Source organism: Canis lupus, chromosome 7 (genome assembly GCF_003254725.2).
Source record: "Canis lupus dingo isolate Sandy chromosome 7, ASM325472v2, whole genome shotgun sequence".
Lineage (NCBI taxonomy): Eukaryota > Metazoa > Chordata > Mammalia > Carnivora > Canidae > Canis > Canis lupus.
In genome coordinates, this window is record NC_064249.1 from 67,636,461 (window position 1) to 67,708,549 (window position 72,089).

The following is a 72,089-nucleotide window of genomic DNA, read 5'->3' on the forward strand; positions in this document are numbered from 1 at the left end:
AGAGAAGGGCCAGTAGAAATATACTCAGTGAATATTGGCTGTTTCTATTATGTATATTTGGGGTTGTTAGAGGGTTGGACTAAAGTTGCCAATTAGGCCATTTTTTCCCCTGGTTACTGTCTGTTCCAAAATGGAGAATACTATCTGTAGGGTGGTCCATGAAGGAAAATTTGGGGTTGAATATAGAAGGCAAAACGGAGTATTTTGATCTAGGTAAAAGTAGGATTGGAGAACGGAGTGAGGACAAATTGGGAAGAAGATAAGCATATTCTTATCTGGGTCAAAGACATTACTTAGAGATGAGTCTTCTAGATGGATTCTTTAATATTAATTGATATCAAATTACTCTGTGAATGTAATTTTAAACTTTCTCATTATCAGAGGGCTCTCTACCCTCTGATGTGTGATGCATTGCATATACCATGGTAAGGAAATTATTATTATTTTTTTTTGAAAGAAAAAAATTTGGGATTTTGCCTACTGCTAAGCTATAGGGATTTATATGTTTAATTGAGATATGCTTATATTAAGGAAAAGAGCTATGATGACCTTTTGGTAATGTATTCTAATTATAAAATGTTCTCTCTCTTTTTTTAAAAAATATTTATTTGTTTATTTTAGAGAGAGAAAGTGCAGGGGTGAGGGGGAGAGGGCGAGGGAGAGTCCTAAGGGGACTAGGTACTGAGCATGGGGACTGACATGGGGCTCAATCTCACAACCCGAGGATCATGACCTGAACCAAAACCAAAATTCTGACCTCAATCGACTGCACCACCTAGGTGTCCCTATAAAATGTTCTTCTAATAAGACAGAGTGATGGTGTTAGAGAAGCTTTAGCTGAATATGGAATATAAAATGATTCATGGATATAATAGTTTTCAGAAGTGCTATAAGTTATTGGAAAAACATTTGTTAAGTAGAATGTCCTTTTTCTACCCATGAAGAATAATTCAGCTGAGGTTTCCTGTATCTGCTGCTCTCATGGTTCTTTTCTAGTGAGGCAAATTAAAAATGTATATGTATCCCCCAAAATTACCACCTGCCACTAAACTATACTCCAGAACAAATAATGAACTGTATGTCAGCTAACTAGAATTTAAATAAAAAAAATAAAGTTTAATAAAAAGGATTTTTAGATTAAAAAAAGGAATTGGTATAAGAAAGTGATTATAATATTTTGTTTGCTATATAAAAATATTATGTTTGCTATAACAAAATACCATAAACTGGATAGTTTATAAACAATGGAAATTTATTTCTCACAAAATAAAATGTTTTCAAAGAACCAAAAAAAAATTACATACCTAGCTATTTGATTATATATCTTCAGAAAGGTATTTAGCTTCTATGTGGACTAAAGCTCAGCATTTTGTTGGTCACAACCTATTATGCTTTTCACAAATGTTGCTTGTGTGGCATGTGGTCGTAATTGTTCTTTGACAATTCAATTTTCTTAGCTTAAAAACCAAACTTAAAAAAATGCATAAGTTACAAGTATAAAAATGAGATATATATTTTGAATATCCCAGTTTTTGTTAATTGCACTAATGGAAAGGAGAGGAAGGTTGTGTTTTCTCATTAATTATTAGATCTGGGATATTATTTAAGAATGACACTTGCAAGGAATACAGTTAATATAATTGTAAGAGTAATTCCATTGACCTTCCACTTTTGCTATATATGGGATTGGGTGAACAGAGGCCAAATGAGAAACAGAAATCTGTTAAAAGTAGATAAAGGAATTTGGGAGATCTTTATTTGCATATGTATTAAAAACAACATATTACCTTGATGTCACCAAAGTCTTGAGACTTCAGAAACAAGAGATAGTCTGTGATTTTCATTTTCTCTTGAAGTTAGCTTCATGGAGTTGTGGATCACGAAGAGACCTGCAAAGTGTTTTATTCAGAAGACCGGCTCTTTCTTCTGCTAAAGTAGAGTTTTCCAAATGTAGCTCTTAGTAGCTTTCTCTTGTGTGTTGTGACTCAAAATGTGGGCGACTTCTTTATGTCTAGCGTTCTGTTATACAACTCTTCTTTTCTTTTTTAATCTTCAGGGGAAACAAAGTTTGATATCCTTATTTTAAATTCAGAGCTACGACTGACCTTCTGTCTTCTTAAAATCTCCAGATTCTGTAGTTCACTGACCCTTTATGAATAGTCATGCCCCTCAGGACTTTGGGATTTGGAGAAAGGCAGCTGTTGTCAGGCCAACTGATTAGAAGTAAATACACGCACATGATATTCGGATATTCAGTGGAGTTCAGAGATGTTTATAAAAGCTTTGTTGACACAGATTGTGTCATTTACACCCAGAGTACAGCCCTGAAGGTGAATTTCCTGAAAATACAAACCATATTTAATGATCCAAGGAACTTAAAAATCTATGTCTAATGGCATGTGGTGAGAGATATGAGTGATTATATCTTCAAAAATAGAGTTTAACTCTTGTTAAAGTTGATACAACTAAGATGTGTAAAACCTGTCTGCACAGTAGCTAAGGAGTGATGTTTTTGTAGTAAATTTTTTTTAGCATGTAGGCCATGATGCACTACTGGATTGAGGGTTATCTCTAGTTATAGCTTAGTTAGATGGAGCAGAGATTGTGTATTACACAGACTCTTGTGACAAAAGAGAATCCAACCATTCTCACACTTTCTGTTTGCTTCCTTAGAACTCTTGTTACCATAGAATGCACTGAAAGGAAAATTGACTAAAGTTGTTGATCTCTTCCTAATGAAATAATGAAATGGCCCACTTGCTTTCCCATGACTCTTAAGTCAGAAATCCCTTAATGCAACATTTGTGAAATGAAATACACGCATACACACACACACACACACACACACACACACACAAATCCCTTTTGGTAAATACATTATTAAGAATTAAAAAAATAAATTAAAAAATTTAAAAAATCAAAATACTTAAAAATTTAATTAAATACGTTTAAAAAATTAGGGAATGTTACATTGTGAGACTGATTAGGATTAGAAGAAATCTGTACTAAAAATCAAGAAACAAGGGTGCCTGGGTAGCTCAGTCAGTTAGGCCTCCCACTCTGGATTTCAGCTCAGGTCATGATCTCTGCTGCACCCTATACCTTCTCAGCCCCAGCACAGTGGGGAGTTTGCTTATGTCCCTCTCCCTTTGCCTCTCTCCCTGGTTGCCTGTTCTCTCTCCCTCAAATAAATAAATCTTAAAAAAAAAAAAAAATCAAATCTTGTTATTGATGCTTACTAGCTTTTAACCTTGTGGAAATGACTTCAGCCTTTATCCTTAGGTTTTTAATTGGTAAAAGAGGTGTGTGTAGGGGTGTGTGTGTGTATGTGTGTGAGGGAGAGAGAGAGAGAGAAATATGAGTGGGTTCTTAAATAAGGTGATAACGACCTCCCAGGGAGCATTTTTATTTGTCACAATGACGGGATTTACTAGCAGTTGTCAGTTTGGGTTGGAAAACAAGCTGCAATGCACAGGACCATCTTACACAGTGAAACAGTGGCCTGCCTGAGATGTCAGTAATCAGGACCCCACTTTGATGAAGCTGTAGATAATTCTCTAGGATCTCTTTCAATTTGTATCCAAATTACACAATTAGTAAAAACAACAGTAGATTAAATAAAAAGGCAAATGTTGGGATCCCTGTGTGGCGCAGTGGTTTGGCGCCTGCCTTTGGCCCAGGGCGCGATCCCGGAGACCCGGGATCGAATCCCACATCGGGCTCCCGGTGCATGGAGCCTGCTTCTCCCTCTGCCTGTGTCTCTGCCTCTCTCTCTCTCTCTGTGACTATCATAAAAAAAAAAAAAAAGGCAAATGTCATCAATTCAAAACTGTAAACACAAAGAAACCCTTCAAATTCTTAGGAAAAGCTTGAGGCAAATGTAGTCTCTATGATTCAGGAGGGAAACTTGTTTATTGATGTTTCTGTACCAGCCATTTTCCCAATTGTAGTCACATACATTTTAATGAGGACTGCCCAAGTTAGATGTTGCCATTACTATTTGCCAATAATAAGCCTGAAGCTTAGGGAGGCTGAACAACTTGTCTAAAATCAGATTATAAGTGCAGAACCAAATGTTAATTTGACCCCATCTGGCACCAAACGTGGGGCTCTTTTCCCACTTTATGCTCCCTTGAAAAGAGAAAATGGTAAATATGATGGTAGGAAAGTAGTAGTGACACTAAATGTCAGTGAGCAGTCATTATGAACTTGTTTTCCATTTCTTGAGCATATACCCTCTTTTGCCTCTAAGCCTGTGCTGTTTCTGAACTCCTCCTCCTCACCTGGCCAACTCATCTTTATCCTCAGGTCTCACTTGTGCTTTGTTTCCTCTGGGAAGTCTTCCTGACCATGCGGAACTTATTTCAGATGCCCTGAATTGTGCTTCAGTGGCTTCCTACACATCCTCAGTCATATGCACTCATCTCTCAGTGCTGTCGCTTGATTGCCTTCCATGCTGATTGTGTGTGTGTGTGGGGGGTGTGTGCATTTCCTTCATTCCTAGCATTATATTTTGTGCCTCCCAAATATTTGTGGAACAAAGGGATGAAAAAGACTTGATGTAGCAATTTATTTATTTATTTATTTTTAAAATATTTTATTTATTCATGACAGACAGAGAGAGAGAGGCAGAGAAACAGGCAGAGGGAGAGGGAGAGAAGCAGGCTCCATGCAGAGAGCCCGACATGGGACTCGATCCTTGGTTTCTAGGATCACACCCCAGGCCAAAGGCAGCGCCAAACTGCTGTGCCACTGGGGCTGCCCAGTAGCCATTTATTTTAAAAAATGAAGTGAATTTAATTAATTGTGAACATTTTGTGTATTTGTTCTTTGATCATTTGTTTTATAACATCAGGACATAATTCATTTTATATGCATATATAATTTTTTAAAATAAATTTATTTTTATTGGTGTTCAATTTACCAACATACAGAATAACACCCAACATATATAATTTTTATATCACATTCATTATTGTAATTCTTCATAGTACATGTGTATAAAATTCAATCCTCCTACTTATGTTTTCTTTCTCTTGTATGCTTACTATTTGATATCTTTTATTTTATATGTCTTTGTATTTGTGTTCTTTCTTTAATCATATTGTGTATGAGAATTAAATGTACGAAGCTAATATATCCTTTGGGGGAAGAATAGCAGAAATGTAGGAGAGCAGATTATGGAGCCAGGCAGCCTGAGTCTGAGGATCTTGGTTCCACTATTTATTAACTGCACAAGTTTTGGCAGGTCACTTGGCCTTTCTTCATATGTAAAAAATAAGGAAATAGAATCACTTATCCTTAATGATTGTTTCGGACTAATAAGTGAGGTAATACATTAACATTTACCATACAGCTAAAAACATGTAAGGGGATTAAGAAAAAGTGCCATGTAATATCAATGCAGTTGTTATTATTATCTTTTTCTTTAACTAAGACTTTTTAGATAATTTTTTTTGGAAAGTGCATATTATGGGAAAGGGGAATGATTAAACTTGGTTATTGCATTTAAAGGAAGTTTAGAGAAAATTTTGATCCATAAAATCCAAGGCAATTTAAACCAATTAGTACCAGTGCAGACAAACAAGAAACATGCTGGCTGTCCTAGGATGAACTTAGGAGTGGAACATCCCAGAAGATGACATCAGGCCTTTGGTGCCATTTCCTTACTCACATATGGTTTTGTTCTTACTCACCTTGTTTGTGATGTCACTGTCAAATTTAGGCTCTTCTATTTCTTTATTGAAATGGTAAGATTGAAGGCTGGTAGGTCTACAAAGAACAGGTCCCTGGGGATAATTTTGGTGATGGTAATTTTGCAATATAGCTGTATGCAATTATAATTCTCTTTTTGAGGAAGTTTCTAAGAGATTTTTTTAAAAAAGATTTTATTTATTTACTTATGAGAGACACAGTGAGACACCGAGAGGCATAGGCAGAGGGAAGAGAAGTCGGTTGGTTCCCTGCGGGAAGCCGGATACAGGACTCATCCCAGGACCCCAGGATCACAACCTGAACCAAAGGCAGATGCTCAACCACTGAGCCACCCAGGTGCCCCAATTCCTGAGCATTCTTAAAGATAATTTAACAATTGCCTTATGTATACCTGAGGATTTAATACATCATCAAAGTCCTTCTCTCTTTTGTGTACTGGACCTAGATTAAGCCTCACAAAAACTAATTTGATGCAGACCCAGAATTAAGACTTTTATGGTTCTGTTGTTTTAGTGTATAGATCACCATACATCTCTAGATTCCCACAGCTCATAGATGACAGTTATGCTGCTTTGCTCAATACTATTTCCTATCAATGTTTTCTTGTCCTGCAACTCCATGGGGACTCACTTTAAATCATACCAATAAATCCTAGTTAGTCAAGTGTGTATGAAGATTTCCTGAAGTGTCAAATGCTGAATTAACAATCATGTAAATGTTTTGTATAGGCCTCCTCATATTATAGATGGTCTGAGAGGTGAGGAATTCTAGATTAAGTAAATTTTTTCTTCCTCTTGGAAGTTTTGAGAATTTATATTTTAGTTGTTTACTAAACTATGAATGGTCTAAACAGCCAAATTATTATCCTATAATATTAAAAGAAAGCTAAGAAAGCTTGTCTCACCATGTGACAGATTTTGATTATAGAGAACAAGTAGTGTACTATGACAAAAACCAGGTCTTAGAAAAAACCTACATGGTAGGACTAATGGCATTCTCTCCATTTTTAATTGAGAAAGCTTATTTGCTCCACCAAAGGGTATATTATATCCTTAAATGGTATGCATGAGTGGAAATAAATCAGGAGAAATGTTCTTTGAAAAAAAGAATCATATTGGTACCAAATAGTGGTCGGGTTTTGCTTTAATACTTACCAAATAAATATCATTCTAAGGCTATATTCACTGGTAACTTTGTGGTGTTTGTAATTGAGTACCTTTGCTAATTTGGAATTGGGTGAATAAAGTGTGTGTGTGGGAGACATATCTATATTCTACACACATCTGTGAATGAATTTTTATGACATCATATAAATGCTAAAATTTCCCACATGTAGCTAGTGCTGTGGCTATACTATTTGGTAATTATAGTTTCAGGAATGTATTGGAATACCTCTTTGCTCCTCGATGGTTATGAAGAACTACAACTAAATTAAGCTGAAACAAGAGAAAAGGACATGCATATATTCATAGAGTTTGTTATATTGGCCTTCTTATTGCCATTTATGGTTTTTCATTTCTTCTTATGCTTTTGACTTACCATCTGGGGTTGTTTTCTTATTCCAATACAGCTTTGTTTTTGCCCACCTCTTTTGTGCTGTAATTGTCAAATACATTGCATTTCTACATGTTAAAGCCCAACAATACAATTATATAGTTAAGTGAAGAAATATGCAATTAAACTGTCTTTTATAATTACCTACAGAATTACCTTTACTGGTACTTTTTCTTTTCTTATATGGATTCAAATTGCTGATATCCTTTATTTAGTTTAAAGAATATTCCTTAGTATTTCTTGTAAGGTGGATCAACTAGCAACAGATTCCCTTAGGTTTTGCTTATCTGGAAATGTTTTTTCCTCCTTTTTTTTTATGGTACTTCCATTAGACATTATTTGGAATGCTCGATAGTATCCTACCATTCCCTGAGACTTCATTTTACTTCATTCTTTTTTCTCTGTTTTACAGATTGCATAATTTCTATAAATTTTTTTTCAAGTTTGCTGATTCTTTCTTCTGCTGTCTCAAATCTTCTGCTAAGCACCGCTAATAAAATTTTCATTTTTTTGTTATTACACTTTCAAACTCCATTTTTTGTCTTTATAGTTTCTTTTTCTCTGTTGATATACTCTATGTGATAGGACATTGGCATCATATTTTAAAAAATTTCTTAAGTGTGGTTTCTTTTAGATCTTTGAATATATTTATAATAGTTGCCTTGAAGTCCTTGTCTACTAACTCCAACATCTGGGTCCCCTCAAATATAATTTTCGTTGCCTGCTTTTTCTCTCTTGTTTATGGGTTCCTCTTTCTTTAAATGTCTGTATATCTCACATGTACACCAAATCATTTTTGGATACTGATCCCTTGCAGGCTTTTTGTTGTTGCTTTTTTCCTTACTGTTTAGTGTCTTGGCTGGACTAGTTTGATGAGATCTATTTCCCCTGAAATGTATAGCCTCTGATATCTCCTCAGAAGGCAGAACCTTGGGCATGCACGTAGTTTTCCTGACTACCAGAGATGATTGTGTGTTTAGCTAGACTCTTTTTGACAGTCCCTTTTCCCCCTTTAAGTTTCAGATCTTCCTCTCTTTGTATCACACCCACCTGTAGCCTCCACTAGTTGCTAGATAATTGCTTTTTCATTTTTGACAACATCTTAGGGCATTAATTGTTCCATATTCTGATACAATGATAGTTAAATCCATTGATAGAAGTTGTTACCAGTCTTTGAGGCTTGTTTTGACCCTTTCCGGGGAAGAACCTCTTATCTAATGAAGCAGGAACTAGTTGAGGGATAGAGAACTTATTTTTCACTTCTTTTTTTCCTAAAAATTTTATTTATTCAAGAGAGACACACACAGCCAGACGGAGAAGCAGGCTTCATGCAGGGAGCCTGATGCGGGACTCAATCCTGGGTCTCCAAGATCATGCCCTGGGCTGAAGGCGGCGCTAAACTGCTGAGCCACTGGGGCTGCCCTTATTTTTCACTTCTTGTCCTGCCTGGATCCTTTCCATTGGAGATAGAGCTTTATTTGTGTATTTGTGGGAAGAGGCAGGCCCTGGTGCCACCGCCTGGCTGTGGCCACTACCCAGTATGGATCTTCTATAACTCAGTGCTGAAGATGAAGGAAAACTGCTGATATTTATTAACTGCTGCATGGTCTCTGTATTAGGAAGCTGGGGGAAATGGGAGCTTCCACTTGACTGCAAAGTACAGTTGGGCAGCTCAGAGCTATGAAGGAAAGGGGGACTAAACTGCTTGGCTCCATATTAAATAGTGAGAGATGATTTGGCATGACAGATGACACCCAGCTGCCACCAACTCTATGTAGGCCCTCTGCAGCATGGAGCTGTGGGAGATGAGATTTGCTAATGCACACTGGCTGCTGATACTACCAGAGTGCTCTCCCATCTCAAGGAACTGGGGAGATGGGAACTGCTCTTTGGCTACTGAGCCCACTGGGCCTGCTGAAATAGTTCTCAAGGCAGAATTGTTGGTGGATTGGTGTAGTCACTAGCTCAGATGCAACAGCATCCCACTGTTCTTTTTTTTTCTTTTAAAGATTTTATTTATTTATTCATGAGAGACAGAGAGAGAGAGATAGAGACACAGGCAGAGGGAGAAGTGGGCTCCCTGCATGGAAACTCTATCCCGGAACTTCAGGATCACGCCCCGGGCCGAAGACAGGCGCTCAGCTGCTGAGCCACCCAGGGATCTCCTCATCTCACTGTTCTTATTAAGTTTCTATCAATTTTGTTGAATAAATGTTTGCCAATTTGTTGTAAACTTGCTACAGCCCTTAGGTCAGTTGTCACCATGTATCCAATTGTTTTTATTAAATTTCCATTAATTTTGTTAAATACATGCTTGCCAATTTGTTGTAAGCCCTTTGATCAATCTCCAGAGACTTTGAATAATTGTTTTTGTTAATTTTGACCTGCTTATCTTTCCAGGAGAGAGGTTTCACTGAGTTACTCACAATATCATTCCAGAATTGCCTCCCACACTTAAATTACATAACCAAGTAGCAGAGTTACAACAAGGAAAAGACCAAATACTTATACAATGAGATGTTATATTTTCAATAATTTAAAAGAACCTGCCTTATTTTTTAAGGCATTTCTTATGTGTTGAAGAATTTTCCAATAAATTAGCCCATTTCACCTCCACTGGGGTGCAGAGAATTAGGTTGGGAAGTTATCTTTCCTGTTTTACAAATGGCAGGAATGAAAGTACTGGGGATATGTGACTTGCCTAAAGATACATAGCTAGAAACTGGCCAAAGGGGACTCAAGCAGAATGTTTTATTTGGAACCAGTTTATTAATGTTTTAGATTAACTTCTCGTATGAGATCATGGCTAGTTGTATTTGATTTTGTTTCAAGAAAAACAAACTCTCCACTGGCCAATCTACTTGCACTTTAAACTGACTATGAACTCGATTTTTAATGTCCTCATTCACTTTGGTACCTTATCTTTTCCATTTGGAGAAAGACACCCAGAAATAAAAATCTCTTTTTCATACTATTTTCTTTTTTACTTTGGGAAGTGGTGGCTAGCCTTTCTTGTCTTGTGAGTATTGCCTTGTTAACTAGGAGGTGAGAGCTCAAGGTAATCCTGAATCTGCACCTGCAGCAGCAATGTTTTTAGTATATGCCGCAGCATCAGCCTTTACTACAGTGTGCTGGGGCTAACAGAGGCAGAAACGCAGTCACGATTTGCTCTGGGTCCAAGAATTATCACTTTATTTTCAATACTCAAAGGCCTAAGAGTATTTTTAGTAGGCTACTGTGATGAACATCAATTAAAAAAAGAAAAAAAAACCCCTACTTCCCACCACTGTAATAATTATTTCCACTTTTGCATATTATTGTCTTATTCTTGTTCATGTGCAAATGATTTGTACATAATTGAAATCTTAATTTTTGACATTTGAGAAGTGACATTACCAAGATGGTGACATAGGCTGCTTGAGCTTCAGTCTCCCTCATTAGAACAACTAACAACTATTCAAGTATAAGATACCACTGAGAGGATCCTAGAACATGAGTGTGTGGCTGAGGCACCCCTGCACCATAAAACAGAGACAAGGCTATATTAGAAGGGCAAGAGAAGTGGCTACATGTCAATTACATTACCCCTCCCCCAGCATCATGCAGAGAGGTCCTCCTGAGCCTCCATTTCCTCCAGTGGAAAAAGAAACCCAGGTGGAACAATCAGCACCTCCTCCCACCAGCATTGTGAGTTGTGTGTGGAAGCCCCTCCTGATCTTGAATCACAGGGACTGCAGGGCAGTCAGTGGGATTCAACCACTGGGAAAGCATTTGACAAAATTCAACAACCATTCATGATAAAAACTCAACAAATTAGGCATAAAAGGAACAGATCTCAACATAGTAAAGGGCACATATGACAAGCCCAGAGCTAACATTTTAATGGTGAAAGGTTGAAAGCTTCTCCTTTAAGATCAGGAACAAGATAGACATGCTCAGTCTCATTGCTCCTATATCACATAGTACTAGAAGTCTTAGCTAGAGCAATCATGCAAAAATAAAAAAAAAAGTATCAGAATTGGAGAGGAAGAAGTAAAATTGTCTCTATTTGCAGATAATAATATTTTGTATGTGGAAAATCTTAAAGACTCAACCAAAAATACTATTAGATTTAATCCAAGAATTCACTAAAGTTGCAAGATACAAAATTAACATAGTAGTGGTTGTGTACACTAACTATGAATTTTCTGAAAAAATTAATTCCATTTATAATACCGTCAAAAAATAAAAAATAAAGTAAAATAAAAAATAAAGTAAATTTAACTGAGGAGGCAAAAGATGTCTACTTTGAGAACTGCAAGACATTGATGAAATAAGTTGAAGAAGACACAAATAAGTGGAAAGGCATTCTGTGTTTATTGAAGGGAAGAATTGATGTTGTTAAGGAGTTAATACTACCAAATTCCATGTATATATTCAGTGCAAGTCTCATCATGTTTCCAGTGGCATTTTTTATGGAGGCAACAAAGACAAAAACAATGCTAAAATTTATATGGAACTGCAAAAGATCCCCCCAAAATCCCAAGAAAGAACAAAGGAGGAGGCATCACGCTTACTGACTTAAAGCTATATTATAAAGCTATGGTCATCAAAACAGTATGATCCTTGCATAAAAAACAGACAAATTGGCCAATGGAACAGAACCAAGAGTCTAGAAATAAACCCAAGCATATATGTATATGTGGCCAACTAATATTTGCTAAGGGAGCCAAGCATACTCAATGGAACAGATAGTCTCTTCAATGAATGGTGCTGGAATAATTGCATATTCACATGTAGATGAATGAAACTGGACTCATATCTTATACCACTCACAAAAGTTAGCTCAAAATGGATTAGATACTTAAATGTAAGACCTGAAACCATGAAACTCATAGGAGAAAGTATAGGAATAAAGCTCCTTGACATCTTGGTAATGATTTTTGGATATGATACCCAAAGCACAAACAATGAAATAAAAAATAAATAAGTGGGGACTATATCAAACTAAAAAGGTTTTGCACAGCTAAAGAAATCATTGACAAAGTGAAGAGACAACCTATAGAGTGGGAAACAATATTTACAAACTATACATCTGATAAGGGGTTAATACTCAAAATACATAAAGAACGCCGCTCCAAATAATCCATTTAATAAAAAAATGGGCAAAAGACCTACATAGCCATTTTTCTAAAGAAGATATATAAATGGCCAACAGGAACATGAACTAGTGCTGCACATACTAGTCATTAGGGAAATGAAAGTCAAAACCATGATGAAATATTACCTTACATCCGTTGGAATGGCCATCATCAAAAAGACAAGAGATAATGTATGTGATGTGGGTGTGGGAAAAGGGAACCCTCATGCAATGTTGCTGGGAATGTAAATTGGTACAGCCACCATGAAAACTAGTATGGGGGTTCCTCAGAATTTAAAAGCAGCGTTACCTTATGATCCAGCAATTCCACTTCTGAGAATATATCCAAAAGAGATAAAAACACTAACTTGAAAAGATATATGTACCCCTATGTTCATAGCAGCATTATTTACAATTGCCAAGACATGGAACTAACTTAAGTGTCTATCAAAGGATGAATGGGTAAAGAAGTTGTGGTTTTTATAACAATAGAATACTATTCAGCCATAAAAATGAGCAAATGCTACCATCTGTGACAACACAGATCAATATTGAAGGCATTGTGCTAAGTGAAATCAGAGACAGAAAGGCAAATCTTGTATGATCTCACAATGTGTAGCAAAAAAAAGAAAACAAAAAAACTCCAAACTCACAAGAGAAGAGATGAGACTTGTGGTTACCTGGGGGTGTGGTGGGGGAAGAAATTAGAGGAAGATGGTCAAAATGTACAAACTTCCAGTTATAAGATAAATAAGTATCTTACATTAGATCATAATGTACAACATAATCTTACTGTATGATATATAAGAAACTGTTCTAGGAGATCTCATCACAAAGAGAACATTTTTTTCTTTTCGTATCTATTTGAGAAGATGATGTTAACTGGACATATTATAGTAATCATTTCACAATAGATATAAAACCATCATGCTGTATGTTTTAAAGTTATACAGTGATGTGTGTCAATTATTTCTCAAGAAAACTGGAAAAATATTAATTTTTAAAAAACTGTGTCTTAACCATTTCTTTTAGATCCATAGGCTTTTCAGACTGTTAGAGATGTAAAACATCCATTGCTCTTCTTTTTTTTTTTTTGTAACGCAAGCTCCATTGCTCTTCTTATTAAAGAAGTAAACAATTTACAAAGTGTATATAATATTTTAAGAAATTCCTAAAAAAAAAAAAAAAAAAAAAGAAATTCCTGAGTGTAGTTGGTGAAATTTTGGGAGAGGAAGGAAAAGATCATTAATTCAGCTATTTCTTTTTATATAAAAGTAAACAGAATCTTACGTTATATGACTTGCCTCAAGAGAAAAGTAGCCAGTAGTGGCATTAGATCTTAATTTTTCTGACTCCTTGGTACTTCCTTACATTTTTAACAACACACTGTATACTAACAAACATCATCAAGAAACAGTTAAACAAATTTTTAATTGAATCATATCTCCCCCACCTGACAATTGGTGTGGAACACAAATAATGACTTTTGGGTTTTAAACATGTGCTCTTCGAGAGCCAAACTTTTGCACGCCATGAGGATATGAAGATGCTTTCTCTTTTCTGGAAATTTTAGCTTGTCTAGGATATAAACAAAAGGGCTGCCAGGTTGCCCAAAGCACATGCTGAAGCATGCCAAGGAAAGCTTCCGATTGGCCCCAGCCTTCTGGGTCTCTGTGGGCCTCATTAATTTGATGCGCTTTGCTTCTATGACAATAGAACACTCGCCTAGTCAATTACTTGCACCTGCATTTCTCAGCTTGTCACACTTCCCTTTTCCTTTAGGGTCTGGAAATAAGTGGGAAAGAAAAGCCTTGTTGAAAGGAGACACCTCCAGATTTGTTTTCCTCTTACACCCAGTAAAATGATATAGATTTCCCTCAAATTAAGTAAAGGTGAATATACTTATTTAAAATTTAAAGATTGTTTTTATTGCAATGTATAGGAACATCCAAATTTTAAGAATAAGCGTGTTCTTTGATATAATTTTTATTTATCTCTTTCTCGTGCTTTTATTGGAGATTTTTGTTTCTACATGTCAAGGTAAGCAATGTAGTTTTATTATGCTTAAAAGCATTAGACCAATAAATACTGCCAACTCCAATATTTTAAAATAGCTACTGTTTGAAATAGTTTTATTTCAGGCAGATATTAACACAACTTCCTTCCTTCCTTCCTTCCTTCCTTCCTTCCTTCCTTCCTTCCTTCCTTCCTTCCTTCCTTCCTTCCTTCCTTCCTGCTTTTCTCTTCTTTCTCTTCTTTCTTTCCTTCCTTCATGCTAATTGTTACCACTTCACTTCCCATGTAAGGAAAGGGCTATAGTGAAAACAAAGACTAGTGAAAACTGGACTTCCTATTCTAATACTATATTCCTGGAAGTCGGAATCTCAATATTCAGTGTTTTATAAAGGGCCTGAGGGATCCCTGGGTGGCACAGTGGTTTAGCGCCTGCCTTTGGCCCAGGGCGCGATCCTGGAGACCCGGGATCGAATCCCACGTCAGGCTTCCGGTGCATGGAGCCTGCTTCTCTCTCTCTCTCTGTGATGTGACTATCATAAATAAATAAAAAAAAAATTAAAAAAAAATAAAGGGCCTGAGGATCTCTTGTGTAAGAATTGAATTTGGCTCTATTTTAGTAAAAGATAATTTCACTGTGAAAAAGTAAAGAAACTGCTACTCACATGCTATTTAAAACTTAATGTTTCTTTTTTCTGTTTATTATTTCCTTCTTTCCTGATATTTCATAAGTTCATTTTCTATACCTATGTTCTTAATTCTGTTCTTCCTAATGGCTTTGAGTAGATAGAGTAGCATTTATTGAGCTCACAGCTCACAGCAACACTTAACAAATTAAGATTATTTCTTTCCATTTCATAGATGAGGAACTGATCTTGAACTGATTAAGTACCATGTGCCTTATAAGGAGTAAGTGATTGAGGTGAGACTGGAACCCAAGACTAACATGAAAGCCTAAGCTAAACTATCAATTCTAGGTCTTTCATCATCTCTCTCCATTACATTTTTGTATCCTAACTTCTGAGCACGTGTCAGTGTCTCCTTGAACTAATAACAGGAATTTTTTTCTGTAGATCCCACTCCTCAAGTTTATCTTTTATCTTACTTTCATTTTTCAACATCTTTTGAAAGATTCATCTATATGGACAGACTCTACTTCTTCACCTCTGTATTTACTCTTCAGTTCAGTACCACTTGGCTCTTGCCTCTACCATTGTGGAAAACTCCTTTATGAGAATTAAAAGTTAGTTAAAAGCTAAACCACATAACTTTTAAGAAAACACTTTAAATGAAATATAAATGCGCAGATCTTAAGTGTACAGTTTGATAAAGTTGTGCCCATTTGTATCTGGTTTTGTTCACTCAATATTATGTCTACTAGGTTTTATTTTTATTTTTTTTCTACTAGGTTTTAAAATGTATTATATTTAGAAATAGTACATTCTTTTAAGTTGCTAAGTAGTTTTTAAGGTATAAATAAGTTCCAAATTACTTATTCATTCTACTCTTGATGGGCATATGGATTATTTCCATTTCTTACTATTATGGGTAAAGCTGCTATAAACAATCTTCTACATGACTGTTGGTAGATCTAAAGCAATCATTTATATTGGGTATATACAAGGGAGTAGAATTGTTGGCTCATAGACTAGGCATATATTAAATTTTATTTATTTATTTAATTTATTCATGAGAGACAGAGAGAGAGAGAAAGAGGCAGAGAGAGAGAGAGAGGTAGAGAGAGACAGAGACACAGGCAGAGGGAGAAGCAGGCTCTATGCAGGGAGCCTGACATGGGACTCGATCCCAGGTCTCCAGGATCAGGCCCTGGCCTCAAGATGGGCACTAAAGTGCTAAGCCACCTGGGCTGCCCTATATTAAATTTTCATAGATACTGCCAAGTAGTTTTCAAATTTGATTTTACTAACCTTCACCATGACTGGCAACACAGGAACGTTTTAGCTGCACCACATTATTTTACCATCTCTTGGTATTGTCCGTCTTCTATTAGGTGGTATTATTTTAAAGGTTTTATTTATTGAATGAATACATGAGAGACACAGAGAGAGGCAGAGACATGGGCAGAGGGAGAAGCAGGCTCTGTGTGAGGATCCTGATGCAGAACTTGACCCCAGGACTCCAGGACCCCAGGACCTCAGGGTCATGATCTGAGCCAAAGGCAGGTGCTCAACCACTGGGCCACCCAGGTGCCCTAGGTGGTATTGTTTTATTTAAAATTCCATTTTCCAGAGTCTATACCCTTTAGCCATCAGTTCCCCATTTTCACATTACACCTTCCCTAAACCTAGGAAATCACTAATTTACTTTCTCTCTGTATAGATTTACCTATCCTGACTATTTAACATATGGAATCATTCTATGTGATCCTTCTTTCGGTTAGCAGAATATTTTTAAGATTCATGTATGTTATAGCTTGTATGAGTACTTCTTTTTTTGCAAATAACATTCCATTTTATTGATATACCACATTTTATTTATTCATTTATTTGGCTGACAAATATTAGATTGTTACTCATTTTTATAGTTTCGTCCTTTGGAGTTGGAGTCCATAGTTCTTTAATGTGTTTATTTTTATTTTTTTGATGTGTTTTTAATAAGCCATGATTTTGTAGCTTATACAGTTTAAGTTGGTCAGGTGAGGATGATAATATTTTGTGATTTTCTTCATCTAAACCAGAAGTGAAGCCCTCCCAAGGATTTTGAGATACTTTGTTTTTTTCCCATCATACAAATCCTTTGAAATGTGAGTTTTTCTCTGAGTTTTTCACAGGTGAGAAAATATGCATTGCTTGAAGTTCATTGATTTGTCCAGGGCCAGAGACTCAATGAGCACAGTTTTAAGTGAAAGAGCACAGTCCCCCCCCCCCCCCCCGCTCCAAATTCAGTGCTTTTCCTATTCATGGTATTATGGGCCCAAGAGAGTAAGAATAATTTATACCTCAGAACTGAGCTGACAGACCATTGTTGTTGGATTCTCTGGTGGGGTATAACTGGGAAGGTGGGGTTTAAAGTCTTCTGTCTTGGGATGCCTGGGTGGCTCAGTGGTTGAGCATCTGCCTTCGGCTCAGGGCGTGATCCTGGGGTCCACATCGGGCTCCTTGCAGGAAGCCTGATCCTCCCTCTGCCTCTCTCTCTCTCTCTCTCTCTCTGTCTCTCTCTCTCTCTGTCTCTCATTAATAAATAAATAAAACCTTTAAAAAATAAAGTCTTCTATCTTAAAGTAAATTGTGAATCATTCCATGAATTTTTCTATTTAGAAAATTGATTTTGATCCTAATTTTGCTGCTCTTCTCAGCAGCTGGATAAGTAGACTTCAGAGCGTATTCCATTCTGGTATAAGAGCAGCTGTTCCTGTGTACTTGCACTTTGGAGCCTGCTCTCTGATGTGCCTCATTAGCCTGTCAGCAGCTGGCTTAGCAGAAGTTTTGAAGAACTTGCACTTCTAAGCCAACGCCCCAGAGAGAGAGAGAGAGAGAGAGAGAGAGAGAGAGAGAGAGAGGTGAGAGAGCTCAGCTACTGGTACCTGAAGCACAAATTAACTCCAATTTAGAGGAAGCATTTCTCAGCTCTAGAAAGTCAGTATAAGTGTCATGATGTTTCCAAAGAGAATGCACCTGAAATCCTCCAAACTGTATATTTTGAGGCTTCTAAGGTGATAATTCTTTGATTGCTAAAGGGCATCATTAACAGAAATATGTGTCTTGTGCCACCTTGGAATTTTTTAAGTGGGGTCTAATTTTCCACTTTGAGATTAATATAAAAAGAGAGAAGTTGATTTTAGATTTAAAGGCATCATGTCACCTAAAGTCATTTTTCAGTGTTTTCTCCCCTTGCTCCCATCTCCTTGTGTATTTCCTTCTTTGTGACTGCACCTGTGCAGCCTGCTTTGGCTTGAAGCATCTTTATATGACTTTGTCCCACTGGACTCTTAGATCACCCCACAGTCTCTATGTTAGGAGGAAGCACACTCATGGGCAGGTTGTATCTTCTCTACTTTCTTTTCTCCCTCTCAGCCTCCCTTTCCCTCAGTCTTCATCTAGTCATAGATTACATGATAAAGAGGAAGGCAAGAATGTATTTGTTATAATAATATGGGAGTGAAGATTTTTCTGTCTGTGAACTTAGAATGACATTTCTAAAGTGTGTATCATGCAGATTTGAACAGACAATGCCCCTGCTGGCAAATGCCTCAAAGGCTCTTGACCTACCTAAGGAATCAAACTCTCCTTGATACACACAATTCCTTGGGGTCCGGTGCAGCTTATTCTTGAAGTCACACCCTGGGCACCAGCCCCACTGTCCTCCTTACACATCTAGGTTTTGCCTAGCATACTTGGGATAGCACAGTTATGTATTTGATCTCTTATCCTTTTTAATTTCTTTCCAGCATTGAACATGGTGGATCATCTTTTCCTTTTGGAAACGTTCTGCTTCTCTTCTGATGCTTCTCTTAAATCACTTGTCATTTTGTCTCAGTTTCGGTTTTGGACATGTTAATTTTGAAATGCATGTGAGAGACAGCCACATGGGGATCATAAGTAGGCGTTTAGATCTATGGTTCAGGAGATCCTCCTAGAATCTTTCTCAGGCACCTCCTTCAACTGAGCTTTAAATATTGGCGCTCTTAAGCTCTGGGTTCTGGATCTTGCTCTCCTCTCCTCTCACTCTTTCCCTTTTACATTCCCCCTTCTCCTTTTTTTTCCTATGTGGCATTGAATTTTACCACTTATGACAATTCCCACACTTTCCTCCTGAGCCAGTCCTTCCAAAGCACAGACTTTTATTCTCAGGGCTATTCGGAAACGTGTTTCTTGACCAAAATGTGAGCTTCATAGGAACAGGAACTTATTTTGTTTATTCACTATTGTTTCTGTATTACCTAGAAAGAAAGATTGGGACTCCATAGATATTAAAAAATATTCAACTAAATAAATTTGAAAATTGGTCAATCTGTGATGTTTTCTGCATATGATGTCCTTAGAGACTCCTGTAACCGAAGACCAGCAATCTTCCTTCCTCTGGTAGATGTGTGGTTGGGTGTGTAGATGGTGCAATGAGAAAAGAAAAGATATGTGTAAACCAAGCACTGAGATCATTGGTAAAGTGGGAGTCATTTTGTGGAAGATTGCAAGACAAGGCTGTAAATATATCATTAAATTTAATTCAGTTTATTATATTGCTATATGGATATACCAGTTTTATCTATCCGTGCTTTGTCAGTGGATATTTGGGGTGTTTCTACTTTTCTGTGATTAAGAATTTTGCTCCTAATCAAAGTATTGATAAAGTCAAATTAATGAACTTGATGATAATGTCCTAATGTCCTGGAAATGTTTTCTGAATAACTGAACGGAAGTAAAGTTAGGATTGTGATTTTTTTTTTTAAAACTTTTTCCCCTTTGTTATCTTTTAAAATCTGTAACATTTGCAAAAATAATGTCCTATACTACATATGTTAGTTACAAATAATAATTGCATAAGGAACATTTATGAGTTCACTTAATCCAAGAACTAGAATACTAAAACCTTTAGCTACCTATTAATTACCTTTCTTTCACTGTCTCTCTGCCTTCTTGTCACCTGTATCAATCATTCTGTGTCACAAAGGCAACCACTCTTCCTAAATTGATATTTTCACATTGCTTTTGAAAAAATATTTTTATAATATGTATGTGTATGCCTAAATATATCAATTAGCTTTGCTTGTCATTCAGCTTCATGAAAATATATTTTACTCTATATAATTTACTGAGACATGCTTTATTTGTGTATTTATTTATTTTTTTGCTAAACATTATGTTTTCAAGTTCTTATGTTGTTTCAGGTAGTTGTAATTCATACATTTTCATTGTTGTATGAATATGTCACCAAGTTTTGTCTGTTCTCTCTCCATGGATGTTTGTGATTCTTCTTTTATGTCATTAAGAACTTTGCTCTTATACAATTTTTTAACAAAGTAACACCAATTTTTTAATAGTTTTTATTCATTTTCTAAAATGCATATGTAATGCCATTATATTATTTTTTCCTTGATAAAATTTTGCCCATGAAATCTTTACTAGTGTCTGTAATTTTTAGACATGTATGGAATTAGTATTTTGAATTACTTCTACAAAAACACCTTATTTTCTCCTATCCCTGGGCCATTGCATATGCTGTTTTCTCTATCTTAAAGAATTTTTGGCTCTCTACCCCTGACTTTGATTTCCCTGAGTACCTCCTATTCATCCTTTGTCTTAGATGTCACTTTTTCCAGGAAGCCTTCCTAACTGCCTCAGGTTGCTGTAGGTGCCTCCAATCCCTTTCACAAACTCATGCACCACTCCATATTTCCTTTTAAAAACACCCAATACAGTCATATGTTTATATATTCTGGTTTACTTCTTTGACTTCAGCACTATCATGTATACTTGGAATGGCAGATATTTGCCTCATTTTGTGATACGTGCCTAGAAGCCAGCCCATAGCCTGACATGAGACAGATATTCAATAAACATTTGTTAAATAAATGAAAAAAATTGCTTATCTCTCATCTTCTACTCACCAAAATAATCATTAAAGGCACCTTATTGGGCACCTGGGTGGTTCAGTGGTTAAGCGTCTGCCTTTGACTGGGGTCGTGATCCCAGGGTCCTGGGATTGAGTCCCATAGCAGGCTCCCCATGGGAAGCCTGCCTCTCCCTCTGCCTGTGTCTCTGCATCTCTCTGTCTCTCACGAATAACTAAATAAAATCTTTAAAAAGAAGAAAACTTATTTTGTTATGTCAAAGGACAGCTATTTGTTGGTAAATGGAATATTTAATAATGTTTTCTCTTTGGACAGTGTTATCAATTTCAATGCTGTCAGCTGTCAAAGATGGAGATCATCAAGGAACTAAACAATTGGGGCCACCATTCACTTCTGGTGTCCTTTGGTCCATGGAGATACATTTCATAAGGACAACTATTGATTTCTACTATTATATTGCCAGGAAAGCCAGCAATAATTGCTTTAGAAATTTTGTCCATGAATTTTTCTTCTTAATTTCCCAGGAGCAAGACCAGCTGCTCCCCCTCTCTCAACAAAAAATTAAAGAGCTGGTAGAAATTAACATACTCATAATTTTTTTTAAAGAGGAGTATTATTTACTTGAGTTTGTGGTAATGAATAATGAGAAGCAAAATAAAAAAGTAATGTTTTCAAAGGATTTTCAGCTGTGTTTAAAAAATTGATACATTTATTTATTGTAATAGGATTGCCATTGTAGTGATAATTATCACTTCTGTTTAATGGTTGGAATAATTTTGTTCTAGTCTTTTATCAAGTTTGATGATTATAATTTGACATTGTGCTTATTCCCTATACTGTGTATTAGGTCCCTAGGACTCATTTACTGCTGGTTTTAAGTTTGTACCCTTAAAAAAATACCTGTTTTATCCCCTAAGCCCTTTTTCTACTGGCTACCATTTTACTCTCTGTTTTAACAAGTTTGGGTTTTTTAGATTCCACAAACAAGTGACAGCATGTATTACTTATCTTTCTCTGTCTGACTTTTCTCACTTAGCATAATGTGCTCCATCCATGTTGTCACAACAGCAGTGTATCTTTCTTTTTCTTCATGGCTGAATTATCACATATATATCATGATTTCTTTATCCATTCATTTGTCTGTGGGTACCTAGGTTCTTTCCATATCTTGGCTATTGTGAATAATGCCACAGTAAACATGGGAGTGCAAATGTTTCTTTGTTGTTGTTGTTTTTTAAGATTTTATTTATTTATTCGTGGGAGACACAGAGAGAGAAAGACAGAGACACAGGCAGAGGGAGAAGTAAGCTCTATGCAGGGACCCCGATGTGGGACTCGATTCCTGGATCCCAGGATCACGCCCTGAGCCAAAGGCAAAGGCTCAACCGCTGAACCCCCCAGGTGTCCCAACAAATGTTTCTTTGATAGCCTGTTTTACTATTCTTTGGGTCTTTACCCAGAGATGGAATTGTTGGATCATATGGTAGATTTATTTTTAATTTTTTAAGGAAACTCGTTAGCGAATTTACATTCCAACCAACAGTGTGCAAGTGTTCCCTTTTCTCCATATCTTCACCAACATTTTTCTGTTGTCTTCTTGATGATACTTATTTAAATATGTATTAGGTGATAGGTCACTGTAGTTTTTGATTTACATTTCCCTGCTTATTAGTGATGTTGAAAATGTTTTCGTGTATCTGTTACTATGAAAATAAGTAAAGCAAAGACCAACATAAAATTTTCTGCTTTATGGGAACACTACTATTCCTATTTTTCAATATGTAAACATCTTTCAGGGTTTGGTAAATTTGCAAGCTTGCTTGTCATTATTAGCAGCTATGGAAAGAATCTTTATCTCTTCTCCAAATCCTCCCTATCTTTCATCTTCGGTTTCTCCCCTCCATTTCCCATAAATATCTGGTTGTTGAACAAGAAATATTAGGGTTGTAATGGGACAGACATTTGGAACATTATACAACCAAAAATTCATTTTGTCTCAGATCATATATGTGTGGATGTGGTATACATTACCACATCCCATTTTTGTTATTGAACCCCATAAAAAGAAAGTTTCATTGTTCTTACTTGACTATTCCGGAGGTATGTATTACATACATGCAAGAACTTTTTCACAGGGCCAAGACATGAGAACTATGTGGATAATGGGTAGAGTCTTTTTTATTTATTGGGGTTTACTTCCCAATTCAGAAGAAATGAATTGCCATTTTATTTCCTGATGCAAAAATTAACTAAATGTCATCCATTTTGTTGACATGTAGAATTAATATATGGGAACTGGTTCCTATTAGCTCATACGAGCGAATTGTTCCCAATTCAGCATTCAGTGATGCCACATTGATAACTTAATGTTTGGTATAGTGGGAGTATTTACACCGTGGAAATTGGCAATTGCTACAAAACAGGAACTTTCCCCCCATTTAAAGAGCTGGTTGTTTATTATTCATCAGCACTCCATTGCAGGTAGTAGACAACTTAAAAAAATACTGATTATGAGTGCAGTATTCCTTCCTCTGAGGAAGCACCCTTTCTCAATGAATGTGGTTCTGGTATGGTGGTATGTCCGTCCTTGAGCCCCCACCTCTTTAATGATACAGGCAGATTAGAGTTTTCATCTGTTCTGTGAACATATCTTTTCGGTTTGCTTTCATTGTGTCTAGAAGATGTATTTTAATACCTATTCTTTTCTTAAAATGATTTTTCATGGAATTGGAGAGATTCAGAAACTATGCTGTGGCTTCTCTCTCTCTCTATAATCATTTCCCTTAATTATATTTTCAACAGATAATTCATTCAGGAGGAGTGTTATAGAGTTATGGAAATTGTTTCCTAGAGTTGTGCACAGGTTGACAATAGCTATTGGAAACATATATTAAAGTTCTCATACTCTTTCTCTTTGGAGATTCATGCCATTGTGATTTTTCTTTTTCCAGAAACTGTTATATTTACCGTAATATCCCTAGATAAAATTGGTAACTTGAAGCTCTCCTTTAGTTAATATGTATCTGAATCTATTAGGAATAATAATCGAGAATACTAATTCCATTTTTAAATACCTCTGGTTACTTAGTGCAAAGTTTTTCCATCATGTCAGAGAAATTTTAAATCTCTTTCCTCAAGCTATATATCTTCTTAAAGTTACACTGGTCATGTCACAGAATAATTCTCAGTCCTAGAATAACAAGAGAAGTTAAGCAGAAAATACATATTATATTTGGAATATATTTCAACACAGTAAAAATGTGATGATTTCCCAGGACTCTCATTTAGATGACAATTATAGGCTGCCATGGGATCTCCTTAGATGTTGTTTAAGGAAAATGAAGTTTCTTGAGTCTTATGACAGACTCAGGACTTTTTTTTTTATTTGGAAAAAAATCTCCTTTCAGAGTTTTATTCTAAAATTCATTTACTGAAGATACAATGTTTATCTTTAAAATGTATTTATATATTTCTTTAGTCCTCTTCCTTTACTCAAAAGACAACTTGAAATCTATAATCTCAGGTTTATACAGAAACAAGATATTCGAAGTTTTTGGTTAGTTGAGACTCCTCAAGGCTTGAAAGTTACAACAAATGTCTTTATTTTTATGCATTCATGTTCTAGTAATCCACATCAAAGCAATATAGAATGAAAATTTCATAGTCTAAACTACTTCAATTAACAAAATTATGACTATCAATTATGCAGTTTTTATCTATTTTAATAGTGTTCTGCTTATTAATTTTTCATCAGATATTTTAAAATGATACATTGTGATCATTGATCCTTTGCTCATACACTTCAGTGATTTCCTTTCTTAATCCACATATTAATGATAATTATCTTTTTAAAAATTAATTTTTTTGAATGTAATTGTATGTACTCATTTTACTTGTTCAGTTTGAAGCATTTTCACAAACCCCTAATTTTGCATAACCATTACCAGTTCTGAATTGGTTATTTATCTTTATGCTAATACCATATTTTCTTGATTACTATAGCTTTATATTAAAACTTGAATCCAAGTAAGGTAAAATATCCAGCTTTATTTTTGCATTCCAAAATTGTTTTGGCAATGCTATTTTCTTCATTTGAATTTCTATATTAATTTTAGAATGAGTTGGCCAAGTTTATCAATGAAGCCACTTGGCATTTTTATTGCATTAAATTTATAGACCATTTTGAGGAGAACTGACATCACAGCAACACTGACTCTTCTAGTCCATGAATATGGTGTATCTTTCATTATTTTAGCTTTTCTTGAATTTATTTAAATGATGTTATATGATTTTCAAGGTAAAAGGTGTTGCTCCTATGTTGAATTAATCTCTGGTTAGTATATGTTTTTGATGATACTATAAATAATATTTTCAAAACTTTGATTTCCTGGTTACTCATTACTAGTGAAAAAATTAGAATTGATTTTACATGTTGATCCTGAATCCTATGACTTTTCTGATTTAATTAATTGGTTATAATAGCATTTTGGTAGAGTATTTGTTTTCCTATGTACACAATTAGTCTGTGAATAACGAGTATTTTATTTCTTCCTTTATAATTTATATGTCTTTTATTTCTTTCATTTTGTTCTTCTTTCTCCCCTTTATTGAGCATGTTGGAACTTTCAGTCCAATGTTAAATTACAATTGTGAGAGTAGACATCTTTGTCTTGTTTTGGTTCTTGGAGAAGAACATTTAGTCTTTCACTATTAAGCATGACCTCACCTGAAGCTCTTTATGGATAGTCTTTACCAGGCTGAAGAAAGTTTTTGTATTTATGCCTTATTAGATTTTTAAAAACTCATAAAAGTGTGTTAAATTTAGTCATCTCTGTTCTCCGCATCTACTAAAAGGATTATGTGATTTTTATCTTTTCTTCTATAAACGTGGTTAAATTACATCATTTGATTTTTATTTTTATTTTTTTATTTTTATTTTTTAAAGATTTTATTTATTTATTCATGATAGTCACACAGAGAGAGACAGAGAGGCAGAGACACAGGCAGAGGGAGAAGCAGGCTCCATGCACCGGGAGCCCGACGTGGGATTCCATCCCGGGTCTCCAGGATCGTGCCCCGGGCCAAAGGCAGGCGCCAAACCGCTGCGCCACCCAGGGATCCCATCATTTGATTTTTAAATGTTAAATCAGCCTTGTATTGCTGGTCTTGTTAGAGCACTTCAACAGTATACTTCTATTTCTTGCTTCAAATCTTTGTTATTATTGTCATACATTTTCCAGACCTATTAAACATATCTTCATTTTATACAGTCATTTGTCTTTTAAAGAAAATGTAAAGTCCTTTATGTTCTCTCACTTACTATCTGTCATTTCTGGCATCCTTCATTCCTTTGTATAGACCCTAATTTTCATTTGGTATCATTTTCCTTCAACCTAAAATCTTCCTTTAACATTTCTTATAATGAAAGTCTGCTGGTAATTAACTTTATAATCTGTGTTTTATGAAGATATATTTGCTGTACTTTTATTTATTTATTTATTTTTAAAATTATTTTTAATTTATTTTTAAAGATTTCATTTACTTATTCATGATAGACATAGGGAGAGAGAGGAGGCAGAGACACAGGCAGAAGGAGAAACAGGCTCCATGCAGGGAGCCCGACGTGGGACTTGATCCTGGGACTCCCGGATCACGCCCTGTGCCCAAGGCAGGCGCTAAACCACTGAGCCACCCAGGGATCCCCTGTACTTTTATTTTTAAAGAGTATTTTTATTTAGGGCATATAGAATTCTGGGTTGATAGTTTCCTCTCTGCCTCCCAGCACTGTAAACATATGGTTCCATCATTTCCTGCCTTGTATTATTTCTGATGAAAGTCAGTTGTAAAGCAAAAATGAAGTATTAGGATTTCATCAAGATAAAAAGCTTTTGCACAGCAAAGGAAACAGTCAACAAAACTAAAAGGCAACTTACAGGATGGGAGAGGATATTTACAAATGACATATCAGATAAAGGACTAATATCTATAAAGAACTTATCAAACTCAACAGCCAAAAACCAAATAATCCAGTCAAGAAATGGGCAGAAGACATGAACAGACATTTCTCTAAGGAGTACATACAAACAGCAAACAGACACATTAAAAAATGATCAGCATCAGGCACCCTGGGTGGCTCAGTGGTTTAGCACTGCCTTCAGCCCAGGGTGTGATCCTGGAGACCTGGGATCGAGTCCCACGTCAGGCTCCCTGCATGGAGCCTGCTTCTCCCTCTGCCTGTGTCTCTGCCTCTCTCTCTCTCTCATGAAGAAATAAATAAAAATAATTAAAAAATGATCAGCATCACTTGACATCAGGAAAATACAAATCAGAACCACAATGAGATACTGCCTCACACCAGTCCGATTGGCTAAAATGAGTAAGTCAGAGAACAACAAATGTTGGTGAGGATATGGAGAAAGGGAAACACTCTTACACTGTTGGTGGGAACGCAAGCTGGTACAGCCACTCTGGAAAATGGTATGGAGGTTCCTCAAGAAGTTAAAAATAGAGCTACCCTATGATCCAGCAATTGCACTACTAGGCATTTACCCGAAAGATACAAATGTAGTGATCCGAAGGGGCATCTGCACTCCAATATTCATAGCAGCAATATCCACAATAGCCAAACTATGGAAAGATCCCAGATGTCCATCGACAGATGAATGGATAAAGAAGATGCGGTGTGTGTGTGTATGTGTGTGTGTGTGTGTGTGTGTGTGTGTGTGTGTATCACTTTCTGATGGCTGGAATATTACCCAGCCATCAGAAAGGATGAATACATAATGGAATATTACTCAGCCATCAAAAAGAATGAAATCTTACCATTTACATCGATGTGGATGAAAATGGAGGGTATTATGCTGAGCAAAATAAGTCAATCAGAGAAAGGCAATTATCATATTGTTTTACTTATATATGGAATATAAGAAATGGTGCAGAAAGTCATGGGGAGGGGAGGGAAAACTGAATGGCAGGGAATCAGATAGGGAGATAAATCATGAGAGACTCTTAACTATAGGAAACAAACAGGGTTGCTGGAAGGGAGGTGGTTGGGGGATGGGGTAACTGGGTGATGGGCATTAAGGAGGCACATGATGTGAGGAGCATTGGGTGTTATATGCAACTGATGATTACTAACACTACATCTGAAACTAATGATGTACTATATGTTGGCTAATTAAATTTAAATAAAAAATAAAAAAATAAAGTCAGTTGTAATTTATATAGTTGTTGCTCTGTGTATAACAAATCTTTTTCCTTTTGGCTGATTTTAAGATTTTTCTCTTTATCATTCATTTTAAATAATTTGTTTATAATGTGATTTGGTATGGTTTTCTTTGTGTTTATCCTTATCATTTACTCCCCGTATTTGTCTTTGCTAGAGCCATTGTTCCCCTTAGCACTCCTTTTAGATTGTCAGACTATCAAACCTCTTTTCCATTTATCAAAGGCCTCATTGTCCTTCTCTTTACTGTTCTTCTTGCCTGATATAAACAAATTCAAGTTTCATTTTACTTCCAAAATTACTTGGGGTTGGGGTTGTCTATAATTGTCTTAGCTCTTCTTAATCTCTTCTCCACCCCTTGGGGATTGCTGTAGTAGAGACCTATGAACCCTGAACTTGGATTCACAAGACTGAAGTGTGCATCCAAGCATCACCACAGCTGTATGATTGTGCAGACAAATCACATATCTTCTCTGAGCTTACCACTTGTAGAATCAAAGTGAGAACACACCCTCTTCTTAGAGACTTGACAATGAGAATTCACAAATATATTGTTCGAAGCATGTTGTTATCATGGTACTTTATAGCAGAGTCTCAAATAATTTAGTTTTTTTATATCTGTTCTTTTTCACTAGAAAATTATATTCTGATATGTCAAACATGACTTACACATTTTCACTGACCTCATAAAATCAATTAAAAATTGAGAAGAAGACACTGGGTTGAGTGGTGGGGGGGAAAGGCCTGGGTGGCTCAGTTGGTTAGGTGTCTGTCTTCAGCTCAGGTCATGATCTCAGGGTCCTGGGATTTAGCCCCACCTCATTGTCATCATCTTTGGACTCCTTGCTCAGCTGGGATTCTGCTTCTCCCTCTCCCTCCGCCCCTCCCACCTGCTTGTCCTCTCTCTCTCTCTCTGTCAAATAAAAGAAAGAAAGAAAGAAAGAAAGAAAGAAAGAAAGAAAAGAAAGAAAGAAAGAAAGAAAGAAAGAAAGAAAGAAAGAAAGAAAGAAAGAAAGAAAGAAAGAAAGACACTGAGAGGGATATTAGCCCCTGGTTACTCATTTGGAACTAAGGTGCACTTGGCTCTCTTTCCAGAAGATTTCATACATTTCTTTAACATTGGGTCTTTCAGTTAATTTTCCTTTAAATTCTTTAAGTTCTTTCAAAATTAGTTTCTTTAAAACAGTTGTTTGGGATTTAGAACATGTTTCCCAAGGTACATATTATTTTAGGTTGCAAGTAAACCACCCACAAAACTTTCTTCTGCATCATGTAACTGCATTGCAGGATTAACTGAAACATATAAACTAATATTTGTGTCAGAGATATTTGAACTATGAAGATTAAAGGCGGTTTTAGCCTAAATATCTGAACTAGGGGTATCTCTGATTGGTGTGGTTTCCTAAGTGTGATGGACTCATAGGTAATTCACTTTTAGCTTTCATGTTAGCCAATGAGTATTTTTCAGATCTTAGCTCCTGCTCTCAGCACAAGAGTGTGGATTTTTTTTTTTCATTCTGTATGTATACTGAGAGCTGAGGATCTTTTATTGGTTAGTCAATGAGATGAGGGGCTTGCCACTCATGGGATTTCATGGTTTATTCTTTAAGTTTTCTAATATTTTCTAATTATGTGAGTATATATATTGCATATATGTTCTAGACTGAATGTTTATTATTCCCCCAAATCTATATGTTGAAGCTCTAATTCCCAATGTGCTGGTACTTGGTGGTGGGAGCTTTGGGAAGTAATTAGAATTATATTAGGGTAATGAAGATGCAGTCTAGTGATGGGATTTATGCCCTTATAAAAAGAGGAAGAGACTTGAGTTCTCTCTGCCATGCATGCGAGGATACAGCCATTTGTAAACTAGCAAGAGGGTTCTCATCAGATGCCAGCTCTCCTGGCACCTTGATTTTGGACTTCCCAGCCTCCAGAACTGTGAGAAATAAATATCTGTTGTTAAGCCACCCAGTCTATGGTATTTTGTTATAGCAGCCTGAATAAGATGATATACATGTCTTATTGCACATACTTTGCAATATAAATATGCCATATATTAAGTATAGGTTGAATAAATAAGTGAACTTTTATATTCACCTCACCTTCATGGCATTCTCTTATCCTCATTCATTCATTCATATCAAATCTAAATTCTGAAAAGTAAAGCAAGACTTATTTTGCTCTGCCCCACTGCTCTTTTGGACTGTTCTTTGCAACTGGGTACCTGCTTTCGAAAACTCAGACTCCACATCATTGCATTTTATTCTTCATAGTCACAGTTTTGAATAGGAAAAAGTACTTCCCTTGGTATCCTGTTATTTTTCTTAGGCAGAAAAGAGTAACCTAGAATGAGTCTGTATTGATGACTGTGTGGGGAATTGGTTGGAGGGATAACTGAAACACTTACTAAGCTTAAGGTATCACTCCATGGGGACTTGATTGTGATGTATGGTATTGCCTACAGTTATAGTAGCATCAATTAGGATTTTGTTGGTGATTGTGGGAATTGCACACTGGTGCATACAACAAAGAGTATAGTAAAAACAACTTTACTGTAACACGGTGGAGCCCCCATAGCTTTTCCTTCGTACAGTTTTGTATTCCTTCTTCAGTGATGATTCCTCTTCCTTAATTTCCCCAAAATAGAAATAAAATGTGCTCCCCATCTCCCTCTCAGTTTAAGTTTTTATTTTTGGAGTCATTTTAAGGTGGAACTGATTTATGTTAGCAATAGTCAACCAGAATACTTCTGAGGGCCCCAAGAAGACTACTGTCACAAAGAGTCATGATATCCTCTAAAACACAGAAACAACTCACAATTCCAGTAGGTATTATCTTAGAAGTTAATATTTTAAAGAAAGCTAATATTTATTTATTTTAAAAATATTTTATTTATTCATTCATGAGAGACACAGAAACAGGCAGAGACATAGGCAGAGGGAGAAGCAGGCTCCCTGCAGGGAACCCGATGCAATACTCAATCCTAGGACCCCGGGATCATGACCTGAGCCAAAGGCAGATGCTCAACCACTGAGCCACCCATGTGCCCAGAACACTAATATTTAAAGAAAACTTTTAATTTTTGTTTCTACAAGATTTTATAAAATTACTAGACTTCACTAGCTCACATAAATTTTATATACTTATTTCTATTTTCAAACCCCAAAGTCCTAACTTGTTTTTGCTTTTGTTTCTTGACCTCAGTTTCAAGGTAATTGATGCCTCCAGAAAAAAATCGATTTATTATTTGTTGTTTTACTGGTAACGTTTTTTTTTACTCTGATTCAATTCTGTTTTTCCTTCTTAACCAACCATTTACCTAATCCCATGCTCCCCACCTCCCATTTCCTAGATCAAGGGTGAGAACTCCATCTGTGAAAATATGCTGTACAGGGTCCTTGTCCTTCTGTTTTAGCAGATAGTCTATGCCATTTAAAATACTGTAAAAAGCATGCAGTGGTGTTTTTTAATACATTGTAGCACTTGGGGAAATTTTACCCAAGTCCGTATCCTCACGAAACTCACAAATAGAACAAGAACAAGAGATTAGAGTCATAGAGGCAATAAAGAGTGCTTCTGAGTTACAGATTTGAAACATAAAAGGAATAGCTCAATATTAAAAAACACAATAGTATAACTCACCAAATTAGTAGATACAAAAAAAATCATAAGATTCTTTTTAAAATGGTTCTTTCATCTCTCTCTCTCTTTTAAAAGGTTTTATTTATTTACTTGACAGTAAAAGGGGGAGAGACAAGCAAGAGGAGAGACAGGCAGAGAGAGAGGGAGAAGCAGGCTCCCCAAGGAGCAGGGAGCCTGATGCAGGGCTGGATCCCAGGACCCTAAGATCATGACTTAAGCCAAAGGCAGAGAATGGACTGAGCTACCCAGGGACCCCACTATGATTATCTTTTTATAGCTGAAAAAGCATTTGATGTAATTCATCCTCCATTCTTGATAAGAAATTCTTGATACCATGCAATATATCAACATATCATTAACATAATAAAAATAGAATTATTGTTCCATATTTTAAGGACAGTGTCTAAAATATATAGAAATCATTTCTTTAGGAAATCATTCCCTCAGGAAAAGAGAAGGATGTTCATTAAGACACTGTTCTTTTTTTTTTAATTTATTTTTTATTGGTGTTAAATTTGCCAACATATAGAATAACACCCAGTGCTCATCCCATCAAGTGCCCCTCTCAGTGCCCGTCACCCAGTCACCCCCACCCCCCCACCCACCTCCCTTTCTACCACCCCTAGTTTGTTTCCCAGAGTTAGGAATCTCTCATGTTCTGTCTCCCTTTCTGATATTTCCCACTCATTTTTTCCTCCTTTCCCCTTTATTCCCTTTCACTATTTTTTATATTCCGCAAATGAATGAGACCATATGTTTGTCCTTCTCCGATCGACTTATTTCACTCAGCATAATACCCTCCAGTTCCATCCACGTCGAAGCAAATGGTGTCATTTGTCATTTTTAATGGCTGAGTAATATTCCATCATATACATAGACCACAGATTCTTTATCCATTCATCTTTCGATGGACACCGAGGCTCCTTCCACAGTTTGGCTATTATGGACATTGCTGCTATAAACATTGGGGTGCAGGTGTCCCGGCATTTCACTGCATCTGTATCTTTGGGGTAAATCCCCAGCAGTGCAATTGCTGGGTCATAGGGCAGTTCTATGTTTAACTCTTTGAGGAACCTCCACACAGTTTTCCAGAGTGGCTGCACCAGTTCACATTCCCACCAACAGTGCAAGAGGGTTCCCCTTTCTCCACATCCTCTCCAACATTTGTTGTTTCCTGTCTTGTTAATTTTCCCCATTCTCACTGGTGTGAGGTGGTATCTCATTGTGGGTTTGATTTGTATTTCCCTGATGGCAAGTGATGCAGGAGCATTTTCTTGTGTGCTTGTTGGCCATGTCTAGGTCTTCCTCTGAAATTTCTGTTCATGTCTTTTGCCCATTTCATGATTGGATTGTTTGTTTCTTTGCTGTTGAGTTTAATAAGTTCTTTATAGATCTTGGATACTAGCCCTTTATCTGATAGGTCATTTGCAAATATCTTCTCCCATTCTGTAGGTTGTCTTTTAGTTTTGTTGACTGTTTCTTTTGCTGTGCAGAAGCTTTTTATCTTGATGAAGTCCCAATAGTTCATTTTGCTTTTGTTTCTCTTGCCTTCATGGATGTATCTTGCAAGAAGTTGCTATGGCCAAGTTCGAAAAGGGTGTTTCCTGTGTTCTCCTCTAGGATTTTGATGGAATCTTGTCTCACATTCAGATCTTTCATCCATTTTGAGTTTATCTTTGTGTATGGTGCAAGAGAGTGGTCTAGTTTCATTCTTCTGCATGTGGATGTCCAATTTTCCCAGCACCATTTATTGAAGAGACTGTCTTTTTTCCAGTGAATAGTCTTTCATCCTTTGTCGAATATTAGTTGACCATAATGTTGAGGGTCCACTTCTGGATTCTCTATTCTGTTACATTGATCTATGAAGACACTGTTCTTTATTGAAGTCTGGCTAATGTAATAAAATTAGAGAAAGAGGGGTAAATTCCAAAAAAAGAAGACAAAGTAAATATTTGCAGGTAGTGTGGAATGTTGCATTAAAAACCCAAGTTGGAAAAAAAAAAAAAAAAAAAAACCCAAGTTGGGGGCAGCCCGGGTGGCTCAGTGGTTTAGTGCCGCCTTCAGCCCAGAGCCTGATCCTGGAGGCCTGGGATTGAGTCCCGCATCAGGCTTCCTGCAAGGAGCCTGCTTCTCCCTCTGCCTGTGTCTCTGCCTCTCTGTGTGTCTCTCATGAATAATTAATAAAATCTTAAAAAAAGAACAAACCCAAGTGGGTAAGGGGCGCCTGTGTGGCTCAATCTGTTAAGTGTGACTCTTGATTTCTGTTCAGGTCATGATTCTAGCTTCATGTGCTCAAACCCTGCATCAGGCTGCATGCTGGGCATGGAGCCTGCTTAAGAGTCTCTCTCTCCTTCTTTCTCTGCCCTACTCCCCTCCCCCAGCTCACTTACTCTGTCTCTCTCAAAAAAAAAAAAAAAGTAAGGAAAGATACAGGTGGGTCACTTGAAAATCTACTAGAACAATAAGAAAATTCAGTGGGTTGGCTGAATGAATCAAGAAAAAAGTAGTTGCAGGGCACCTGGGTGGCTGTTGGAGGCTCTGTTTTTAGCTCAGGTCATGAGCCTGGGGAACTGGGATCAAGCCCCACAACGGGCTCCATGCTCACAGGGAGCCTGCTTCTCTCTCTCCTCCTTACTCATGATCTCTCTTGCTATCACTCTTTCAAATAAATAAATACAATATTTAAAAATAAAAAATAAAAGGAAAAAGTAGTTGCTTTCCCACATAGAAGAGAAAACAGAATGGAAAAATACGTTTGAAGGGAAGCACCTATTAACCATACCACAAAGTGATTAAATATCTGGGAATAAACTTAATAAGTATAAAACATATAAATAAGTGAACATTTAGAATACCACTGAGATACTCAAGAAGAGTTAAATAAATAGAAAGACATTTTCTCTTAGATATGAAAACTCAATATTATTAAAATATTTATTCTCTCCCAGTAAATCTGTATGTTTAACATTCTCCTTGAAAACTATCCTTGGAGTATTTTAGAATAAACTACACAAGCTGTTTTTAATTTTCTTATGTTAAAATAAATACTAATTACTAGTAAACTTCTGAAAAAAAAGTTGTTGTTTTTTGAATGTACACACTGAGGGGATGTATAGTTTGTCCTATAGGATATTAAATATATTATAATAATATAGTTATTTAAAGGTTGGTTTTGGTTCTTGTATAAATAATGTTGAATAAAGCAAAATAAAATGTCCAGATGCAGGATCAATAAATTTGTGAATCTGGTGTGTGTTAAAGGTGGTTATTGAGATACCAGTTGAGAAAAGATGACTCATTCAAGGCACGATGCTGGGACAATTGCATAGCCATCTGGAAAAAAAATAGAATTGGCTCCTATCCTGAATTCATAAGAAGCAAAAATTTTAGTGTAAAAAGTTAGTCCATAAAAGTATTAGGATAAAATATAGAAAAAATTTAAAAAGTAATTTTTGCTGTAAAAAAGTATTTCTAAATGCCATATAAAATCCAGAAGCCATATAAAGAATGATTCATAAGTTTGACTAAAAATAAAAATAACATTTGCATGGCAAAAATAACTATTAAGAAAATAAAAATAACAAGAAATTTAGAAAAAAATTTGTAATGCCTATCATTGGCAAAAAGCTAATTATCTTAATTATAAAGACTTTATATTCATCAATAAGGAAGCAATAAATAATCCAACAAAAATAGGAGTAAAATCATAAATAGTCCACAGAAAGAAATAACAAGTGAAATTACAAGTATGAAAACATACTTAACTACTTCTGAAATAGGAGCCTAATATAAATTAAAACCATGGTATGTTAGGGGATAATGCTATTAGATTGTCAAAGGTGAAAAAATTTGATAATGCAAACTTGCATTTGTGTGTGCTATGGGCTAATAATTGAACTAAAAATACTTAGCATTTTTGAGTGCTTATGTTGTGGCAGGCACTATTCTAAGAGTGTTATATATATTCATTAACTAGTTCTTAAAATAATCCTGAAAAGCAAGTATGATTATCATTTCTTTTTTAGATGGTGAAATTGAAGTCTAGAAAGGAGCAATTTGCCTAATCACTAAGTAAGTAAGTGGCAGGGACGACCTGGGTGGCTCAGTGGTTGAGTGTCTGCCTTTGGCTCGGGGTGTGATCCTGGGGTCCTGGGATCGAGTCCCACATTGTTCTTCCCACATGGAGCCTGCTTCTCCCTCTACCTGTGTCTTGGCCTCTCTCCGTGTGTCTCTCATGAATAAATAAATAAAATCTTAAAAAAAAGTAGAAGTAGTGGCAGGAGTAGAAATTGAAACAAACAAGTCTGGCTAAAGATATGCAAGTAGGTATACTCAGCCATTGTTGTCCTCTAAATTATATATACTAAAAATTATACATACACGATTGCTTTAACCCTGGAATCTCATAGTGAGGGTTTTATCCTGAAGATTTACTTACAAATGTACAAAATGACGAATGTGCATAGATATTCACTGCAGCCTTGTCATGATAGCAGTAGTTTGGAAACAGAGGTTCATCAGTAGGAGCTGGTTATATATACTATGGAAAAGCTATGTATTGGAATCCTAGGCAGACAAAAGCAAAATGAGGAAGCTTTTCAGTTTCTTCATTTGTACGTATATACCATTTTGTAAGAAAAGTATATACTTCTAATGTGTGTGTGTGTGTGTGTGTGTGTGTGTGTGTCTATGATATAAGTCCTGTGGTAGGATGCACAGGAAATTGATATACTTAGGCATAGGAGGAAGTCTTACTTTTCATTGTATATCCTTTGATATTGTTTAAATATTATACACATTAATATGTTATTGTTCAAAAATGAAAAAGATTGTTTAAATTTTTACATGGTTTTGGGAAATGGCTTTACCAATATCCTGAAGCAGTCTATAGGGAGGAAGGGGGCATGCAACTCTTGCGGGGATAGCTGCCTCTGATGACAGCAGGTGTGATCAGAAAGAGTTGTGTTTCAGGATGATGTTGAGTCAGATCAAAGTTTGGCTTTGATCAAACCCAGTTTGATTGAAGGGCTTCCCATTTACTTACAGAAATATTTTGCACATCCTTACGAGAGACATTCAGGTGCTGTTGAGAATCACCCTCCATGTTTTCACTTTTTCCTGCTGCCAACTTACACACCAGATGCTTGAGCTATGTCTGTATGTCTGTATGCACTATGTCTGTATGTCTGTATGCACTATCATGCCTGGGCCTCTGGAGACACATTCTCCAAACATTGTACCTCTGCTCCATTTTGCACTCAGTCATTAGCTGGTTTGTTTTCATTGTCCAGTATCTTTGTTATCTTTTTCTCCAACATCATGGTTCCCAAGCACGGAACTTCAGAATTCCTAGAGATAATCTAAATCTAAGTGTCTATTTAAAAAATAAGCTATTAAAGGCTAAGAGGCGAAGAGATTTGCTTTTTTGGATCTCACTTGCCCAATGATTGTGGCTTCCTTTGTGTAGACCCAACTACTCTCAGATGCTTTTGATCTGTCTCCTTTCTGGATGGCTTCGCTCTTTTGGGTGTAACTGAAGGGCTCCCTATCTTCTGGACAGAAATTAAAAACATTTTATGGTAAAGACATACAGCAGATTGGATGAGATAATAGGATATACTTAATAATGATGCAAGTATGTTTATTCTCTTATTCAGTCTAAGTTGGGTTTTAGGCACTTTTCTGGTTCATATTTTTGTGTGTTGCTTCGAGTAATGAAGAATAAGTACTGGAGTTGTCCTGGAGACACAGCTTCCCTTTGTCACCTTACTATAAATGTCTCCATTGTTATTTTAGTATTTGTGATGCTGTAAGAATGGTGTTCTTGAGAAAAAGATGACACAGATTCTGGGCTTTAAAATAAGATAAAATAAAATAAAGTAAAATAAAAGCAAAATTAAACTATTGGGACTACATCAAAATAAAAAGCTTCTGCAAGACAAAGGAAACAATCAACAAAACTGAAAGGCAGCCTCAGAATGGGAGAAGATATTTGCAAATGACATAGTCATAAAGGGTTAGTATTCAGAATAAGTAAAGAACTTACAAAACTCAACACCCCAAAAATAAATAATCCAATTAAAAATGGACAGAAGACAGGAACAGATATTTCTCCAAAGAAGACATCCAGATGGCCAGTAGACACATAAGAAGATGCTCAACATCACTCATTATCAGGGAAATGCAAATCAAAAAGCTGTAATGAAGTATCACCTCACATCTGTCAGAATGGAACACAAGGAACAACAAGTGTTGGTGAGGATGTGGAGAAACAGGAACTCTTGTACACTCTTGTAGGAATGCTAACTGGTACAGCCACTGTGGCAAACAGTATGGAGGTTCTTCAAAAAGTCAAAAACAGAACTACCCTATGATGTAGCAATTGCACTGCTAGGTATTTACCCAAAGAATACAAAAACACTAATTAAAAGGATACATGAACCACTATGTTTATAGCAGTATTACTTACTTACAATAGCCAAAACACAGAAGCAGCCCAAATGTCCTTTGATGGATGAAAGGGTAAAGGTTATCTATCTATCTATCTATCTATCTATCTATCTATCTATCTATCATCTATCTATCTATCTATCTATCTATCTATCTATCTATCTATCCATCCAATGGAATATTACTCAGCCATAAAAATAATGAAATCTTGCCATTTGCAACAACATTGATTTAACTAGAGAGTAAAATGCTAAGCAAAATAAGTCAGAGAAAGACAAACACCATATAATTTCACTCATATGAGGAATTTAAGAAGCAAAACAAGCAAAGTAAGAGAGAGAGAGAGAGAGAGAGAGAAACTAAGAATTAGGCTCTTAACTGCAGAGAACAAACTGATGGTTACCAGAGGGGAGAGGATGGGTGGATGGATTAAATAGGTGATGGGGATTAAAGAGTGCATTTATCATGAGGGAAAAACAAAACCAAAAACAGCCATAGGATTGGAGCATTGGCATTGGTACATAAGTTGGAAAAGTGTTTGTTTTCAGGTCAATTAGGATATATTCTGTGCTTGCTTTTTGGTATTTAGGTCAACACCACACACTCATTGCATCTAAAAATTCATAGATGACTTATGAATCCATTAAAATTTTTAAACAGTCAACTCATTATTTTTAAGTTAACTGTAGAAGGTTGATCATGATTAATAGATAACTGAATTTTAAAAATTAATGAAAAAAGAACTGCATCTTGTTATTATAACACTGTAGTATGAATATTCGAGTGTAATTAATGATAAAAGTGATGTCTATAACATTAAAATGCATGGGCAAAATGTTATCATCATTAGTCCTGACAATCAAAGGCTCATTCTACAAATCATCACTGTGGCCTATTATATGCAAGGCACTGCTAAATGCTTCTTGGCTGCTGCACTCACTATCATTTTAAGCATCTATTTTATAACATAGTAAAATTAATTTTAGATGAATTAAAGGATGTAATTTTAAAAAGTCAATAAAGAAGAAAATATTGCTGAAAACAATACCTCCAAATAGGGAGCAGATTAAATCACAAAAATAAATAATTAATAATTTTAACCAAATTAAACTACTCTACTTCAAAGTAATCACCCTGAACCAAATTAAAAACTAGAGAAAATGGTAAAAACAAAATAATTAGAAAATATTTCATCAGAACTGTATATATAATAGTTCTAACTTGCTATATCAGCGATGCTGCAGTATATGCTATTTCTAAATCAAATTTAGTGAAAAAAATCCATGCCTAATAGTGATTACACTTTTAGAATCTAAGAAAAAAATTAGAGTAATCATTTAAAAATGAAATTATTTTTATGCATTCCTTAACATGAAACTTTTGAATGGATTCAGGATAAAGACTAAGGTCCTTATTTTGGCTTATGAAGCCCTACATGTCTACACCCATGCCCTCAGCTTAAAAAAACTCAAAACCTATTTAACCTTATTTCTGGTCATTGTTTCCTAGTACATTTTCTCCAGTAACATTAAGAAATCCAAATGTCTGTGTTCTCTCTTACCTACTTCATTGTCTTTGTTTCTGTATCTGAGAGGATGAGAGGGGTTGTTCATCGGGTGTTCATCTGGACCCGGACAGTTTATACTCTTCTCGTTGCTTTGGCCTGTAGGTACAAATCCCTGAATGCCCCAACATACTTAACTCTGTCCATACCTCTTTTTTTTAAAAAAATATTTATTTATTTATTCATGAGAGACACAGAGAGAGAAGCAGAGACATAGGCAGAGGAAGAAGCCCATGAGGAGCTTGATGCAGGACTTGATCCCAGGACCCCAGGATCATGACCTGAGCTGAAGGCAGATGCTCAAACACTGAGCCACCAAGGCGCCCCTGCACATATCTCTTTTAAAATTCCCTTCATGAAATTTTCTTCAAATTTTAGGTGAGATTGCCCTATCTTGTTAGCACCCTGGATAACACAGCATTCAATATTCAGAATTTAAAACTATCAATATTTTTCATATATTTTAAAATATTTTAAAGAAATCAACATTATTGAGATGTGATTTATATGCAATAAAATGCACCCACTTTGGTCATATGGTTTGATGAATTTTGGTAAATATATCACCTGTGTAACCACCAACACAATAAAAAATGTATGTCCATTGCTCCCCAAAAGTTTCTGGTGCGCTTTTTTTTTGGACTTTAATTAATTATTTTATTTGAGAGACCAGTGGATACAGGCAGAAGAAGAGGGGAAGAATCCCAAGCATAGAGCCCCCTGATGCAGGCTTGATCTCATGACACTGAGATCATGACCTGAGCCAAAACCAAGACTGACTGTGCCATCCAGGTGCTATCCTGTACCCTATCTTGGTCCAATCTCCCACCCTAGACCCCCCCAGGCAACCTCTAATCTGTTTCCTATAATGAGATTAGGTTTGTATTCTATAGTATCTAGGTGGAATCATAGTATGTGCTTATTTGTATCTGACTTCTTTTGCTCAGCGTAATGTTTTCAAGATTCATCCATGTTGCATTTATCAGGAAATTATTTTTTATTGGCAGGTAGTGTAAAGTTATATGGATGTATACTTTGTTTATCCTTTCTCCTGTTGATGACTGTTTGGATTGTTCCAAGTTTAGACTATTATAAATAAAGCAACTAGGAACATTCAAGTACAATTCTTCATGTGGACATAAGTTAAAAAATGCACTGAATACTAGAAGAAGGGTTTCTGGGATGTATGATGTTAGTCCAGTTTAAAAGAGCTGCCATATTTTCCTCCAAAGTGTACCAGTTTATATTCCGACTAGAGTTCTAGTTGCTCCATATCCTCACTTAGTACTTGTTATTTTCAGTCTTTTTAATTTCAGCCATTCTGATGGTTGGTGAAATTTCATTGTGGCTTTAATTTGCACCTCCTTGATGGCTAACAATTTTGAGCATCTCATCATGTATTTGTTTCCCATTGGAAAATGGCCTATTTATTTTTCCCATTAGAAAAATGACCTATTTATTTTCTTATTTCTGAAAAACTATATTCTGGATACAAGTCTTCTGTCAGATATATGCATTGCAAATACGTTTTCCAGTTTCCTTTATGTTTATATTTTCTTAGTAATGTTTTGCAAAGAGCTTTTAAAAATTTGATGAGGTCCAATTGAACAATATTTTGTTCTTTTATGGTTTGTGAATTTTGTGTCATAACACTTTTGCCCTAGAGTCATAAAGATTTTCTCTTATGTTTTCTTCTGGACAGTTCTTTTATTTTTTAAGAAAAATGATTCTATAGGTAATTTAAAAATTGCTTCTTCATCCTTTCCTACTTGTATTCCCATCCTTCATTCCAAAACTGATCACTATCATGAACTTCCATGTGCATATCTCGATCTGTGTTTAATAATTCTGCTAAGCAAGTTACACAAGCCTTGTTTTGTGAACTTATGAAAATGATATAGTTTCATTTTTTTAATAGATTTTACTTATTTATTCATGAGAGACAGAGAGAGAGGCAGAGACACAGGCAGAGGGAGAAGCAGGCTCCATGCAGGAAGCCCGACGTGGGACTCTATCTTGGTTCTCCAGCATCAGGCCCTGGGTTGAAGGCGGCGCTAAACTGCTGAGCCACAAAGTTGGCTGCCAAAGTTTCATTTCTACATGGGCATATCACTTACTTTTCTCTGTATAACAAATCATCCCCAAATGTAGTGGTTTAAATCAATAGCCATTTGTTTACCTTATGGTCTGTGAGTCCGTAATTTGGGCTGGGCTTAACTGAGCATTTCTTGGTCTACTCCCACATCTATGTTCTGCTCCCAAGTTGGCTGTGCATTGGTTGGACCAGAAGGACTCGTGGGTAATGCTTGCCTTTGTTTCACATTGTTTCTTAGCCTGCAGCAGCAAGGCTTATTCCCATGGTGGTAAAAGAGTTCTAAAATCCACAAGTGGGGACGCCTGCGTGGTTCAGCGGTTTGGCGCCTGCCTTTGGCCCAGGGCCTGGTCCTGGAGTCCCCGGATCAAGTCCTACATCAGGCTCCCTGCATAGAGCCTACTTCTTCCTCTGTGTTTCTGACTCTGTGTCTCATGAATAAATAAATAAAATCTTAAAAAAAATAAAATAAAATCCACAAGTGGATGGAATTGTTGAATCACTATATTATATACCTGAAACTAACATAACATTGTATGTTAACTATACTGGAATTAAAATTTTAAATATATTAAAAAAAATCCACAAGTGGGTCAGCACTAAGGTTGAAGTGGTTTATAAGTCTCCTCTTGGGTCATACTTTCAACTGGCAAATTGAACAAAGAAATTAACAAAGATGAGTCTAGAGTCTAAAGAGTGTCTCAAAGTTACTCAGCAAATGTATAGAATAAAGGGAAAATAATTTATGAACATTTGTACAACCTATCAAATTTTTAAAATAATTTTTTCATTCAATTTTCTCTTAAGACTTTTATCCATATTGATACAGGTATGATTTGTTTACTTTAACTACTTTGAAGTATGTATGGTATGACAACATTACAACTTATTAACTCACTTCCCTTTTGATGGGCATGTCTGTTATTGCCTTTAGTTTTGGTTTTTACCGTTTCCCCCATTGTTGTAATGAATATCCCCATATTGAACGCTTCTTACATATTTGTAAGAATTTTTCTAGAAGTAAAATGTTTAAATTTTTTTAGTAAGTATATTTTTAGGAAATATTGCTACATTTCTAATTTGTTTTTTGTGCATTATAGGCTGTTATGACCCTCTTATTAGTATATAAAAATTTGATATTCATATAGTAGCTATCTTTTGATTAATATTTGCTACTACATCTTTTCCCATCCTTTCATCTTAAATCTTAAACTGTTTTAGATATATTTTTTTGCAAAAAAGCATATGGCTGGATTAAAAAATGTTCACTGTTTTTAATAAAGTTTATTCTATTTATAAATATTGCAATTAATAATATGTTTGGACTAGTCTCTTTCAATTTTATGTAAGAGTGTCTTTATTTATCCCTCATTATTGGTTATTGTTTTACTGAATGTGATGTTTTGGTTGACAGTTTTCTCCCAGCAATTTGAATACTTCATTTTATTTTATTTTTGTAGTTTTTAATGTCACTGTTGTCAAACCGATTTTTCTATTTTTATCTGTAATTCCTCTAAGTATTGAATATAAGGGAGGGACTTAAATATCTGCTCATTTAACCTTTCAAACCAGTTTTATTTACTTTTTTGAAAAAGATCTATTTATTTGAGAGAGAGTGACAGCATGGGAATGGGGGAGGGGCAGAGAGAGAGAGAGAGAGAGAGAGAGAAACTTGAGCAGACTCCCCATTGAGTGCAGAGTCTATTGCAGGGCTCGATCTCGCAACCTGAGCTAAATTCAAGAGTTGGGCATTTAGCTGATTGAGCCACCCAGGCACCCCTATCTTATTTAGTCTTAATCAAAGACAAAGAAATAGTCTATATATCATCCATCTGTCTCTCTCTCTCTTTTTTTTAGAGTGTGAGCAAGAGAGAGGGAGAAGCAGGGGTGTGGAGAGAGAGAGAGAGAGAGAAAGAGAGAGAGAGAGAGAGAGAGAGAAACTCTTAAGTGGGTTCCACCCCCAATGCCTGATTCGTGGCTCCATCTCATGACCCTGAGATCATGACCTGAGCTGAAATCAGGAGTCAAATGCTTAACTGATTGAGCCAGCAAGGCACTCCTATCTTTCATCAACTATTTATTGAGACAGATAGAAATGGACACACACAGAATGTTTTGTTTAATTTTAGAAGAATGAGTAAAACCAAGTTTTAAACAATTCTTTAATTGTTCTCTGCTATGAAAATTTTATGTTTTACCTGTTTATGAAAAATGTTAAAGTAAAAAACCGAAGTATTGTTTAAACATAAACCATAGTTTTTACAAACACAGTGCTGATATCACACTGGAAGATTCTACAGAAATAGGTAAAGTGAGAGATAACTAGCCACTGTACTCATAACCTTTTCTATGCCTCATGAATACATTTAAGCTATCTTCCTGACCCCACTGCATGTAAGTGGGGTCATGTAACTGATTCTTGAAAACAGGATGTATGGGGAAATAATGTGCCCCTTCCAGACTGTCTCCCTCATCATGGTGATGATTCTCCACCTTCTCTTTCTTTGCTTCATTAGCCAGCTAGATGGAGACAATCCAGCAGATGACTTGTAGGTCTTAGGAGGAATGCAGAGTTCCTCAGTAGAAGGAACCTGGACTCTAATGCTACTTATCCTGAGCACCACAGTGGCAGAGTTTCGAAGCCTGATGAATTTCATACATCATAAAATCTTTCAAAATTTTAATGCAATTCATATATACATATATATTCACACACAAATACACATAAATACATATACATAAATAAATATAAATTTATATACATACACAAAAATAATTTAAGGCCATATTTTGTGTATCAAAAATATAATATTTTTTTCTAATGTCTAAGGAGATCCTGAAGCCTTTCATCTCCTCATTTCTTTAAAAATTAACTCAGATGAATTAAAATAGTTAGATGTGTTTTAAATATTTCTAGGTTCTGAAGAGTTTAAGAAGGCTATAAGTTAGATACACAGTATCAATCAAGGAATATAAGGATGAGAAACTTTCGCCCTCAGCCTAATTTTTTTTTTTTCAAGATTTTATCTATTTATTCATCAGAGACACACACAGAGAGAGAGGCAGAGACACAGGCAGAGGAAGCAGGCTCCATGCAGGGAGCCTGATGTAGGCCTTGATCCTGGGACTCTATCCCGTGACTCTAGGATCACACCCTGGGCGGAAGGCAGGTGCTAAACCGCTGAGCCCCTTAGGGATCCCCCTTCAGCCCATTTTTTTTGTTTATTTTTATTTTTCTGACCCTTGATGTTTCACTATCAGAATCTTATTTATTTGAATGAATGATTATCTTGCCTTTTAGATTTCTCTTAAAAAAATGCAAGCTCTTCTCTACCCCCACTCTGGGGTGGTGGTGGTGTCAGCAGTGGTGGTGTGTGTTAAGTGTCCTAGGTTATATGCACAGAAACTGAATTTGAGTGATTTAAGCAAAGTATGTGATATTATGAGGTGACTGGTCAGAGGTGACTGATTTAAAGACAGAGGTGAATAGTCCTTTCTCAGAAAGGGTAAAGAGCTAGGAAGGCTTAGGTTGTTAATAGTGGGAACTTGTGGGATTTCTCCCTAGAGAGTTGAGTACCATTGAGTACTTGGCACCTATTGATTATCTGTCCTTTGGCTCTCTGCTTTAGATTCAGATATGTGTCAGAGGAACCCAGTCAGCCTAGAACAGACCACTGGCCCACTCTGGCACCTAGAAAGAAAGATGTGCTGGGATTGGTACCCGCCCCCCCCCCCCTCCCCGAAACATGGAAAGGAGAAAGGAAAATTCTTTGAAGAAAAACATTTAGTTGGTATAGGAGAGAGAAGTGGTGCACCCCAGATTTATAGCAAAATGTATCCACTACAAAGGGAGAACTGGAAGGCCATTGATACCTTGGTGTAAAGTAATTTACTAGATTTCATCTTGTAGTTAGTCAAGCAAAGAGGAATGGTGTTGAGTGCTATAATCTGGCCACATGCTAGGTACTTGTATAAAAATCATCTCATTTAATGGAAAGTGATGGCAGCGGAGTCCAGGAACATATAAAAGAGAAATGCTATAAAGAAGGAAAGTAAGGAAGGACCAAGGGGGCTACCTGAAACCAAATTATGCAAATTTTGCCTCAATATAGAAATCATATGATTGTAGGCTAGTGAGTTTGCTGTTGGATGGTTTTTCATCCAGACACAGCTTGATTTTATTTAGATATTTTGTATCACTTTCCAGTACCAATGCATCAGAGACTTTAAAAATAAACAACTGTGAATAGACTTTTCTTCGAAATCTGGATGATTTATTTTGTGGTAGAAATGAGAAGTACCAGTGCCATGTGCCAAGAAAGAAGGGTAATAGCATAAATCAAAAGTTACATATACAGCATTAAATGAACTGTAATACTTTAACAAATGCAGTTTCAGGAGAGAATAAAATAGAGAAGCCCAGAAGAAGCATAAGTGCACAGAAATGCATTTCTTAAGGAGTCTGAGACTACATTTATGCATTTCAGTGTTACACAAAACTGAGAGGTCAGAAAACCTTTACGAGCTTTTGCTTATAGAGCAGGTTCACCTTGCTATGGATCATCTTTGCAGCTCTGACTCTGAAAGCTGATATTCGATATGTTTAGCTAGAGATCTTCTGATTTTATTCCCTGTTGTGTTCATTTCCTTCACCAGGACTCCCTAATAGGTGGCTAACTCATTTACTGAAGATTCAAACTGGCTTTTGATAGCATTCTAGGGTTGAATTATTTTGGCAATTTGGTCTTTAAGCTGAGAATGGATGATGTTCATATGCCCATAATCTTCTAAAATCTTGAGTCCCCAGTGTTCCTTCAAATAAAACTACACTTTGAGTAAAGAAATATAGCTTTTTTCTATTATTAAAAATAGTTGGGAATGATTTTTATTCTTTGTCAGATTCCCTTAGGCTCTAGGACACTTATTAAGCAGGCCCTTGACATAGAATATTCTTTTATTCCAAAGTAAAATAAAGCCACATCAATTCAGACTTTTTAAAATTAAGAATTTGTGATTACTTGGAAGGGACTGACATTTACCTTTGTATTACGAAAAAAGAATAATATAAGCAATATTGTTGGGATATGTTTAACCTGGATAAGGAAACCAAATCTCTCAGTCATATTCAAAGCACTTATTTAGTAGTTACGGATAGATTACCCTGGTGGGACTCCAAATATCTTCCTAACACAGTCACCCCTGAGGAGGTGTTGGTGCTTATTGTTTTTGTATCAGACAGGAAACAGTTTCAGAAAACACTTTTTGAGAAGCATGAGGTTTAAGCATTTCTGAATCTTGCCACAGGAAAGAAATGGTAACTGAAGATGCACCATTGAGAACATCCCCAGAGCTGCATTGAAGGCATGTGTATGCCTACATGAGTGTAGTACACAGATACTATTCAGGGAATACAAACCATCTTTAACATCAAGACTGGGATGACATACTGAGATAACAAAGTAGTAGCTTGCTTTTCTGGGTACGAAGGGACTGTTAAGGCACTGAGTCATTGCCAGAATTGTAAGGAACAAATAATTCCCCTATCACTGGTACGTACATTTTGATAAGAGGAAGTTGTTTTCCCTCAAGATAGATGACATCTAAGAAATTTTATAAGTCACAATGAGTAAAATTATGCCTGAAAAATTGGTAGAGTTTGTGTTCTTTGGTTACTACTGTATATTTATGCAGGTAAATATGGTAGAAGGCCTGAGATTGGTAAAATGAGAAGGGCTTTCAGAGGTCTTACTAAAAGTTCCGTTTCCCACTTTGCTTCTGCAGATAAGATCTCCTAGTCAAACAATGCTCTGTATTAAAATGACCAAATGCAGTTCTAGATTATTTCTGACTGTTGGGTTTCACTTCTTTCACATTCTATGAATTATTCAAACAAGCCAATTGCATTCTTCTGTGGGAACCTTGAATTAAGAGGGGGCCATCCCACCTGCCTCCCACAGTCCCTGCTGTTCACTGTTTTGTCCCCCAGTGCAATTGCTGCGTGGCCCAGTATAGTGTTCTCTCCTGGGCCATTGTTCTTCTCTCCTAGTGTATGTGACTAATACCTGCTCTTGCTCTCATTTGTCCTCTGTTGGGTACTGTGTGTTGGGCCATTTGCCCAACTCTAGGGTGGGAATTCCTCTCTCACCAATAGAGTGGGAAGGAGGTGATTAAAACAGTAAAATATCAATGTAGAGAATAAAGAAGATTCTAGTATCTATGTAATCTCAACATTGTTAAAAATGAAGTCATCATTTTGAAAGACAAAAGAAGAGAGTATGTAAAAGTATAGTAAAATGTATATGTGGAATTGTTGAATAGTAAAATCCACAAATTACTTCAATTGCTGGAAATGTTATTGTTGTGATACAGCTTGTATTCTAACCATGATATTTCAGCTCATTGAAGGATTAAATGTGAACTCACAACCCAATCTAGAAATTAGTATTTCTGCCACTGTAAATTAAATATAATATATTTCATCATGACAGTGTAGAATAAAAAACAAAGGAATAGAATGGGGGAAATCTTGGAGTGCTCCAATGACTAAGTTGAGTTGATTCTTAAGGAAATAAGTAGTAAGAAATATGTGTTTTAAAATAACATTTTTGTGAAACCAGTTTCCTTAAGTGTGTAGTAAATGAATCCTAGATATATAAGATTAACATCAAATTATAGATTAAGAGATGGAATAATTTTAATGAATAATAATAACAAAGAATCGGGCATAAGAAAGTCCTGTCTCAATTTAGAATATTTTGGTAGATACATAGAAAAGGAATAGGAGAAAGTAGACAGTGAACAAAAATGAAAATTCAGAGAACCAGATTAGATACTGTTCTCTTAGCTTTGGTTGGTTTATTTAAAATAACTAGATTGTTATGAAAAAATTAATATCTCAATCCTACTGTAACATTATAGTTTTTATACACATTTGCTTATTTTGTAATTAGACTTCCATTTTGTTCCTTTTTCATGGGAATCATTTAATTTTTCTCAATGCCTCTTTTGTTGACTTCATAGGGTGCTATTACTCCAGCTCTAATTACCTTTTGTAGCCAAGATTCTTGTGTGCACAGTGGACAAGTCAGAGGAATGGTGTGTCACTTAGGGAATGTTGCCCTAGAAGTCTAATTTTTCTAAATATGTATCACATGTTTTGAAAAATTAAGTATAAAGTAATAATAATAAGTATTCAGATTAGAATTAAGGAGTATGAATAGAAGAGTCTACCAGATATGTAATATTATCCACAACTGCTTACTTTTCTTTATTCATTTGCTTTGGTAATCCTGTGAAAATTTTAATGAATTTTCTGAAATAATTCTTTTCATCAAGTACTCCTTGATAGCTTATCCCCTTTGTAAATGGCCTAGGTTAATGTAGGTGTAGATATTAAACATACTCAAAGCAGATAAAATGTAAGTTTAAATGGAGGCCCTAAAGAAGAAAATGGAAGTATTAGATTGGTACAAAGACTTCTGAAAACATTCTTCATGAACAAAAGCATTAAATCTACAGAGTAAATGAGCACAGCAAGTCTCAAAAAACACAAACAAACAAACAAACAAAAAATAAGAAAAACCCTAAAACAAAACAAAACAAAACTGATACAAGATGGATCTGCCAGAGACTGCTGACTACCAAAATCTTCTCTTCCTACTCCTGGGCACAGAGCTAGATCATACTTTTCTGCTTAGTTTAGGAGTGACCATGTGACATAGTTCTATTCATTGGATTGAATCATATTTAATGGCTTGCCCTCGCATAACATGGGTCTCTAGCTCTTTAGCTTATGTCATTTTCTTTGCCACTCACTGTCTAACCTCTAAGCCAATATCATATATTTAAAGTCAGATTTACGGCATTGTCTCATTCCTATTATGAATTGCCATATTAATTAGTGAAGGCTAGAGTACTTTAACAAGTATAATCAAAATACAAAAGAATTCATTGCTTATTAACATAATCGTCAAGGTCAAATATTCCAAGTTCATGAAAGAGGACCTCTTTTCCATAGTCGTTCAGGGATTCGGGCTTCTTATTCCATCAAAGTCTGCTACATAGGCCCAATCAACATTTTCATTAATCCTTTGCTCTGGGTCACATTGTTGCCATTGTAGCCCATAGAAAGGGTATGGGCTGGATCTTGGACTAATATACCTCTCTAGCACACATTGTTTCCAATATACAGTTTCCAAGGGGGTCATATTTCCCAATCCTCACTTCAGATATGGTCATGGATAAGAGACAAAGAAGAATCTTCTGGAGGGTAGAGTAAGAGGATATGGGAAACAGCAAACTCTTTAGAGAGAGCAGTTCTGAGATATAATTGAGAAACTTCCAACTTTGCTAAGACTTCACAATGCTTGCCTAGCTGGATTCCATCATTGCTGTAATTACTGGGTGCTTCTCTTCTATCCTTTTTAAAATGGAAATTGTTATTGTGGTTATCATGTCTGTAATCCATTATTGTATGTTGGATGTGTGTTTTTTCATGAGATTGGTGATTAGATAACTTGTATTTTTAATCTGTAGATGGTTAATTCTTAAGGAACCAGAATTGGACCTGATATAAAGGATAGAAATCATGGACTTTCAGTTAGATTAAATTAGTGAATAATGTTGGGGTGTTTCCCTTGGGGAGAAGTGAATGTTTTTTATGTGTGGTCAGTAGGATCTGCATAGTTATATGGTGGTCCAGGAGCAGATTGTGGCTAAAATTGCTAGTGCCCACCTAAAAAGCTTTTAAAATTTTTCTTCTTGGATACTTAACACATTTTCTGGCCTCTTTTGTGTCAGATGACTGCATTCTAGTCAATGGCATGTAAGCAGAATTTATGTGTCTGTCCTATTTTTAACATAGCCCACATAATATACATGAGCATTCCTCAGTGCTCCTTCTTCCTTCCATTGGGCTGCTGTTGTGACCACAATGATCAAAGAAACAAGAACTGAATGGCCACGTGGATTAGAAGAAGTTCCTTAAATTCTAACCTGGATTATTTATCCCCTAACAAGAAAATAATTTCTATTCTTTTTTAGCTCTTACATAATGAGTTTGTGTAACTTATGACAGCAGTTTAGCCTATGCCAACGAGGAAATAGGCAATAATGAGACATCAAAAATAAAGAATCATTTGGGAAGCTAAGCAATAAAATTAAGTCACTTAAAAGTGAAAAGAAATCAGCCTGTCTTTAAATTGTTGTATAGCAGCATTTGATACTAATGAAACAATTCTTAATAGTCTTCAAGGAAAAGAAACGTGTTCCCCAAATTTTATACTCAGACAAGCTGCCATTTAAGTGTAAAGACAATACGTACATACATCAAATATGTAAGAACTTAGGGAATATTGTTCTCATGAATTTTTCTGGAAGAAATCATGAGAGGATGAACTTTAGTTTTCCAAGTGATGAGAAAAAAATGATGGCAGAAGGTTTAACTGCGAGAATTTGGCCTATTTATAAGTAATTTATGGCAAAAAATAAACACACCAAAGAAAAGTACCAATACCGTTAATGGGAACACTTTCAAATAAATACAAAAATTATGATTATTGAGCCCTAAGTAATATAAAATCAACATTTATAAAGAAAATGCTAGGAAATTATAGGAAGAAGTAGAAACACAGTAGTCATTATAGATTTTAACTCATCAAAGGGACAAAAAATCAAGTGGACAGAAACAACTAAGGATTAAAAACAAACACTAAGGGGGTTCCTGGGTGGCTCAGTAGGCTAAGCATCTGCCTTCAGCTCAGGCCATCATCTCAGGGCCCTGGGATCAAGCCCCACATTGAGCTTCCTGCTCAGTGGGGAGTCTGCGTCTCCTCTCTTTCTACCTGCTGCTCTGCCTGCTTGTGCTTTCTCTCTGTCAAGTAAATAAAGAAAGAAATAAATAAAACCTAAAAACAAATTGTAAAAACAAACACTAAGGATATGGAAAATACAAGTACAAGATAGATTTATGAGGTGGATTTACTGGTATATGTTGAACTTTGTGCCTTAAAAATAGATAATATGCTGTATTTTCAACTGTCTTGGGATAGTCACAAGGAATGACTATATCATATGTCATAAAATAGTGTAGACAAAATTGTGTAATATAAATGCAATAAATTAGAACTTAAAATCAGAAAATCAAAAGTCCCACACAAGAAAAGGGAACCTTATGCACTGTCGGTGGGAGTGTAAATTCCTTCAACCACTTTGGAAAACAGTATGGAGGTTCCTCAAAAAAATTAAAAGTAAAAATACCATATGATCCAGTAATTTAGCTAATGAATATTTACCCAAAGAAAACAAAAAACACTAATTCAAAAATATATTCACCTCTATGTTTATCACAGCATTATTTACAATAATCAAGGTATAGAGAAAACCCAGGTGTCCATCCATACATGAATGGATAAAGAGATGAATGAATCTATAGATCAATGGATTGTGATATATACATATATATTACATATATGTGGTATATATAGTACATATTTAAAAATGATATATGAGATATATATGTGATGATATATATATATACACACACATATATGTTTGCGTGTATATGTATATATAATGGAGTATTACTGAGCCATAAAAGAGAATGAGATTTTGCCATTGCTAACAAGATTAGATCTGGAAGGTATTATGCTAAGTGAAATAGGTCAGACATGGAAAACAAATACCATATTATTTCACTTATATGTGGAACAAACAAAAGCAGAAACAGACTAGAGAACAAATTGGTGGTTGCCAGAGGGGAGGGGGCTAAAGGGTTGGGCCAAATGGGTGAGGGGGAGTGGGAGGTACAGGATTCCAGTTTGGGAATGAACAATTTACAGGGATAAGAGTTACAGTATAGGGAATAGAGTTAATGGTATTGTAATAGCATAGCATTACAGTTAGTAGACCTGTGGTGAGCATAACATGACCTACAGAGTTGTTGAATCTCTGTGTTTTATACCTGAAGCTAATATAACATTGTGTGCCAACTATATTTCAATCAATTAAGCAATCAATAAAAAGGTCCTACCACATAGAAATGTTGACATTTTCTCTTAAATAATTCATAAACATGAAGTAGCAGAGTGATAATTTCGTTGATAATGAAACTACTACATAATAGTACAGAGGGTTTATAGTGAAAGCGAGGGTTACAGGATAAAGCATTATGTATTTACATTAATGAATAAGAAAGCATGATCATAAATGAATTAAACACATAACTGAAGCAGTTAGGAAAAGACCAAAAGGACAACAGAAGTATGGAATTAGTAAGGTAAAGTAAAAATCAATAAACTAAAAAACTGAAAAGTGGTAAAGCTGTATGTGTATCAAAGCTGAGTCTTGAGAAATAAATGAGATAAATGTCAGTTAAATAGGAAAGTAAAGGCGAGAAAGCACAAATATACGAAATAATAAACAGAAAAATTACTTCAGTTGCAGATGAAATTAAGTAAATCACAGACTGGTTTTCTAAGCTCCATGTTTATACAGTTGAAATATTTTGAAATGGATAGTTTTCTAGGAAAATAAAGTTTACCAAAATAGATTCCAGAAAAAGGAAGACAGCTTTGAAAAACTAAGGAGAAATAAAGTTCTTAAAGTTAATCCTTTAAAAAGGACCCTGTTCAGACAGCTACACAGGGGATAAATCCAATGCTAGTTAAATTGCTCCAGAACCTAGATGAAGAAGAAAATCTTCCAAATCCATTTTATGAAGTAGTATACATAACATTATTACCAACAAAAATCCAGCAAAAAATCACATAAAACAATATGCAACACAATATTGGTTTAAAAATCCTAAGTAAATTACTAGCAAAAGGTAATTCAGTTGTCATTTAAAGAGGTCATTCCAAGAATGTGAAGGTGGTTCTAATTAGAAAATATCAACATACTTTGTCTTAGTAATAGATGTAAAGTGGGTCATATGACCATCTGTGAATATTTTGTTGTAAGCCAGTCCCAAAGACCATATATTGTATGATCTGCTTACATAAAATATCCAGAATTGGCAAACCTATAGAAATAAAAGTAGATTGGTGGTTGTCTAAGGTTGGGGCTGGAGTCAGGAAGGGGGAGACTACTAATAGACCTGAGGTTTTTTTAGGGCGGGGGTAATGAAAATCAAATTCTAAATTAGATTAGATTATTTAGATTAAATAATCTAATTTTATTAGATTGTATAGGTTGCACAACTCTGAATATACTAAAAGCCATTAGATTGGATAGCCTGTGAATTATATCTCTGTAAAGCTGCTAAAAAAGTCCATGTTCATTCTTGACTTAAAACCTTAAGTAAAATATTCTTAATGATAAAAAAATATGGTTGGGTCAACTCCAAAGATAACATCAATCATGATGGAGGAAGCAGTACTATTTCCTCATAAACACATGGAAGAAGGTGAGGATTTCCATGATCAGCACTATCATTTTAAAGATACCAGCTATTGCAATTAGACAAAAGACAGAAATTAGAGGCACAGAATTTGAAAAGGATAAGGTGGAATGATCACTCTTTGCAGCTGCTGTTATGGGACACATGGAAAAAGTAAAACTAATCAAGAGAAAAAAAATGCAAAAACAATAATAAAAGCGAGATGGGCTAGCATGAACTTAATGTAACTTGTATTTGCAAGTTACAACTACTTAGAATATCTAGATGAGGAAAGGCACTCTATGTATTTATAGCAGACACCACCAGATACAGTTAACCTCTTTGCACTTCATTTTCTCAGCTTAAAAATGCAGAAAAAGAATCTTTAGCTGTAAGAGCTTTTCTAAGAACTGAATGTAGTAATCATTCAATAAACACTGGTTCTGTCCTTCCTTTAAGAATGGGACCTATTGTAATGTCTCTCCTAATTGGTTCATATGTGGTGGTGGTAGAGGGAGTGCAAACTTATACTCAGATGTCCATTTCTACTCTAGAGTCAATAATACTCATGTGTCTTCTCCTAGGATAGGAGATGAGCTTCATCTTTAGTGCCAACTTTAATCTGCTAAAAGCATAAGCTGGGGTTATTATATTGAGAAGAGTTGTGAGGCTTCCTGAGGACTACGTGGGGAAAAAATGTCTGTGAGTGACTTTCTTAGAAAAAGACATAGCTGTAGAGGTGCCATGTATTGATGGGACTAGACTGCCAGAGTGTGTATCATAAGTTTCTTCTTTTCTCCATTTCAGCACCACAATTCTTGTATCATTGGGCCTCCAAATTACAAAAACTCTGGTTTAAATGCATACTTAGTACTCATTGATGGTCTATGAATAGCAGATACTTGCTTTTATTAAAATGGCAGTCAAGATTTATTAGACATAAAAACAAATTTTTCAAAAGCAAAACCTAGGAAGTGCTGATTTATACTGAATAATCTCCCCTGGCTTTCTCTCTCTGTCTCTCTCTTATCATCTTTACAGTAGTACTTTCATTTCATCAGACTGGGAACTAGTGTTTTTTAGCATTTGAATTTACTTAAAGTCATGAAATCAATAGAACAATATTATTAACTATGGTATAATTTCTAAAACATCAAAATATACCAGAATTTTTACATTTAAATAAATGTCCTTCAGATTAGTCATATTAGAATGCTAATTACTTATTCCATTGATACTATTACTGTTCAGGTTATTTCCCAAGCTCTTATCTTAAAATTATTGATGTAGCCTGTGGCATTTTCTTATGAATATCTTCAATAACGACAAATTTTTGTCCTCTCTCAAAAGATCACATATGTAGAAAATAGAAGTAACTTAGAGATGACTCTTAGGGGGAAAGATGTATGTTGAAGGTGAATTATATCATTTGGATTTAAAGCAAAGAAAACATTAGTTGCAAACTAATATGACTGACCTTTCAATATGTGTCTGAAATCATTTGTATACAAAATAAAAGAAAATCCAAAATGTTTTGAGTGACAAGCTTGTCAAAGTAGATTCCCCTTGACACAGTAGGTACCTGACAAATTATTTTGTCCCCTTATGTTGCTTTTGCTACCTGAGTCAGCTTTAAATCAGCAGAAATAGGTTTGCCAAAGAGTTTCATTCAGAGAGATTCTGGCTGCTGAAAGCATGGTGTTGTGATCGACTGAAGTCTAACAGATGTAGGTTTCAATCCTAATATTGCTTCTGTGTAATATTCAGGGTAACCTCAGACAGCCTTGATTTCAGCATCAGTAAAATGGGAATTTTAAAATATAACAAATTGTTAGGATAAATGAGAAAATATGCAAAGTACAAGACTCATTTCATGATATACAAGTGCTTACTAAGTGTTAGTTCCTGGCTGCCTTAAATCAAGTATGGAATAAGATGGAATATAATGAAATACTAATGCTATCTTTGAATTATTTTTTAATTCTACTATGGAATCTAGTAGAATAGACTATTGAAGGATAGGAATGTAAGCTGGTTATTTGTGAATAGATAACCATCAGTTTCTGAATATTTTTTATGCCATGGGCAATTTTCTTTCTGGACAACTTTTCTGCATTCTAAGACATGAGTTAATATGTGATCCTGAACCAGCTAGCCTGAAGAGATGATCGAGGAGGGATGTTCATAGCTCCTGTTCCACTCAGGGCAGAAGACATCTTCAGAGATCCAGGGACAGAGTGCTGCAGGGAGGGGTCAGCATCAGAACGTACATTCTCAGGGTGCTTGGGTGGCCCAGTTGGTGGAGTCAGTCCTGATTTTGGCTCAGGTCATGATCTCAGTGTCATGGGATAGAACCCTGCATCTGGCTCTGTGTTTAGCACAGAGTCTGGTTGAGTTTCTCTCCCTCTGCCCATCCTACTGCTCTTTCTCTCAAATAAATAAATAAATCTTGAAAGAAAAAAAAAAGAACTTACACCTTCTGTTTCATAGTTATGTTTGTAACAATAAATGCTGACCAAAGAGTTCAACACTCAGTATTGATGACCTAATTAAAGATAATCATTTTCAGAATACTGTTCCTAAAGTGGCCTGATATAGGTACATTTTGTAAAGAATTATAGAAGTTGTTACAAGACTTGACTCCTATAGAGATAGAAGGGACTTCAGTTCTGATTTGCGTTTTTGCTCTGTTCTAGATGTGACTTTGTGAACAGGAAGCAACTGATGCTTGTCTTAAGGGCTTCTTTTCCTTATTTTCCTTTGGTCCTAGAAAACTTTCATATGGCTTAGTATTTGGAAAACACTGGGTTGTCCACTAGTATGTGTTTCATAAACTTTATTTTATACTTAAATATCTCAAAAAATTTTCTCCTTAAAATGAAAAATATATAATTCTTCCAATGAATGGTCCTTTGGTTGGATCTAAATAGAAAAACACAGACTTGTTTTGGAAGATCCTGTTTTTGCTGGTGAATTTGTTGGCAGTTTTAAGTTGGATTGTTCACATGACAGAATTTCTGAGACTCCAATTTCCAGTGGTGGAATCTATTTCCTTCCTAGAAGCTGCTATAGGGAGCTGACTATAGTGCATGCCAACAAACTGTGGAAGAAAAAACAGTGCTCTATTATCATAAGGAATAAACAGCTGGATATAAAATTCTCTTGTAAGGACTTGAACAAAAGTCTGTACTAAAGCCCTGGCACCCATTTGAGCACAGCTTATGAGGTATCTAAATCTAGGACAGATGATGTAATCAAAAGATTTTCCTAAAAAATCAGAGTTAAGTCATTAGAATTAGTCAAAGGTTATCCAATGAAACTTTGCAGTTCTTCAAATATTGCTTTCTTCTCTTTCTTGTGTATTATGTATTATTTCACAGAACATAAATATATTTTCAGTAAAGATAAGATCCATTTGAAAAGCTAACTTAGTGTAAAATCCGAATCAAAATATTATGTCATTTCATATATTCATCCATACATGAAATTAATCATAGTAAAGGGCAACCATGCCTCTAAACCTCTTGAGGTACTCTCTTGAGAACAGCTACCAAGTATCTCATTTCAGAGTTTCTCAAACCATTGTCTGTGGGCCATCTGCCACAAAATAGCCAGGATGCTAATGAAAAGGGTTGATTCTTGGGCCTTTCCTTCAGACCTACTGAGTTGGAACATCTAGAGAGGAAATCTTTAATCGATTTCAATTCTGGAAGTAGCACATCTTGGATTAGGAAGCGATTCTTATCTTCAAGATAGTGAAATTAAACATAAATAGTTGACATAGCTGAAGATTTTTTGCTGATTAATGTGTTAATTTATTCAATAATCACATATTGAGTGCCCACTATGAACCAGGCAATAGGAATAAAGAGATGAATGTGAAACTGTTACTCTTAAGAGTGAATAGTTCATTTGGGAGAAGATAGATGAATAAACACATAATTATAATACAATGTGATAATCTTAAACTAGATGGATAGCCACTATTCTGCAGGGGAGAAGAAGAAGTGACTTAATGCTTGGTGAGGTTGGGAATGGCTTCACCACTGGAAAACCAAGGCAGGTATGCGGGAGTTGTACTGAGCAGAGGAAGAGAATAATAATGAGATTTAGATATATTAGGCAAATTCTGGTAGATTGATGTAGTTCAAAGTCAATTCCAAGGGAAAGCTAAAGAATCAATAAGAAATGGTTACCTTTTAGGGAGAGATTTCCAGGCTACTCTCAACAAAATTTTAAATGAACTGTAATGATTTTTTTTTTTAAACTATGAGTATAGGGAATAAAATACACTAGTATGTCTCTCTTTTTAAATTGGGATATAAAAAAAATAAATTGGGATATAATTGACATACATTATATTCATTTCAGATGTACAACCCTAATGATTCAATATTTGTATATATTGTGAAATGATCACAGTAAGTCTAGTTAACATCCATTACCTTACAGTTATATATATATATATATATATATATATATATATATATATATATATTTGTGATGAGAACTTTTAAAGTTACTCTCTTTCTTAGTGACTTTCAAATATACAATACAGTATTTTTACCTATACTCACCATGCAGTACATTACAACCTCAGGACATACTTATTTTTTAACTGGTAGTTTGTACCTTTTAACCCCCTTTACCTATTTTCCCTACCCCCACTTCCTGCCTCTGACAACTGCCAATCTGTTCTCTGTATCTATGAGTTCATTTTTTTGTTTTGTTTTTAAGATTCCATATATAAGTGAGTATGCTACTCTAAAATTTTTAAGCACAGTTGTAAAATATTAATGAAAATATTATTTAGAGTTTGTTCTAGGGGCTACAGAATAATAGGCTCACTTAGAAATAGGAGACTTAGAGATAAAAAAGCATTTTTATACCAGGCATAGAAGCGATGAGGATCTGATCAAAGTGAGGAACAGTCCACATGAAAACAAGGGGTTAAGCAAAGAATAGTATTTTGGAGGAAGAAACATTAGCATTTGATGGACCTATTCTGACCTAAAACTCATCCATGAAATTATCTACTTTTCTATTCTTAGCTCAAGATTCAATCTTCATTTTTAAAGGTGTCATTTTATCCCTTTTCGTGTGTTTTCGCTGCAACAAACACATAATTCTTCCCTGATGTAGTGATTTCTTTAAATACTATAATTTTATTAATACTTCCCTAATATGCAGCCTACATGGAAATATATACTACCATTAAGTTGTTGATAATACCATAACGGATTTAGGAAAATGTATTCTACTGGCAATTATTTTGTGTCCTGTAGCTTCATTAAGTTCTTCATCTAGATTTCAGGAAGATATATGTGCTGCATTAATGGTTTATTGCCTCGTAACAAGAGTTTTGAAATGAAGGATGAAATTACCAAGGAGCAATCTGTATGAATGATGGGAAAAGTGAGATAATGAAAACATAGTGTGGGAGCCTCCTTGACACCATGTATCAGTTGAGGATGTGCAAATTAATTTAAGTATTAAATGCTTGGAGCTCAGATCTTTCGCAGAGAATTTCTTTTTTCAGTTAGCATCAGTATAATAAAAGGAACCTAGTATTTTTAAAGAGATACTACGTTAGAATGATAATATTTTTGAAATAGAAGTGAACCGCACAGATGTGAAATTCTTTAAAGATTCTCGTATAGGGCTCAGCAAACCTACAGGTCAAAGCTGGCCCACTGCCTGTTTTTATAAATAAAATTTTATTGGAACATAATCACCTTCCTTCATTTATTTATGTAACAGCAGCACTGAATAGTTTTGACAGAGACTTTATGGCCCACAAAACCTAAAATATTGATAACTTAATCCCTTTTCAGCCCCTGCTTGAGAAATAAAAAGTTTGCTGACCCTTTCTCTAGAAAGAAAAATAATCATAATATTAAGGGAGCACAGAGATTGTTCTATTCTAGCACCTTTGAAGCTCCACTTTGCCTCTCCCTGTTCCTGGATAGAAAGTTGGAAATTATATCCCTCCCCCATGTCCTCTCTTCCTGTAGACATTAGGGTTGGGCCACTTGTTATAAAATTAGCTTCCTGACCTTAACTCCTTTCTACTACTCTTACCTTCTGTTAAGCCACACCGGCCCTACTGTTCTTCAAGAATGCCACATTCCAATTCATTTCAGATTTTTCAACAGTCTGGAACACTCTTCTGTTGTCTTAACATAGATGGTTCCGTCTTTTAGTTCTCAACTTAGGTATCATATGTCCAGAAAGGGCTTTTCTGATCACTCTATTTATAGTATTGTCTTCATACCCCATTACTCTTTAACTTATTACTCTCTTGTTTGCTGCATGAACCACAATCTGGAATTATTTAGTCTGCTTCTTAAGTTATTTATTGTCTATTCTTCCCCTGGGCTGTGAGCTCCTACACCTAGCCCAGTGTTTGGCACATAGAAGGTCTCAGTATTCATTGAAGGCATTGTTGAAATGCTCTGCTATGAGATAAAGTTGACACTATAATCCAGAGACAGTGATAGAGCCTGGATCTAGATTTATAAATTTATTTGTCCTTATGCAAATAGATGTGTGCAAAGGTTCACAATTTCACAGATGGTTAAGGCCTAATTTTACATACAAAATACCCCAGGGAACTTCAATAAGCTTCCAACTGTAAATAATTGTCTTAGTATAGGTTTTTATAATTCTGAATATTCTATTATCAGCAAAAATTCTATACTTTGCTCAGCTCCAAATTCTTACTTGCTGAGTTATTTTAGTAGCCATTTTTAGACATGTCAGTTTTCAGCTATACCATTAACCTGGGAGTGAAAATGATTACATAAGTGAACATCCTCCTTGACTCTGACTAACTTTATGTATTGGTCTTATCATTTATATATGCAAGAATATATGTGCTGGAAATCCTAGTGAAACCTAAACTACCTCTTTTTAAAATCAGTGGTGTCCTTATTAGATTTCAAAGTAATCCTCCCTGGGAAAGAAAACTCTGTTACATTTGCTGCTTTAATTTTCAGACCAATTCCATCTACTGTGACACACTGTTCTCATTAGCTAAGCAAATTAGTTTACAAAATCTAGGTGGGCAACACTTAGTGTCAAAGAAACAGCTATTTGACTCCAATTAGAGAGTTATGGCTTGGCAAAGTTCTAGTGCCTTCATAAATTTGATGAGGTAGTTCGGGATATTGTCAAAGTTATTAGTATGGTTGAACAATTGTGTTATACCACAGAATCAACAAAGCAAAAAAAAAAATGTATGCCAACAAACTTTCCTTGCTCAAGATACTTGAAATGGAGTGCAGGTTATAAAGCTTGTATTCTAGCAGGTTTGAACTTTGCAACGTTCAACATGCCTAATTCAGGATAAAATAGTGTTGTTTATGTAGTGTTGTTGACTTATGAGACATTTGGGGCTCTATACACTTAAATGCATGACCTGAGTCACTCTTTAATTAGTAACAAGCTAAAGTACTATTTAGTAAATTACTCCTACAGTGCATTAAATGTTCTCCTCTCTGAAAGAAAAAAAAAACAAAGTTTGCTGCTTATATGCTTTATTTATACCTAATTTATGATAAGTGAATTTTAGTAACAAAAAATAAAGCACATTATTTCATTTAAAGCTGAAGTTGTGATGTATTTTGCTCTGACTGGCATTAACTAGATTTACAATGTTGTCTACAAAGTTCAGCTCAGTTTACATGTCCCATAGTGCCAAATTTGTGACACCACTTTTAGTTTATAGTTCAGTTATTTGGGTCATTTGGTTTTAACAGACATTTATGTTAAGATGCTTCTTTTAATATTGCAAAATCTCTTTGTTAGGGACTGAACTGTGTTCCTTCCAAAATTCATATGCTGAAACCCTAATCACCTTGTGGCTATCTCTAAAGATAGGGCCTTTAGGTAGGTAATTGAGTTTAAATGAGGTCATAAGTTTGAAGCCCTAACCTGATAGGACTGATGTCCTTAGGAAAGGAAAAGACATCAGAGATTCTCTCTCTCTGGGCATGCATAGAGAAGAGGATATATGAGGATATAGTGAAAAGGTAGCTGTCTATCAATGAGAAAGAGAGACATCTCTAGAAACCGATCTTGTTAGCACGTTGATCTTGGACTTCCACCTTCCAGAACTGTGAGGAAATAAATTTCTATTGTTTAAACCACCTAGACTGTGGTATTTTGTCATGACATCTTAGGAGACTATATGCTTATGCTTAGGAGACTATATACTATATGTTTATTTAAAGAAGGATTTTTGCTGTTATTTATACTCTCAAAAGTGGCTAAATCCATAATACTATAGAGCAATACATAGGAGAAATCACAGTTTAACCCTAGAGAAGTTCAAACTACCATTGAAACTTCTGAGTAGCAACACCAACAACTATGAATAAATGCACATTGGAGCCCCATCCTGAAAGTTCCCACCATTGGTCTGGGTTTGGTAAAATGTTACCTGTTTTAGGCTACACTCAATATCCTTCAGGTAATAAAGTGCCCAAAGGATTCAATTAAAAGTCTTAGAACTTAATAGTTAATATTGAAAAGAGCTCCCAAGATAATACTTTAATGAACTTTCAGTGCAATTCAAGTTGTTTTGCAAAGATAAAGGAGATACTACAAAGAAATGAAATATTGAGGCGGATCATTTCACAAGCTCCTTGTAGGTGGTCAGTTTGGGGACAGAATAGTCACAGGTTGGAGATCACATTTTGGGATGAAGAATTGTTGGGGTATATGCTGTGATATCCCAGGATAGCTATTCAATTCCATGTTAGTTCTTCTTAGATCCTATGCTCTCTATGAGAGAGGAATTGCAGTTTAGCGTTTTCTCATTAACACCTTAGATTTTTTTTCTCTTGAGGTGATTATATTGTAAGTGAAAATCTCCAGTTCTTAGAAAAGTAGCCAAAAATGAGTTGGAGGACTCGCTTTCCCTAAACACATTTTCCTTTTCTGAAGGCCTTTCAATGTTTTTAAAACGTAACTAACATGTATTGCCAGCCCTATCTCTGTAGTCTTACTTGCTGGTATTAGACTCTAGAGAGTTAGTCAAGGTAGATTATGTAGTGCCTTATAGGTGAGGGTGGTGGGTTGGGATTTTTTTCTCTCTGTAGTGAGAAAACAGTGCAATGACATTATTTGGTTTACATTTTAAGAAACTATTTGGAAGAGTTTGTAGCAGGTCAAAAGTGAGCTGCTGCCATAGAAGAGGCAAGGAATCATGGTACTTGGATAAAGGTGATGGTAGTGAACTTGAAAAACAGTGGGTGAATGAGGGTAACATTTTGGAGATAGAGCCAATAGAAATTGCTGATGAGCTAAGTGATGGTGATAAAAGAGAAAAGGCAGAATGAGGATGACATCTTTATCTGGGGTTTTAGTAATTGGGTAGTGGTTTCATGTACAGGAATGAAAAATGCTGTGTGGAGCAGGTTTTCGGGGGGGGGGAGGAATAAGGAATCCTGCTTTGGACAGGCTCATTTTAAGATTCCTATTAAATTAAATATCCAGGTCAAATACTTAGACTTGCTAGTATGGAGCTCAACAGAGACCAGGCTGTAGATACGAATTTTGAAAGTCATACATTTAAATGCCAATATACATTGCTTGTCATGATATACACTGGCATTTAAGGTCCCAGGAATGGCTGAAATAATCTGGAACAGGGGAATTAAGGCTGATGCAAAAACGATTAACCTATGACCCTTGTTCTCAAAGAATATAAGTGAGAATTTTCATATATAATTTAAATATCTACATCTATATCCTTTATATTTCAGTATGTAAATACTTTATAGAATTCTGAAATTTTACCTGCCTTCGTCACCCCACTGCCTCCAAGTTTCATGTTTGGTTTTCCAACCTTGGGTAATTTATTCCTTGATAAAGTAGTTAAATCCATAGCCAAACCTTGATGTCCTTTCTACTTTCCTTGTATAAATTGAGTTAACCTTGAATTAGCAAGAATGGTTAAAACTTTTGTTCTCTGAGAACAACCATGACCATTGCATCATCAAGCTCTTTACTGCATATCTCCTAAATATGCAAAAAATATTATATTCAAGAATGATGATTCTCTAGGAGAAAGAAATCTAGAGTCAACATGACATATTGGTACTTGCTCCTCCACTTCTGCCCAGTGATGTTTGCAGGTATCTGCTCAAATAATGGGCATTCATTCTCATCTTGGTTGACTTATTTAATGAAAGAATGAGTTCACCTGACAATGAAAATAGAGGCAGTAGGAGAAATTGCAAGGGAGGAATGACATTTTGTAGTTCTCAAGAGATGAGGGAAGGCATCTCATTTAAAAAAACAAAAATATGTTGTTTGGAGTAAGATTTCCAATTTCACATTTAAGATTTCATGTCTGTTCACAAACAATGCCTTCTCCCTGTTTTTTTCTTTTGTTTAGGTTTATTTATTTATTTATTTATTTGAGAAAAGGTTGGGGCAGGGTAGGGACAGCAAGAGAGGGGAAGAGAGAATCTTAAGCAGTTCCATGCTCCAGTGCAGAATCCCAAAGCAGGGCTCACTTCACAATCCTGAGATCATGACCTAAGCCGAAATCAAGAATCGGATGCTTAAGCCACTAAGCCACCCAGGTGCCCCTCTTTTGTTTCATTTTATAGTCTCACCATTTTTTTTTTTTTTACAGCTTGAGCTAGATAAGGGAAAAGTTACATTTTTGATAAACTTGGATGAAAACAAGACTTTCTTTTTGTAAACAAGGGAAAGCAATTGCAAATATGGTACCTATGTGGCTATTCCTCCTTGTCACCCCTTGAACCTCCCAAAACATCAAGGAAATGCTAAGTGTCTTAGTGAAGCTTACAGGGGCTATGACAGGCTACATTCTATCCAGAAGAGTAAGGGAAAAAGGCTTCAAATAGCGGTCTCAAAGGGAACTCTTTGGGACCAACCTTGGTCTTTCCCAATCTGGTGGGTGATGGAAAAAAAAAAAACCCACATAAATTCAAATAACAGAGAAGATTTATATCTAATATTGGCTTTTTGTCCCAGGAAGTATATTTAAAAGTTCAATTCAAACTCTCAGAAAAGCAAGCTCATTCTAGCTAACCGTGTCCACCTAATATCTCACCCCTCAAGTCTGTGAAATTATATAAATATCACTGATAAAATGTGCTTTGCTAATAGAATGTCCTCTTGCTGAAATTAGGGATGGCCATTGACTAGGTCAGTAGATATATTCTCATGCTATCTTGTTTTCAGGATTTACCTTAGTATTTTCTTGATGCAAACATACATTACCTTCTCTTCAGATTTTGACTTTTGCAATTGATGCCTCTTTGAGAAGACTGTCAAAGTGGCTTCCAGGCCACTTGCGACCTGGACTACCACCTTAATTCCATTCAGACAGAATACTAAAACAGTCACATAATCATAATTTATGACTTCCAATGTCCTTATGTAGACAGAGCGAATCCCCCTTGCTACTAACTTCCTAGAGTCACAAACTATCTAAAAGTGAGTGACCTTAAAAACATAACCAATTGCCATCTTTTCCTCTGTTCAAGATAAGTGATTAGGAAAAGCTTTGGAATGCAAAAATGTGCACAGTAAAAAATTGGCCCTTCTTCATTCCATACAGTGTGTCAAATGGTAGCCTTGAAAGACATTGAAAATCCCTTTATTCATTAGAGAAAAGCTAATTTGTCTTGTATTATTCAAGAAGGGTTTTGTTTCCCATCTGCATAAGGGAGTAGCAGAACCCTTAGCAAAGGGACAAAATATTTCAGTTCCAGCTCTAGTAATGGTTCATAAGTTGATAGAGTAGAATATTATGGAAAAACACTAGAGGCCTTCTTCCTCCACTGTCATGGCACCCAATTATGTCTTGCATTGACTGTATAATGTTTGCTTGAAATCCTTATATCTGATGTGATTCTCTTCCACAGAAAAGACAAATGAAAACAATGAACTTTAAAATATAAAACCTTCTGCTCATCTGCTGCCAGTCTTCCATTGCCAGCTACCCTGTTAGTGAGTAGAACCTGGTAATCAAAATTTAAAAATACTTCAAAGTTCAATTTCCAGGACTCTGTCAAATAGCTAGAAAAAGTCGCTTTGACACTCTTAAGTCTTGGAGGTTTATGTCTTATACTGAAAGATTATTTGAGATTTATTAAAATCAAATAAGATTTTGCTGGAAGAGAAAGAGCTAAAATGATATATCCATGAAATGCCCTGGGAACAGTACTTGTTCTAGTTGAACTGACATCAAGATAAAATCTTCTGGTAACTCAGACATCAAGGTTATACTATTTTTGACTACTGTTATACAAAGGTTTTAAGGCAGCCTTTTTGGCTTTTAAGTAATGCTCTGAGTCACACTGACTGTATTATCCAATATGAATTCTTTTCAGGACAATTCTAATTGGTACTTTTATGCCCCATGTTGTCATATATTTTATTTTGTTTTTGTGGTTAATATAATATATGTAGCACTCCCTTTTGCAAAGTTACTTCACATAGGTTATTTTATTTTGAAAACTCATATGTATTATATTTGAATAATCTATCCGCTTAACGGATTATTTTGACACTCATGTAATCAGAAATTTCTTCATTAACCAGAAAAAAATTTGGTAAGCTTCAGATGAATTTATCAATACAGTTAATAAGCATGACCTACTATATGGCTCCTATAGCCCCCCTCCCCCCCCATAATTCACATTATTTTCAAGAGTATATTCCAGAATGTATTTCCCATATATTTCAAGAACATATGGGAAATTTACCAAATTTGATCATAGAATCAACAAATTCTTAAGAACAGATAACATGCAGAGCAACATATATGAAATTAATGCAGTACAACTGGAAACCAGTTAAGATAATACAAATCTCTCTATATTTCCCAAACCATATAAACAAAGGAAAACAAATAAAATTACATATAATTTACAGAGTAAATACCAGCCAATTCGATAAAACCCAATTTTCACAAGTTTGGAAATGAACACCAGAAGATCCATCTTGGAAGCTCCTTCAGAATGGAATATGGTGGGAATTGCATAGAATGGAAAGAATAGTGATGTTTTAGCATGGAAGAACAAACTTTCTGAAGAAAAGGGTCCCTGTCAGATCTGCTCCTACTCAGAGCAGATCGAATCAAAGTACTGGCTACACGAAAATCAAAATGAAGGGAGTTGGCGGGTAAGTGGAACCAGAGGTGAAATCTTAGCTAAGGCACCATGTTTGGGAAAGAAGGTTAAGTGAGAAGCAAAAATATCTTTTGGAGGCTTAGTGCAAAAGTAAAGAAGGCATTGAATGGTGGAAGAGTCTTAATAAACCAGACAGCATCACAAAATTGGACTTCCTTCCCTTCACAGTTTGTACTATTTATTTAAATCAGGTTTTATTAAAGTATAATTTACATGAAGGAAAATTCACCCTGATTATATGATAAAGTAGGTTTTATTAAAGTATAATTTACATGAAGGAAAATTCACCCTGATTATATGATAAAGTCTGATGAAATTTAACAAACATATGGCATGTGACTACCACCATAATGGAGATATAGAATATTTCCATCAGCCCAAAAGTTCCCTTGTGTTTATTTATAGTCAACGTCCTTCTCACATCCCCAGTTCTGGGCAACCACTTATGTCTTTCCTGTTCCTATAGTTTTGCCTTTTCCAGTGAATCCTATAAATTGATCATAATATATAGCCTTTTGAATATGGCCCTTTTCACTTAGCATAATGTTTTTTTTTTAATTGAAGGCAGCTTTTAAAAAATTTTTTTTTATTTATTTATGATAGTCACACAGAGAAAGAGAGAGAGAGGCAGAGACATAGGCAGAGGGAGAAGCAGGCTCCATGCACCGGGAGCCTGATGTGGGATTCGATCCTGGGTCTCCAGGATCGCGCCCTGGGCCAAAGGCAGGCGCCAAACTGCTGCGCCACCCAGGGATCCCAGCATAATGTTTTGAAATTTATTTGTATTGTAGCATGTATCTGTATTTTTCAAAAATTGCCAAATGGTGATCCATTGATGGTTATACCACAACTTGTTTATCTCTTCACCAGCTGATGAATGTTTGATAGTTTCCAAAGTTTGAATAAATCAGTAAGAGTAAATGCATAAAGTTTTTGGTGTGGATGTGCATTCCTATGTTTTTCAGATAAATATGTGAGTAAGCATGATGGTTAATTTTATGTGTCAACTTGACTGGGCCTCAGGGTGCCCAGGTATTTGGTTAGATACTATCCCCAGTATTTCTGTGAAAGTATTTTTAGATAAGATTAGCATTTAAATTGGTAGACTGAGTAAAGCAGGGCCTCATCCAATCAACTGAAGACCTGAAGAAAACAAAATGACTGATCCTTCCCTAGTAATAGAGAATTCCTCCTGCCTGACTGCTTTTGAATTGGGGCATTGGCTGTTCCTGCTTCTGTTTGTTTGCTTTTAATTGACATATAATTGACACGTAACATGTGTAAGAGACTTCGAGAAAGAAATGGAACTTTACCTGTACTTTAGAGAAAAAAGACGGTAAAATATTAATAGCTTTTGTGGAGGTACTAATTTTTTTTTAACAAATTTTTGTAGAGGTACTACAACCAATAGGTTGTGGAGGTATCTGAGTTTGTTATGTTATTTTTCTCTATTTTAAAACTAAGAATAATGAAAAATAGTAACCTCTGAGATTTCACATATAACCACTTAATCATTGCTATCAAGTTTATTATAGAGTCATCATTGGCAACAAAGCCTTAATTTCCATATCATATCAGAAAACATCCTGACAATTGGATTTCTCTTAGCAAACCTGTGCCTTTGGGTCTTGAAAATGGTAAACTCCCAAAGCAATGCTAAATCCACAACCTTACAAGCTCTCCAAGGCCCTGGAAGAGACCTCTAATCTCACATGATTCAGAGGAATCCTTCCTAATGATGATAGTCACATCCAGTTTTGAAACACTAAACCATTAAAATTGAAGGATACTCATAGTTCTTGTTTTTTGTTTTTGTTTTTGTTTTTTTACTCATAGTTCTTTTACTCACTGACTGCGCTTTTGTAACTCTCCCACTGCTCACTGAGAATGTTATAACTTATCTATTGTATCTTATCCTCTCAGCAACCCAGTTCTTCTTCTTGCAGGGTTTCTAAATTACAGTTCTAGTTGAAGACCACTTAGAGAGGAGGAGGATGAGAATCAGAGGTGGTGTCTGGTAGGTAGGCAAGCGAAGAAAAACACTTTTAGTGTTGAATTGCAGGTGGAAGTATTCAGGGAGAGAAAGGTAGAAGAGAGCTTCCCTATTTCTAAGAGATTTTCTTTGAAATTTATCGGAAGTGGATGAGGATAGTTAAAATATCCTCATAGATTTGGAGCTATTTGTATATGACTATTGATGCTCTTTCCCACTGATCAGTAGCTTGGTGAGAAGTGTCCTGTTTGGCTGGAGATTATTCTGCTTCCACTTATCACCACTTGAGGTGGTTTATGGGATGTCTAAGCATCCCCTTTGTCCTGTAAGGCAAGAGGATATGGTGAGAAACTGGGAAATGTGTAATCTGGTAGGAAGGTGGTAGAGCAAAGGCAGCCTCCAGTGGGAGTTTATGGTTAAGGACAGTAGTCACAGCATACTGTGCAGTTTGATACCTAGGAACAGAACTGGCCACAATTCAGGAGACACCTACTTTGCCTCAAAGGGCAAGAGACATCTTTCTGGATGCTGTTATGTCCCAAAAGACAGAATAAAGACTATTATAAGCCTCTGTTTGGCTGCCGTATTTCCCTCAGCACCCAGGTCTCAACACGTAGAGGGTGAAGGGTACGGGAGGAGCTAATGAGATGGTGTGAACACTTCTCTAAGAATTTTAACTTGTACTTGAATGAGTATTTACTTGAAAGAGACTATATTTTTTGAATGGGACTTTATTAACTTGGAAGAAACTGAATTACTTTTAATTAGCATTTAAAAAAATCCTTTTCTCTCCTCCACCCTTGGACTGCTGCCATCATGGAAATAGGAATGCCAAAGCAAGAGAAGATACAGAAATAAAAGTTACAGTTTTTACACATGGATTTGTGACCTTTAAAATTTGACTTCAGGATATACGATAATTCATTCTTAAAGTAAAACTATCCTCTATTTTTTTGGAGAATAAAGTCATCAAAAAGACCCATTATGATTTTTTTCTATACTCTGTTCTGGGCACCAAGATGAAGCTGTTTCAAACTGGCAATGTTCATAATATTCTTTTTTAAACCCATGCCAGGGCTACAGTAAATGTAATCTAGTATGTTTCTTCCCTCATATAATATATATAATCTATAATTTGTTGGACAGGATTTTCACAATCTTAAAGGCTGCTTTATCTGTGATGTTCAAACCCGTAAATATATCAGGTACTTGTCTGAGTTGTAATTTTAGTTTTCTTTACTAATAAATTTGATATTTTATGTAATCTTTGCTATGAATAGTAAGAAATCTTGTTTTTAAAAATTATCAGAAGTTCAATCTAAATCAGTTCAATTTGTTTTGTGTTAGATGCATCCAAGACACTCTTCAAGTCTTTATGGAATTACCAAGGAAGACCACATTCTGCAGGCTTGGATTACCAAGGAACAAGGTATGACCTCGTCTCCACCCCTCTGTCTGTATCTTGATGTCAGCACACAAGCTTTGTGACAACAGTGGTTGTACTGAGGCCACATTGATTCAGACAAATATTGACATGCATTATTAACATTTAGAACATTTAGAACTATTAACATTTCCATTACTAGTTGACTCATTTACAAACTAACAAATTCATATGACAATCCATAGTAGATACTTAATAAATATTTGTTGAATGAATAAATGAACACATGGGCTGATTTGCATGAGATCTAAAAAAATGAAGTGTGGCTTGTATTTGTGATGAAACAAATCATTGTGTGCTAAGTTCCTTTTCTTTTTCTCTTCCTGATGTTCACGGTATTCATTTTTCACTTATATCTGATATTTGGTATAACACATATAACCATAATGACAATTAATGGAAATTGTAATAGAGAAGGAGAAAGGAAAAGAGGGATTTAAAAAATTAAATTTTTTTCATTTGTTTTTATTGAAGTTCGATTTGCTAACATATAGTATAACACCCAGTGCTCATCCTATCAAGTGTCCTCCTCAGTGCCCATCACTCAGTTACCCCAACTCCCCACCCACCTCCCCTTCCACAGCCCTTTGTTCATTTCCCAGAATTAGGAGTCTCTCATAGTTTGTCACCCTCTCTGATATTTCCCACTCCGTTCCCCTACTTTCCCTTATAACCCCTTGCACTATTTCTTATATTCCTCTTATGAGTGAAACGATATGATGTTTTCCCTCTCTGATTGGCTTACTTGACTCCGCATAATACCCTCCAGTTCCATCCACGTCAAAGCAAATGGTGGATATTTGTTGTTTCTGATGGCTAATATTCCATTGTATATATATATACCGCATCTTCTTTATCCATTCATCTTTCGATGGACACCGAGGCTCCTTCCACAGTTTGGCTATTGTGGACATTGCTGCTATAAACATTGGGGTGCAGATGTCTTGGCTTTTTCACTGCATCTGTATCTTTGGGGTAAATCCTCAGAAGTGCAATTGCTGGGTCATAGGGCAGGTATATTTTTAACTCTTTGAGGAACCTCCACACAGTTTTCCAGAGTGGCTGCACCAGTTCACATTCCCACCAACAGTGCAAGAGGGTTCCCCTTTCTCCTCATCCTCTCCAACATTTGTTGTTTATTGTCTTGTTAATTTTCTCCATTCTCACTGGTGTGAGGTGGTATCTCATTGTG

General features: G+C 35.7%; 1 long non-coding RNA gene across 2 annotated transcripts; it reads right to left on the minus strand.

The window, feature by feature from the left end:
- Window positions 1–1,751: 1,751 nt before the first annotated feature.
- On the minus strand, window positions 1,752–60,407 carry LOC112647999 (uncharacterized). 2 transcript variants are annotated; one of them, XR_003128648.2, is made up of 4 exons: window positions 60,364–60,407; window positions 39,812–39,913; window positions 36,239–36,366; window positions 32,416–33,691 (listed from the first exon to the last, which is right to left on the minus strand). It is a non-coding gene; the product is annotated as an uncharacterized LOC112647999 (long non-coding RNA). The 2 variants fall into 2 exon arrangements; XR_007412132.1 differs by lacking the exons at window positions 32,416–33,691; window positions 36,239–36,366 and adding an exon at window positions 1,752–2,339.
- Between the last annotated feature and the right edge of the window lie 11,682 nt (window positions 60,408–72,089).